Source organism: Anolis sagrei, chromosome 4 (assembly GCF_037176765.1).
Source record: "Anolis sagrei isolate rAnoSag1 chromosome 4, rAnoSag1.mat, whole genome shotgun sequence".
In the NCBI taxonomy this organism is placed as follows: domain Eukaryota; kingdom Metazoa; phylum Chordata; class Lepidosauria; order Squamata; family Dactyloidae; genus Anolis; species Anolis sagrei.
In genome coordinates, this window is record NC_090024.1 from 218,159,400 (window position 1) to 218,220,347 (window position 60,948).

General features: G+C 41.3%; 2 protein-coding genes across 2 annotated transcripts in view; both read right to left on the bottom strand.

The window, feature by feature from the left end:
- Window positions 1-2,761, bottom strand: part of LOC132772595 (P2Y purinoceptor 1-like) — a 3,068-nt gene extending 307 nt beyond the window's left edge. The window contains exon 1 of the mRNA XM_060771497.2: window positions 1-2,761. This exon is cut by the window's left edge and continues 307 nt beyond it. Coding sequence (XP_060627480.2) covers window positions 1,163-2,251 — 1,089 coding nt within the window. The 5' untranslated portion in view covers window positions 2,252-2,761 and the 3' untranslated portion in view covers window positions 1-1,162.
- Window positions 2,762-22,402: 19,641 nt separating this feature from the next.
- CCN5 (cellular communication network factor 5) lies at window positions 22,403-39,258 on the bottom strand. Its single transcript, XM_060772192.2, has 5 exons — window positions 39,138-39,258; window positions 35,821-36,037; window positions 29,508-29,762; window positions 28,620-28,822; window positions 22,403-23,336 (listed from the first exon to the last, which is right to left on the bottom strand). Exons 1-5 carry the CDS (start codon window positions 39,183-39,185, stop codon window positions 23,313-23,315), a joined length of 747 nt encoding a protein of 248 aa, XP_060628175.2. The 5' UTR covers window positions 39,186-39,258; the 3' UTR covers window positions 22,403-23,312.
- Between the last annotated feature and the right edge of the window lie 21,690 nt (window positions 39,259-60,948).

Consider the following 60,948-nt stretch of genomic DNA (forward strand, 5'->3'; position numbering starts at 1 on the left):
CACAGCTTTTGATTATTTACGTAGTGCTTCAAAGGCTTGCTTTAGCAAGTCAGCAAACATGACTCCATCTCATCACTTTTTAGCTTTCTTAAACAAGAGTATTTGCCTCAAACCAAAGAGAAAGCAGAAGTTGGAAAAAGTATTGATTGGTTGACAACACCCACAGTCCCTTAGTAAGTGTGCTGGCTGGGCAAATTCTGAGAATTGTGTTCCCCAAAAGTAATTTTACAAATCTCTGAGAGAAAGAAAATGTTACAAAGAAGGGGAGCAGATGGATATATATTAGAAGACTATACTAAATGCCCTGAAGGCACAAGATCCCATCTGATCTTGGAAGGGAAGTAGGGTCAAGCTTGGTTGAATGGGGGGACCCCCAAGGAATACCATGTGTTGTATTACAAAGGAAAACAATGACAAACCATATCAGAATATGTATTGTTGAAGGCTTGCATCGCTGAAATCACTGGGTTGTTGTAAGGTTTTTGGGCTGCATGGCCATGTTCCAGAAGCATTCTCTCCTGACATTTCGCCTACATCAATGCCAGGCATCCTCGGACGTTGTGAGGTCAGTTGCAAACCAGGCAAGTGAGGTTTATACCTGTGGTATGTCCAGGGTGGGAGAAAGGACTCTTGTCTGCTTGAGGCAAGTGTTAATGTTGCAATTGGCCACCTTGATTAGCATTTAATGGCCTTCTAGCCTCAAAACCTGGCTGGTTGCTGCCTGGAGATCCTTTGTTGGGAGGTGTTAATTGGCCTGGATTGTTTCATGTCTGGAAAACTCTGAAAACAGAGCAATTCCCCCAGCAGGAATCAGCCAGGCCTTGAAGCTGCAAGGCTTTGCAATGCTAATCAAGGTGATTAATGGCAATACTCACACTTGCCTCCAACAGACAAGAGTTCTTTCTCCCACTCCGGACATTCCACAGATATATAAACCCAATTTTCCTAGTTTACAACAGACCTTACAACCTCTGAGGATGCTTGCCATAGATGCAGCTGAGACGTCAGGAGAGAATGCTTCTGGAACACAGCCATACAACAACCATACAACAACCCACCTCAGAATATTCCTTAGCCAAGAAAATCCTTTGAAATGAATGGAGCAAGTGACTTGGGAAGCCCATACAAACACATAGCCAGAAAAGAAAAAGAAGCAATCAGCTCAAAGACCATTTGATACTTCCTCACATTCCTCATCATCCATAATGCTTAATTTTTTTTGACTCAAGTGCCGTTGGGCTTGACTTGGCCAAAGAAACCTCAAGGCCCGCCCAATAGTATGGCCAAAAGCCGTCAATCGCATCACAAGGTCCTCACTGGCCATCAGGTACAGCAGAGGGTTCAGGGCACTATTGAGGCTGGCCAGGCCTCGGGTCACTTGGTAGGAGACATAGATGTTCCTTAAAGTCTGAGAGCAGGAGCCCTGGAGTTGCCACCTGCGGGACTGCAAGTTTAGGTTCCGAAAGATATGATAAGGGAGGAAACAAACAGAGAAAAGCACCAGCACCAGCACCACCAAAGTGATGCTCCTACGCTTGAGGATGGGATCCACATTTTGGTTCCTCCGAAGGACCACCACCACATGACAATAGCATCCAGTGGTAATAAGGAAAGGGATGGCAAATCCAGTCATGGTGATAGTCAGGATATATGGCATGTACGTGTCTAGGTTCTCATGGTGCGTCGTGTCATGGCACCTCACACCAGCCCGGTCCATTTTGCTGAAACTGAAGTCAGGAGCCAACTGGATGAGAACCCAAACCCAAACCAAGACACTGAGGGAAACAGAAGGACTGAGTGTCTGGCACCTGCCCAGCATCTTCAGCGGGTGGACGATGCCCAAGTAACGGTGGACACTGATACACGTCAAAAAGCCAATGCTGGCATAGAGGTTGAGGTGGAAGAGGAGCCTGGTCAACCTGCACCAGCCTGGGCCAAAGACCCACACACGACCCTGGAGATAGTAGGACACCAGGAAGGGCAGGGTCACCACGTACAGCAAGTCGGCCACCCCTAAGTTGCACACCAGTACCCCCAGGGCGTTCCAGCCACTCTTCCGCGAGGTGGCACACAAGTTCCACAAGCCCACTCCGTTCCCCAAAAGCCCCATCAGGGAGACCACCAGGTAAAAAGCAGGCAGGAACCACTGGGTGAAGTCTGTGTTGACCGGGCACAGGATCTCGATGTTCCTGGTGGGAGCAAGACTTGAGTTGAGGGCAAGGCCAACAGTGGCTCCTTCCTCCAGGTCCATGATCAGGAAGGTAATAGGTAAGGTAGTCAAGGGAAGAAGCAGACACTCCAGAAACCTAGAAATCTAGGGAGGAGTTGGAAGGGGAACAAGGTCCGTGCAAGAAGGACATCTGGAGCTTCCAAATGAAGGTGTGGCAATGGAGGCATCATGCCATGGGCAGTGCCAGGAGACTTCCGAGAGAAGGCAAAACAGGTGCAAAAGTTTTTCCTTCCATGGCCCTTCCAAGGTGCCTTCCAAGGTGCCTACGACGGAGGCTGGTGGGAAAGAGCGGAGCTGGAGGGATCCTGCTCCCCTGAGCTTGGAGACCTTTTGGGTCCACCTCCGTCCTCCGAACTCTCAGAAGTCTTCTCTGGCTGCAGGGCAAAGCGTTCGCCTTCCGACGTGCCTGCCAGATGCGTGTTGGGCGCCTGGCTGGCTCTCCAGCTCTAAGCCTTCGTGGGTCGGAGAACAGCTCTCCCCCGGCGCACCGAGGGCTGCCCAAGCAACGCTGGGACTGGAGCAGACGGCAGCAATTTGGGATGGAGGGGTTGGGAGAGAGGAGAGGGAGGGGGCGGCCATCCCGGAGGAATTGGGCGGGGCCAGGAAAGGAAAGGAAAGGAAAGAGGAGAAGTTTGTTGGTGGGGCAAAACCTGGCCGGGGGTGAAGTAGGGGAGGTGGACTTTCCCGTCCCTTCGATTACGTGATGCTGCCACTATTTGCTTCTCTTTGCAGCACTCCCATCCTGTACTCTGTGTGGCTCACCTGGGAGATAGCATGTCCTTAGTAAAGTCTGGAACTGGAACGTCTTTGCGGGCCACGTCCCCAGTTTCCGCCACTTGTTGGTGGGATGGGAATAGGGAAAGCAACTGAACTGAGACTCAGCTGCCTCCTCCTGCACCATTGCCCCATACCTATCTACCTACTACTTCATCACATCAGAGAAAAAAATCCACTGAAAATCCGGTTTCTGCCTACTGCAGAATTCTGGGGTTTGTAGTTTAGTGAGGCTGTTAAAGGTTCTTCCCTGAACTACAAACCTCAGAATTCTGCAGGAGGCAGAAACTGGATTTTAAGTGGATTTTTATTTACTTACCAACCACCAAGATACCACATCTGGAAGACTATTATCCTCGTAGCTCGAGGATGATAGTCTTCTAGATGTGGTATCTTGGCGGTTGGTCCGTAGGTAGTTGTGGAGCCCTGTTCTTCCACAGTGACGAGATCGGTTTCCAGGTGGAAGGCAGTACAGTCAGGGTTGGCTTGACGTACCTTCCTCTTGGCATGTTTCTCCCTTTCACCCTTCATTTGTGCCTCTTCAAATTCTGCAGCACTACTGGTCACAGCTGACCTCCAGCTAGAGCGCTCAAGGGTCAGGGCTTCCCAGTTCTCAGTGTCTATGTCAAGGTTTTTAAGGTTGGCTTTAAACCCATCTTTAAATCTCTTTTCCTGTCAACCAACATAACATTTATTGTTCTTGAGTTCAGAGTAGAGTAACTGCTTTGGGAGATGGTGATCGGGCATTCGGACAATGTGGCTGGTCCAGCGGAGTTGATGGTGGAGGAGCATTGCTTCAATGCTGGTGGTCTTTGCTTCTTCCAGCGCACAGACATTTGTCCGCCTATCTTCCCAAGAGATTTCCAGGATTTTTCAGAGGCAACGCTGATGGAATCATTCCAGGAGTTGCGTGTGATGTCTGTAGACAGCCCACATTTTGCAGGCATATAGCAGGGTTGGGAGGACATTGGCTTTATAAACAAGCACCTTGGTCTCTCTACGAATGTCCCAGTCCTACATACCTTCACTGAGGACATAGATCAGTGTTTCTCAACCTTCCTAATGCCACGACATTAGGAAAAAACAATCTGCAACTGAGGACAGCAATCCATTTCTATCTCCTTTTTGTGATCAAGAACCAAAATGGCAATTCTGAAAACCAAGAGCTGGATTTTGTATAGAAATGATAGGAAGTGGACTAGGACAGCCTTAGGAAGATCAAGTTTAATTACAGTGGTACAGATTGTATCCCAATTAGGACATCCGAGTACTGATTTTTTTTTTACTACCCAGGAAAGTAATCCATATATTAAAATAGCAAAAAGATTGCCTGTTTGCGTGCAAAGGATATTTACAAAAATGTGTTGTTGAAGGCTTTCATGACCAGAATCACTGGGTTGCTTTGAGTTTTCTGGGCTGTATGGCCATGTTTCAGAAGCACTCCAAACATTTCACCAACATCTATGGTAGGCATCTTCTGCTGTTGTGAGGTCTTTACAAATATAATTTTCTGGTTTTCAATATCTGTCCATGCTGGGACATAATATTTTCACCTGCTACTTCAGTACATAGATTGAACTACTGCCACTTCTCTGAGTGGTGAGAAAAATGTCACTATTTTCAATTTTCTACCTGCAACACCATTTTCATCACTGTAACAAAATATGATAAACAATTTTCAGAAAACCCTATGTGTCAAATTCCTGCCCCTGGACACGATTCAGTTTTTGAATTCTGAAAGGTAGACAGAAAGGATTTTGAGTGTTTTCAGGAAAAGCTGCTTATTTGGATCACATGCCTTCGTCAAAGCATAGCAAAACATTACAAGCAATTGTTCTTGAGTCAAATCTGCTTTTGTGGGTCCCTGGCAAGAGATGAAAAATAGACCCCCTTCCTCCAAGAGGCCTCACTCCCATAATCACTTACACAGTTGAATTTGCAATCTGCTACAAGTGAGCCAGCTATTATTGCAGAGCAGGTATGGCAAGTATGACTGAGACTTAGTGCTCTCTTCTTTGCAGTCTCCAGATGAGAGCAATTGCAACTTCATCAGGCTGCCTAGTTTTATGGATGGGATCAATTAAAATTGCCACTCTCCATGGTTGCCTAGTGTGAAGGTGGTAATGGCCTGTTGCAAATTGTGCTAGCCTCATAAAACAGATAATCTTGTCACACCCCCTGCAATATTTCAGAGATGAATCGAAAAACAAGCAATATCAGACTGCTGTCGAAAGCTTTCGTGGCCAGAATCACTGGGTTGTTGTGAGTTTTCAGGGCTGTATGGCCATGTTCCAGAAGCATTCTCTCCTGATGTTTCACCCACATCTAAGGCAGGCATCCTCAGAGGCAAGTGGAATTTATATCTCTGGAATGTCCAACAGACCTCACAACCTTTGCGGATGCCTGCCATAGATGTGAGTGAAAAGTCAGGAGATAATGCTTCTGGAACATGGCCATACAGCCCAGAAAACTCACAATAACCCAATATCAGAGATGACAAATATTATAGATGAGAAGACCATGCATGCAAGGTGGGAGAAGCTGCAACAGTGTGCTTTTTCCTGAGCTGACTAGGAAGGGCAAATTTCTGCCCCTCCTTTCTTCTTTCCCACGCTGAGTTAATTGAGTACAAACTATTTTTGCACTTTGCCCTTGGTGTACAGCAATAGAAGTGAGTTGGAGACAAAGTGAGAGAAGGACAGAGAAACTGGAACATTTCAAAAGCATGCAAAAAGTAGGATGGCAGAAGATTAAACAGGACCATCCCTACCAAATTGAGATAGTTGGAGAGAATGTTGTCACCATCTAAATCTTCTGCATAGTATATACCCTTTACTCTTTTGGATGTTATTTCCCAGGATTCTCTAACATTGGGAAATTCTCTGAGTTGTAGTTCAGAAAGGAAACTTTTCTAAACAGTGATGATATGAAGTCATGTATGTTGAATCCCTATTGGCTAGTGTAATGATAGGGGTACAGGAGTTTAGGAGCATTTTTGCAATGACATTTATCAATTTTAAGCTTAGGAGAAGGCCAAAAAATAGTGGCGAGGAATATAACAAAAATGCCCATGTTCTCTAGATGACGTTTTGGGGCAAAAGTAACTAATCTGGACCCTGAGATGTTCTGGAGGCACAGAAATGGCCTGCAAGCTGAACTTTACCTACCCCTGATGTAGATATTGGTGATGATACTTTGACAGTGACTTTGGGCACTGTGACAAAGGGGGAATGGTGATGAAAGTCAATTCTATCAAGAGAGAAATCTGCCTCTTTAATTCCTAACCCTCTTAGGAACTTGCAGAGTACCTTTCACCCCTGGTATTTTCTGCCATTGTCCCACCACCTCTTTGCACTACTCTGTGGTGTAATGGACTATCATACTGGCATAAGGCACTGACATGATGCCTGTGTAAGCCTTACAATTTTTTTCAGAATTTTATGTAAAGGTAGTTTTTTCTTGTAGCACATTTCCCCAACAGAAAGTCCAGAGGTAAGCAAAACTCCTATCCATCAGGATATATTTATGTATATTGGGTTCATTCTTCCCTTCTGTTCCAACACACAGTTATCCATATCGGTTATATAGGTAAGGGAAGTGTAATTAATTAATTAATTAATTAATTGAGTGTCTATGGGTTGATTGATCAATTTGATTTGCACACATTTCTATTATTTTTTTAAAACCAGTATCTCCAATGCAAGGAGACTTGCTTTTCTTTGAAATGATACCACTCTGTTGGAAATGTCAACCTAAAAAAGCTTCCATCTGTCTTTTTATAAAAACGTGTACCTGTACTTTTACAGAAATCTGATCCCTGCTCATTCAGAGAAAACATTTACACAAACTATTTTTGAAAATTATAACATTTATCATTAAACATTTTGAACTAACGACTTCACTACAGATACTGTGGTGCTGGAAAAGATGCAGAAGGGGAACTAAAATGATCAGGTACATGCTTTTGCCAGGAAGGGATACAAATTTGAAAGAGTTTATCTTCCAGGGAAATATGATGCGGGAAATATGGCAAAGATATATAAAGGGGGAGCTCTATAGGTTATTGCATAGATTTTGTTTCTGTGGATCATGAAAAATTTAGATCATCTTAAAGAAATAGTTATGCTATAACAATTCATTGTCTTGAAGCATAATCTGTACTTAAGAGACCGCAATTAGAACAAAATATGGAAAGACATATTTGCAAGAGGGTCAGGCAAGGCTGCAATTTATCACCTTGTTTAACTTGTACATTGACGGTATCATACACAGAATTGAATTAGACTCTGAGAAATGAGGTGTGAAAATCAAAGGACAGAACATCAACAATTTAAGATACTTAGATGATGCCATACTATCAGCAGAAAATAGCAAATACTTGGAAGAATACTACAGAAAATCAAAGAAGAAAGTGCAAACAAAGTTGACCTTAGGTAATTTGCAGAACTGTAAGCTCTAAAGCCGTCAATGAAGACAGTGAGATAGGGAAAGATTTGTTGTACCTTGACTGAGTCATTACTCAGAATAGAGACTGCAGTGAAGAAATCAGAAGATTAGGATTTGGAAGGGCCGCTTTGAATGAACTAGACAAGATCCTGAAGTGTAAAGATGCATCATTAAATACAAAAGCCAGGATGGTCATGCCATTGATTTTCCAATTTCTATGTACGGTTACAAAAGCTGGACAGTGAATAAAACTGATAGGGGGGAAAAATACTGATTTGAGATGTAATGCTGGAGAAGAGTTCTATGGATAGTACCATGGGCAGCTAAAAAGGCAAATGCAGTAACTGAGTCCCAGACCAGATCCAGCATGCACTTTCCCTGAAAGCCAATGTGATTAAGCTTGGCCATATCATGAGAGGACATGGGTCATTAGAAAAGACAACACTTGATAAAGTGGAGGGGAAAAGGAAAACCATATTCCAGATGGATATCCTCAATCAAAGAAGCCACAGCCTTGAGTTTGAAAGACTTGGGCAGAGTAATTGATGACAGGGTAATTTAGAAGCAACTCATTCAGAGGGTTGCTATAGCTTGATGTCTCCTTGATGGTAGTTAGCAGCAGCAGCAAATATAACATTATTCAGTACTGTTCCATTATCTGGGTGGAAGCCACTAAGGGGCACTAGAAAGAGAAGGATAGTCTATTTTAGGGGCGTGGAGGGTGGGTTGAAGAAGGAAAACCATTTCTCTGTTTTCCTATTATTTCCCCCACCCATGTCCCCATCGTACACAACCCTAGTTTATGATATGGGAAATGGGGAGGAGAAATAACCAACAAAAATGGGGGAAATGGTTTCCCTCCTTCAATTTCCCTCCCCCACTCCCTGGCAAAATGGGCTATCCTTCTTTGTCTAGGCCCCCTTTGGAGTCCACCCAAATAATGGAACAGTATCCATTATTCTACCTTCCAACATGATGAAAAGTGGGACACAGCAGGCTCCGGTTCTTGACTGCAAAAGTTATGAAAGAACACACAGCTGTTTGCTTTTTCCTGAGGGTTTTGGGAAGGGCAAGACTGCACTCCTTCCTTTCCTCTTTCAACTCTTGAATTGACTGAGTGCAAACTATATTTGAACTCACCTTAAAATCAATGGACATAAAGCAAGGACAATGCAGGAATATGTGTGTGTGGGGGGGGGGGGGGGCAGGGACATTTAAAAGCAACTGAAAAATGGAATGACATGGAATTAATGAGGACTGCACCAGATCAATCAGGACAGTTTGAAAGTATGCATTATTCACGGCATGGAAAAAATAGACAAAGTCATCCTCAGGTCATCCACTGCACAACCTCAGGTCACCCCCTAGAGCTGAATGCTGGGGAAATCAGGACAGACAAAATAAAGCTTTTCCTGACACAATGCATTGCAAAACTGGAATTTGGAATCACAAGAGTTAGCAACAAATATTACGGTAACTAGGATGGCTGTCAAAAGGGATTGGAAAAATTCTTATAGTATCAGTGGTGGTCATTATTCCCTTCCAAATTAGAGGTCGTATGGCTTTGAAAACAAGTCAAAATGTTAGGCACAGAGACTTATGACTAGGCTCTCATTCTCTAGGTAAAGCTAAAGGTTTTTCCCTGGCATTAAGTCCAGTTGTGTCCGACTGTGGGTGTTGGTGCTCATCACCATTTCTAAGCCAAAGAGCCGGCATTGTCCATAGACACCTCCAAGGTCATGTGGCCAGCATGACTGCATGGAATGCCGTTACCTTACCACTGGAATGGTACCTATTGATCTATTCACATTTGCATGTTTTCAAAGTGCTAGGTTGGCAGAAGCTGGGGCCAACAGAGGGAGCTCACGCCGCTCCTCAGATTTGAACCTGCGACCTTTCGGTCAACAAGTTCAGAGGCTCAGTGCTTTAACCCACTGTGCCATCGGGGGCTCCTATTCTCTATGGACTTCTTTAAGGCATCTTGTTGACCACTGTGGGAGCAGAGCTCTGGACCATATAGCCCTCTGGGCTTTCTAGTACACGTGCTCTTATGTCTTAAGCAACCATAGTTGGAAGAAATAGTTGTGTGTCGGCAGCTAGTGCCAGGAATTTTGCTTTCCTCCCCCTTTTAATCTTGGCATAGTTAAACATGAAAACTTTTTAAAGCCTTGCTGTTAAGGAACTCTTTTATTACATTCTCTTGCATAGCTTATGCAGGTCTGACGTGTTCTTGAAATAACAAAGTCATGTGATACATAGCTGAATTTCCTAATTAGAGTTCCTCTGGGAAATATATACTTAAGCTATAACACTATGATAGGAGCAAACTGATTACACCAATTACATGTGCACATTAAAAAAACCCTCAAATAGTGCCCATGGCAAGCAGGTACATTTCAGGAGCACAGCAGATATAAAAAGGGCCTTCAATAGGCTATAAAACTCATTTGTTGGCATCCGCATCCAACTAAGACACTGCTACATGTGCTTCTTTTTTTAACTTTTGATAGCATTTTACTGTTCACAGCAACAACAACAAAAACCCCTGAATTTTGTATTTGACTTTTACCTATTTTGTACTGATTTTATGCTGTATATTTTCTTGGGGAAAAGCTACTTTAATTTACATAATTTATGCAAATTAATTATTTATTTGTTTTCCTTCCCTGCTGCAAGAAAATTCTCTCCTCTTAAGCTGCTATTTGCAGTGGAAGAAAATTTCTCACAAACATCAATATATTTGCATTTAACACTGTGTCTCCCTGTTTAGTTTGACATAACACTGATATCAGGTTTCAATGTATCAGAGTTCAGAAATGCTACTTTAATGACACCTTGTACACTGGGCATATTAGATGGGGAATTCTTCTAAGTTCTGGCATGTGTGTTTGTGTGTGAGAGAGATTAATGGAAATGCTCTTTACTGAACCAAATACAAATGCACCACAAGCCACAGGACAGATTAAGAGGGCTGGGGGATTGGCATTGGCCACTCTATTCTCAGTAATATTAGAAACTTGCCAATGATAGCTTTACTGTTATTCTATAGTGTATAGAAAATATGCTTCAAACAGGCATGTAGCCAGGAAGGGGGGGGCTTGGGGGGCTTCAGTCCCCCCCCCCCCCCAAATTCTCATGGTGGTCCACGAGAAGGCCTTACTGGTGCATTATTTAAACTGTTATGTTTATTCATATCATGATCTGATCACCATGCTCAATATATCTCGTATGCATAGGGGTATTGGGGTAACGATACAAAAGGTTTGCTAGGGTAGACCCTCTTTCACTCAGACTCACCCCCCCCCCAAAAAAAACAACAAAATCTTGGCTACAGGCCAAGAGAAAGCACAAGGATAAAAACAATTATAGCTGAAGGAGCAGGTGCTTAATGCAACCTATTACTCTGTTGGAGTATAGTTTGTGCCCAAAATGTATATATGCACAGATTATTATACAATCCTGCCACATTAACGTGACTTAGCACATATTAATTGGATCACTAATGACCATTTCTAACTATGGCATTAAAAGTTTGCCTTTGAATCAAAGTAAGGCTTTCATTTCAACTATAAAATAATTTTACACAAAAAGAGAATAAAAGGAGGTCCACCAAAATTTACCCTATATGTCAGCACCAGCTTTTGCTTGTTCTATTTTTGATATGAATACTGGAACATAAATGCTTGGTCTGAGTTTATTTTTAGTATTAATGTTTGCCTTGACAACAGTGTGGAAGCCTGAAGAATGAAGAACCATGGTTTTACTTAATAACATAAGATTTGTCTTGTTGATGGATAGACCAGTACCCATTGCACTCTCCCTCCCTCCCCCTGACTTGGCAATTGTTCTGTTTCAAAGTCCATCTGTCCCCATTGGTCTTCTGGGACAAATGGAGTTTCCCAGGAGAACCTAGGCTGAGCCTCCATGCTGGCTGAGGCCTCAGGCTCAGTTCCAGCATTGGATCTCCCAGCTGGGGCCTGTCCTCCTGACTCTCATCAACTAACAGAGGCTCCTCCAGGTAGCTCATGATAGCATCCTTTTGGTAGACATAATTTTGACCAACAAAACCTGTCCTTGACTTACCTCCAAGCTCTAGCTTCACTACTATTTTGTACTTGGTTCTGTTAGTTCTTGGGATTCTAATAAAAACAAACAACATGCAGCCCCAAATTTGTCTGTGTCATTTTTTATAGTGAGCCTGTTTAGCTTCCTGTGAAATCAGTCACATTATTAATTTGTACAGACAGGGAGGTTGAGATCTAGGATCTCTGCCAGTTTAATTGTGCCACAGCCTAAGGATCTTTGAAGATTTACAACAGGAAGAGCAGGGCACTTGATCCAATGCTGGAACTGAGCCTGAGGCCTCAGCCAGTTCCATCTCCTAATGTTCAGTTTCTCCCTCCCTTCCTCCCTCCCTCCCTTCCTCTTTTCTACTTCTTTTTTAAGGATCAAGCACCTCAAAAGAGGTGAAAACACTATCACATTGCACAGAAATGTACTGGACGTTTCCAGTGATCTGGTTATGCATCCCAGCCATGTGTATCCAATTAGCTGGAGCTCTCCAGTGTTTCAGACAGAGTGTCTGTGCCTTTATCTACTACCTTGTCCTTTGAGCTGGAAATGCCAGAGACTTAACCTTGAACAACTCTAGTAAGGCATGTATTCGACTACAGAGCTGCATTTTCTCCCCAAGAAGGTTATAGAGATGCTAAATTCCCTCTCAGCAACTTGGTGCTTGTTATGACTTTCTTCTGGTATTCAAACATGCACACAGTATGTGTAAGCTGAGATACAGCCAAATTCCTGGGTCCTGTTTACATATACAGGATGTACACCATATCCTCCAGTTATAAGGATGTTGGAATGCTGCCTAGTAGGTATCAGAAAAAGTTACTTTTTAAAAGTGAACTCCCAGAATCCCCCACTAGTACTGCCATTCTTTGAATGAAGGTTTTTTTTGTCTATATAGGGAATGAAGATTCAATCTCAGCCATCCCAGCAGCATCCCAATTGGCGAAGGCTAAAAGGTTGGTTGGAAGATGATGGTAATCATATTCAAAAACATTTGAAGAATAGGAAGGAAGAGTGATAGCTAATCAGTTTCTGCCCCCCTCCCTACTTATATGCAACAATCCAGCTGTCCCTGTCCTATGCAAAGCTAACTGCCTCTTTCTTCATTAGAGACCATTGAATTCATCAAGCAGTCTCTACTGTTGTGTCTCAGGTCATGTGTAAAGAAAACATGCAAATTGTAGTCCAATAAAAAAGTTTTTTTTCTTTGTTGGAGCTAAAAAAAACCTCAAAATGTTGAGTCTCCATCATTTGGCTCCTTCTTGTTTTAATGTCCTCCCATTGGGGCTAAATAGGGTATCTTTGGCCCCATCTACACTGCCATTATAATGCAGTTTGAGCTGGATTAGATGACAGTGTAGACTCATATAATAGAGTTCAATGCAGTTCAGTCACCCTCTACATTGCCATATACTCCAGTTTCTGTAGACAGATTATCTGATTCGAACTGGATTAGGTGCAGGGTGGACTCATATAATCCAGTTCAAAGCATAAAATCTTGATTCGGAAATTGGATTATATGGCAGTGTAGATCCAACCTGAATCTACACTGGCCATATAATCCAGTTCAAACTAAATTATATGGTAGTGTAGATGGGGCCTTCAGATCATTGTCTCTGGTAGGCTTCTCCAGGGCTGGGGTTTAGACCAGCTGGTAAATCACCAGCAATGATAAGATCTACCAACTGAAAGGTTGCCAGTTCAAAGCAGTGTGAGCTGCTGGCTGTCAAGCCCAGCTTACTGTTGATCTAAGCAGTTCAAAAACAGCTTGTGCTGTAATTAGAGAAATTAAGTACCATTAAAACAAGCAGGGGAGGTATTTTATGACACCATAAAGAAAAACGATCAGAAAATGCCAGGTGACCAAAAGGAAGGAGGAAGTCCTGATGGCTTTTCATCATAGAGGATGGAGCAACAGCATCCCCCATGGCTGGATTTTGAGCACAACCCTTCCAAAGTCCCCAAAAAGCCGGATGTCGACGTCAACACATCTTACCTCCTTCTGTTCTATCTGTCTCTGTATTGTCTATCCAAAATGGCATTGAATGCTTGCTGTGTATGTGTACCGTGATCCACCCTGAGTTCCCTTGGGGAGATAGGGCAGAATATAAATAAAGTGTTGTTATTAGTATTATTATTATCTCTCTTAGCTCAGGCTAGTTCTACATTAGAACGAATGTGGTTTGAAACCTTGTAAAATTGCAATGGAGCCCTGCCGGAAGTTGCCGTGCATCATAATATAGGAGCCAGCACGCTCCGCCATAAAAGAATAAGTGGACCGGCGCATACCGCTGAATTTGCCCCGCCTGATGAGGTCGTAAGTCTATAATCCTATTACCTTTAGGTAAAGCTTCATTGAGCACAGTGAGGCTTTCTTCCAAAGAGACATGCATAAGAATGTTATTTAGTCACTTCTTTGCTCATAAACCTTTCCAAATATTTTCATACATCCCTGAATTGTGTGTTGAGAGCCTTGTGTTTTGTTTTTGGAGGCTATTGGAGTTCCTTTGTGTTTTTAAACTATAAATCCTTTTAACTTTTATCTTTGCAGTTCTTACCGTTGCTGCCAGTTCCACAGTTCTTGGCCAGTGTTCGTTTTTCTATTGCTAACAGCTGCCTTTAAATTTTCTCATCATTCTTACCACAGCCCACAGACAAACCTATCTCATCACATATCTTCCAGCACTTTACCCGATAAGTGGCATTTTGAACTTGAGTGTATAGTCTAATGTAGACTTCCTTTCCCTTCTCACATTACTGTGGAATTTAAAAACATTCCATAATAGTGTTTGGCTTCCAAATATCCTGTTCTGTTTTCAGGTCTGCTAAACATTTGTCTGCTGGCTTCCACAACTGCAGACAAATGTAGTATGTTTTACTGCTAGACACCCTGAGAAATATTGCTTTCTCTTTGTCCAATTCAGTGATTCCATTAAATAGAAAACAGGGAGCCTAACTTTTAATATATTGTGGCCAAATATTCTTTTTCCAACATTGAACTTCACTTTCCCATAGTGGGAAACTTTGAGGACTTGTGGCCACCATGTTTACATGAATTCCCCTTTTATCAGATCCATTCTTGTTCATTTTTGTAGGAGAAAGAACATTCCCCTGAAATGCCAGAAATAACACCCAGGGGCCAAATTAAATTTGATGGTGGGAACCTTGTGTTTTTTTTCATGTGAACAGAAAAAAACAGGAGTAGATAAGCATGTTCAGAAGCTGTTGGGTTTTTAGCCTTGGTTCTCCTGAGGGCTGTTCCAGACAGGCCCTATATCCCACGCTCTGATCCTACATTTTCTGTTTATCCCAGATTATCTGGCAGTGTGGACTCAGATAATCCAGTTTAAAGCAGAAAACCTGGGGTCAGTGCCTGGGATATAGGGCCTGTCTGGAACAGTTTGGAGAACCAGTCACTCATGGAATAGGTGCTGACCAATCTATTGTTTGATACTTATTTGGAAATCTAATTTGTCTCTTAAGAGCCAGCATAGTGTCATGGTTTGACTTCTGTGGCCCTTTCACGGTTATAGCATTATGATTTCCCTTTAACAATGATTCCCTACTGAGATTTGCAGTTTGGGGAGAGGTGTTTCAAATGCTCAGCCAGAGAAATCTAGTGCACTTTCACAGTTATAATATGTAAATCATGGAGATTGTTGGTCCCTGATAAGAAACCCCCCAGTTTTCAAAGCATACCAACGCTGTCTGACCCAAGTTTAAGCAGCAGACATAATCTGACCCATTCTGGATTCAAACTCAAAAGCATCGGGTCAGTCCTGTGGGTAGCCCACATGTTTTTCAAGAACTGCTTGATCCCCTCAGACATAGAAATCCTGGGTTTCTGGGCGATGTGCAATTCTATCTTTGGGTTTTCTAGCAGCGCCTCCCCGATGGGTACAATCTCAGTCCTCTGTTTGATGTAGATTCCCAGCAGCATCTTTTTGGTCTTGGCATCAATAAATGTTATCCCCCAAATTAGGATTCGGGGAGACCAGGATTTGAAACCCTGTGTAACCATGAAAACTTACAGGAGACCTTGGTCAAACCATGCACAAGTGGAAAGCAAGGACAAACCTCCTCTGAATAAACCTTGATAAGTAAACATTATGATAGAATCACTGTAGGCCAAGCAGGAGGGGAGGGGGAGGGAGATCACAACAACAACAATGGCATTTATTTATAACACTTTTTTAAAGCAATGTGCAGAACATCAACATATACAATCAAAGACAAGGACAATAAAATGTAACTCTATAAATGTATATGTAATGAAATCCTCAACACCCCATTGGTCACCAGCAATTTTAGTTTAATCTGACAAATTAAAGAGGAAGGTCTTCAACCTCTTATGAAAACAGATGAGGTCCTCCTCTTGCTGGAGGTTCAACAGAAGATAGTTCTACTGATGCAGAGCCAAATTGTCATAAACACAACTGATGATTAGGACCCAAGTTCAAACATACACAGTGAAGCAGGTAAGATAGCCAATGTCAACAGTTCAGTGTCAGAAATGCTGGATACAAGAGTCCTTGGAAAACAGCAGAACGTGCAAAGGTCTGGTTCAAAGTCAGAAACACAAACAAAAGAGAATTCCAGTGCAAAGATTTAGAGTCCCAGAAATTAAAGTCCATTTATTAATGCTCAGACCAAAGTTCATACTCATCAACACAGATAAAAAAATATATCAAAAACTATATAAAACAATATAAAAACTGACAATATAAAAGTATAAAAGGACAATGGCATAAAACATTAGAAAAATACTATATGAAACAATTAGCATAAAGATCTTGCCTGTTAGAGTTCAATAAGATTAAAATACAAAATAACAAGGATAAAATTCTTTCACTTAAAGAGTCCCTATAACAGTTAACTTTGATATCGGCAATACGTTTTGCCCAAATTTTCTTTGGTGCCAGGGAAAAAGAGAAACACTGTGAGTTACCATAGAATGGTTGTGATACAGTATGTAGATTTTTTTTTTTCCTGGCACATGATTATGATGTAGGTTGGATAGAGTGGATCCCAAATATAATGTGCAGAAGAGTAAATAATGAGGAAAATTTCCTGGGCACCACAAATGCAGAAATGAAGATCCAGAGCGTATGTGTATATCTGCCATCAGAAATCAAAGCCAGAAGCCCTTTGGTAACATTACGTTGATTGAGCTAGGCAAATAGTGGCTATCCAGATGTTTTTCTACTGCTGTAATTCCTCACTACTAGCTGTGCTTGGCAGGGCTGTTAGTAGTAGATGGTGTCAGGAGCGACTTGAGAAACTTCAAGTTGATTCTGGTGTGAGAGAACTGGCCAACTGCAAGGGCGTTGCCCAGGGGATGCCTGGAAGTTTTGATATTTTACCATCCTTGCGGGAGGCTTCTCTCATGTCCCTACATGGGGAACTGGAGCCGACAGAGGGAGCTCATCCGCGCTTTCCCTGGATTCGAACCTCCAATCTGTCGGCCTTCAGTCCTGCTGGCACAGGGGTTTAACCTATTTTGCCACCAGGGGCTCTTGTGGCAGGGCTAGTGGAAATTAGCATCCCTGCAGCATTTGAAGGACCACATTTTGTTCATTCCTGCTGAGGATGAAAGTATTTTTGTGTTACAACATATCAGATGTGAGAACATCAGAAGAGCCTTGTAATGGCTTGGATCCATATAATTCTGATTGGAAATGTGTTGGCTCAGAACACCAGAGCAGCTGGGCTTGATGGCAAGTCTGACACACCTGACATGTGGGAGGTTGCGTCGAATGGATGCCCAAAATCTGGACATGAAAGTAATAATCCTGTCCTGTTCATGTTTCCTGACAATAAAAATGCCTGAAGCGATAAGAGAGAATGGGGGTTCTGGTCTGCTCAGCCACATACTCTTTTGTTGTGTGGGGTTGAGCAGACCAAAACTTGCCCCAAATCTGTATGTCAGGGGTGGACAATTGTGTGGGGCTAGACTCCTAGGAGAATTTGGAGGATCACATCATGCCTGGACCCCACCATTTCTCAGAAGATGTTTTTGTTTGCCAAGCTTTGTTATTCATGCTATGCTAGAAATGCTGTAACTGAAATATCACTGAGAGCCAACTGCGTGAAACTAGGTGTTATGGATACATGAAGTTCCAGACCCTGAAAACAGCCTCTGAAGCAACCAAAATACACAATGTACTGGTCACATAGTTCTCAGATAACAATTACAAGTTATGCATTACATATTGCTCATGCATACTTTGTTGTCACAATAACTCTTGAGTTCTGTGAAATAATGATGCTTGGAATAAATTTCTTAGAATCATGGAGTTGGAAGAAACCACATGGGCCATCCAGTCCAACCCCCCTGCCATGCAAGAAAAGCACAAGCCAAGTACCCCTGACAGATCTTCTACTACAGTGATTCTCAACCTTTCTAATGCAGTTCCTCATGTTATGGTGACCCACAACTATAACATTATTTTCATTGCTACTTCATAACTGTAATTTTGCTACTGTTATGAATTGTAATGTAAATGTGTGACAGGATGTATTTTCATTCACTGGACCAAATTTGGCACAGATACCCAATATATTCAAATTTGAATAATGGTGGGATTGAAGGGGGGGGGGTTGATTTTGGCACTTGGGAGTTGTAGTGACTGGGATTTATAGTTAACCTATAATCAAAGAGCATTCAAAACTTCACCAATGATGGAACTTAAACAAACTTGGCACACAGAACTCCCATGACCAACACAAAATAGTGGAAGGGTTTGGTGGGCATTGACCTTGAGTTTTGGAGTTGTAATTCACCTAGATCCAGAGAGCACTGTGGACTCAAACAATGATGGATATGAATCAAACTTGCCATGAATCCTCAATATGCCCAAATGTGAACACTAGTGAAGTTTGGGGAAAATAGACCTTGACATTTGGGAGTTGTAGTTGCTGGGACTTATAGTTCACTTACAATCAAAGAGCCCCTTCAACTCCACCAATAATAGCATTGGGCCAAACCTCCAACACAGAACCCTCACGACCAACAGAAAATACTGAATGGATTTTGGAGGAATTGACAGGAGATGTAGTTCACCTACCTCAGGGAGCGCTGTGTTCCTAAGACCATCAGAAATATGTGTTTTCTGATGGTCTTTGGAGAACCCTCTGACTTCCTCCTCATGAACCGCCCCCCAAGGGTCTCGACCCCTAGGTTGAGAAATGCTGTTCCACTACATCATTCCCCGGCATGACAGCTCTATTTTTGCCTTGCCTCTACTTTCCCCTTCTTCTGGTTCTTGCTCATATAAGGACTGGACAAAAGGTTGATAATTTTTAATAGAAAGGGAACAGAGTTGAGAGGCAACATATAGCTGATTACAGACACAAAAATAAAACCAACTGTTTCATTTTAATAGCTGGATTTACTGGTGAGTTATCTATTCTCTTCAAATGCTTGGTCAGTTTTTCAGATTTCTGCCTGCAGATCTAGAGTAAGGCCATTAGATGGCATTTGAACTTCACTCTTGAGCCCAAATAAAAGTTGCAACCACTTCAGTAAAACTCCTGGATAACCACAAAGACATGGCCCAATTGGAACAATATCTTGGATGTGGCTTACCAAATGTAATCCTCAGTTTTCTCTGTTCTGTTCTCCTTTCTTAGCCTCAAGCTATAAAAGATTTTGGTCGGTACACTTTGTGATGGCCTGTGGAGGTGCTGAATGTAAATGTAAACACCATTGGATAGATAGATGTCTTTTCAAAGAAAGAGAAGTCAACAGCACAGGGTGAAGAAGAACTCACTTGTTCTAGCAGTTACTTAAATATGTTCTATTTATTTTTGGTATCAGCTGGATAATTGTCTTATTCTCTGAAGCCAGCATAAAAGTAATTGACTTTTTCAAAGAAGTAAGGACAATGAAAACTTCAGTATTAAAACTCTTCCCCTGCGCATAAGAACAACAATATTCCCGATAGTGTTTGTTCAATTTCTCAAAAGGCAATGCTGCTGCCTGAAATCATAAACAGGAGGATGTCAGGATGTTTGTTTGGGGTTCCAGTCTTAAATGAGCTATCTGTTAGCCAAGCAGTTTAAAACTTAGAGCTTGATGAAAGCTGGATGGCAGAAAATGGCTTCTGCGAGCAAAGACAGATTAGGGCAAGTAGAAAGAAGGATGATGGTGGGAGAAACTTCAGATTATTGTGCACAAGCATGATACAAAGTATGATGCAAAGTGCACTCTATGCAGGATGCACTGGAACCTTTTAACAGATTAGTTTGCAAGTCTGAGATGCAAACAAGCAGATGTATAATGACACTTTAAAAATATAATGTCCATAAACCTGTGGGCATGAATGATCTATTAGAACAAGGTGATCACAGCACTCCATGTGAATTCTGAGGTAACAAGAAGGCAATTTTCTGAAAAACAATGCAGGAAGGGCACTTTGTTTTAGAGTTTAAACATTCCCAAGAGAAATTATTCTCCTATAGTTGGCACACCAGACTTTTCAGATGAAACAGAATTGAACAGAACGTTATTTTTGGTTTGTGTTAGGGGAAATAGATTTTCTCCTAAAATACCCAGGTACACATTATTCTAGAGGAAACTCAAGCCACCTAAAGGTATAATTCTTGCACTTGAAGGTGAGAAACTGAATGGGGAAAAAAGAAAGCAAAGGAGGGGCTCCTGGGTCTGCAGAAACAACATTTGGCCATATGCTTCTTACCACTTCGGTAGGCATGGTATAACTAGATTTCCAAAGGTTTTTGGGAGGTAAAGGCAGGTTTAACTGAGGTGAAGTAAATTACACATGGTATGGAGAGTGTAAAAAAAGAGTTTGTCATGATATTAGAACCTGGGGGCATCTATGGAAGCTCCATGATACATAGAGTTCCCACTTCAGTACCATCCCAGGTCCTGAAGTTTTCAGGTGGAAACCTGACAGCCAAACACAGTTCCTGGTGATGTCATTAAAGTGCTGTGCATGAAGTTGTAAGCACAGTTGCTCATCATTCTACGACATGACATTTTCTCTGAATTAAAAAGCAAGAAAAAGCAATAAATAAAAAGGCTTGTTCAGCCCTAGTGATAATATGAACCTGGTTCTCAGGCAAATGTTAGGGTCCAGTCAGGAAGGATGTGTTTGTGAGAAAATGATTAATTTGATTGTCTTGTTTTGGTGAGGACTGGCATTCTCTTGAAGGACAGATGCTGGACAACTGTGGTCTTTCAGATGTTTTGTTCTACAACTCCAAGTTAATGGTGAATGGTTGTGACAGCTGATATCCAAACACATCTGGAGGGCCCATTCTACCATAAAGGAACATATTCATACTTAGTGGGTATTGATTAATCCAGGTTTGTGCTTTTGATCGCCATACCACAACTACCTTTTGCCAACTCATGATAGTGTGCCAGGCAGGCATTATTTGTGCCACCATCTAGATAGAGGTAACTTGGAATGTATCTTTACTAAGTTCTAGACTTTTTGTTTCATTATGTCATACATGGAGACACTTTTGATGTCTTCATGATTTTAATTACTTCTGAATAGAGCTGATAGAACATTGGTCTTTGACTGAAACTACAAGTGCTTCCACACTGTAGATTGCAGTTTGACCCCACTTTAACTGCCATGGCTCAATGTTATGGAATCTGGGGAGGTGTAGTTTGGTGAGAAACCAGTACTATTTGGCAGAGAAGATTTGCTAAAGATTTCTTAGGGGTGCTTTGATTGTGATTTTTGCTTCTTGGCAGGTAGCTGGATTGGATGGCCCACAAGGTTGCTTCCAGCTCTATGATTCTATGATTAACGGTCTTGTAAAATAACAAATCCCAAGATTCTAAAATGACAATATCCAATTTATATTTGTTCCCTGATTTCCTAGACTTCCCCAAATCGAATGGTGAGCATATATCAATTCCAATCACAACATGATACATAATTGGGTGGGATATCCTACATGTTTACCTGAGGGAGATCACAATTTTGAAATAATGTGGTTCTGGGGATACTTACAAGTTTGGTAACACCACAGAAAGGTCTTGAGGAGGAAAGGGTAAGACTGACCATTCATCCCACCATCCCTAGCCCAGTTCCTTTGAGATTGTAGCAATGTATCACTTAGGAGCCCCCGGTGGCGCAGTGGGTTAAAGCGCTGAGCTGCTGAGCTTGTTGATCTAAAGATCGCAGGTTCGATTCTGGGGAGTGGCATGAACTTCCGCTGTCAGCCCTAGCTTCTGCCAACCTAGCAGTTTGAAAACATGCAAATGTGAGTAGATCAATAGGTACCGCTCTGGTGGGAAGGTAACGGCGCTCCATGCAGTCATGCCAGACCTTGGAGGTGTCTATGGACAACACTGGCTCTTTGGCTTAGAAATGGAGATGAGCACCACACCCCAGAGTCAGACATGACTGGACTTAATGTCAGGGGACATCCTTTACCTTTTTATCACTTATTTGCACTGCAGAAAGGAGCAAAGAGCACATAAAATCATCTCTGTGTTTCCCCTGCACATGATATAGAAAGCAGTACTCACTCCTACTAGTGACTGAGAACAATTACATGTTAATGTGTTGCTATATGCTTCCACTCTGTTATTTTATAAAAGCATCTTTAGCTCTTTGACTTTTCAACTGTGTATCATTTATTTATTTTTCATCACCCAAACACAGAGCCAGCGTGGTAAAGTAATTTGAGTGTTAGACCATGATTCTGGAGTCCAGGGTTCAGTTCCCCACTCAAAAATGGAGACCCACTTTTGACAAGTCATACATTCTCAGCTCCAGGAAATACTGTAGTAGGAGCACCTTAGGGTCACCATAAGTAGAAAACAACTTAAAGGTACATAACAACCAACAACAGAAAACAGAATTTACAACAATCTAAAACTCTGAGAGATGAGGCTCAAAGAATAAACTGAACTTTACTACAGACTAGTAAACAATTAAAACTCCATTTTGTCAGGTGACATTTGCTTCATGGACAATTTTATTATGAGGAGACTTTAATTCTTTAGATTTTCATACTGTTGAGTACTGGACTAGACTCTGGAGATCGGGCTTTGAATTCCTGCTTGATCATGAAAACCCAATTGATAATTTTGGGCAAGTTACACTCTCTCAAGGTCAGTGAAAGGCAAAGACAAACCCTCTCTGAACATTTTTTGCAAGTAAAGGTTCATCTAGGATTGCTTTATATCAGAAATGACTTCAAGGACCACAGCAACATAATGTCTGTTCTTTTGCATGTCACCACCAGGGCTTGTCTCTGGATATTTGATTTTTTTTGTGTGTGTGAACCCCTTGAAGTGGCTTTCATCAAGCCATTCTCAGGCCATTGGCAACTGCAATTATGTATTTATTCTAAGGATGACAGTCTACTTTGATCAATGGGACTGCATCACCTGCCAGGTCCCCAGTACCACCCTTTAGCAAAGAAACAGTGCGTGGAGAATGACATGACATAGTTCTTTGAGTTACTGTAGCTCAGCTGCAAAGCATCATTCCCCCAGTGATGGACTTACAATTGTAGCCACAAGCTGGCAATAAGCACTTCAGTATTTGCTAAGTATTAAAACATACGGACTGGCTTCTCTCACTGAACTATGCAACATTGGTCTAGGGTAACTGCAGTGGGATTAAGAAGCAAAACAGGCATCAGCTGTGACAAGGGAGTCACTCTTGTTTTCTGATTCCTCCTTATAGGAAGCCAGCCATTTTCTTCTCTCCATTCTGGGATGAGTCTCTTCTTGTCTGTTGTGACCTGAACACCAAGATAGGGCCAATATGTCAGCTTCTGAATGGACTGGAACACTTTATAAGCGGTTTCTTCTTCCTCTCTGTAGAGACAGAATATTCAGTGTCACTCTGACAAAGCCAGCAATTGGATTACAGAAATAGGACCAAATCTGGACTGCACTATGGGAAAATACTTGTCATTTCCAGAGGTTGGAATTGTGACTTTTGTGGACCAAATCCCCGCAGACAGCATGGAAAGAAAGACAAGATACTGCCTCCTCCCTCCCTTCTGTGTAGAATTTAACTGGACTAGCATTTGTATTCTACTTCAACACTGGCAGTGGAACACAAAGCTATGTGGCACACACAACTCTATCCTTTAACAGCGGGATGTGGCTGGAAAATTCAGGTGAAATGGCTGTGGAACTGCCCTGCTTTCCTCAGGGTGTTTTGAAGTGGTTGCCTCACTTTGCCAAATGGTTGGGGTGACCCAGAATATGGAGACATTTCTTTTTTGTTTCATCAGGTCAGCAAAATGTCTTGAGTCAGCCATGTGCCTTGTTCATTAATTTTACCTGGCAACGGCATCTTCACCTTGTAAACCTGTGTTTCCCCACTGCTTCTTCCAGAATTTATTTCCACAAAGAGTGGTTCTAGATCAGTGGTTCCCAACCTGTGGTTCATGGACAACCAGTGGTCTGCAAGAACGAAAATATGGTCTGCAGTCTCACCATTAGTATCCCGTTGTCTCGAAACCATGTAGCAATGAGAGCAAGTAGTCTTGCCCTTTTATAGTGCCATGGCAATGGGGATGTTGGGAGGGGAGATTACTACTACCACATTAGCTCTAGGTTATTAAATATGATTTTCTATGGGCGAGCAGATGGCGACTACTGGATGGCATATTTTCTGTATCAATGTGGTCTATCCAATGCAATTTTCTGAATAAGCATCCCAAATAACCAAACCAAATCTAAAGTTGACCAAAAACTGATTCGTAACCCTTTTGGTAGTAATGTTGGAGAGTGGTCCCTGGTCAAGTGGTCCCTGGTCAAAAAAGGGTTGGGAACCACTGTTCTAGATGGATGGTACATTGCACTATCAAATCAAGAAACACTATACAGTGATGCCATCTTTTCTTCTCTAAATACTTTTTAAGCGTGGAGGAGGGGAGAGAGAAATGACATAATAGATTAATAAACATGGGAGAGATACACATGGAAGATGACATTGTCTGGATCTGTTCCAAGGGGGAATTTCAAGTAGAAGATACCTCAAAATAGGCATTAGAAGACAGTGTGCCTTTATTATGTGTTTTTCTGCTCAGTAGATTATCTACAGTAAGATGGAAGAAGGCTCAGAAAAAACAGGGAAAGTTAAGAGTGAAGGAAGCCCTCATAAAATTCAGTGGATGAGACAAGTTGGTAGTACAATTAAAGTGTCTGTTAAGGAAAAGAAAATGAAGCATTGTGCTAAACTCATGTCCTGTGTTTTAATCTTTGCTCTGTGTATTTTATGTATCTTTTATAGAAATATGTTTTAACATGTATCTTCTATAGAAATATGTTTTGATATGTGTATTTATAGAATCTTTACAATGATTATATGTTTTAACTATGTTGTAACCCATCTCGAGCCACAAGGAGAGGTGGATAAGAAATATTATTATTATTATTATTATTATTATTATTATTATTATATAGTAGATTACTGTTTTTGACCTTTTACCTAAAATCAAGCATGTCAGATTACAAACGTCCAAATTTCCTAGACAAGTAATGGTCCTTGTTAGCTGGAGCACTCTGGGTATTATTTTGAAGCTCTGCTTTCACACTATAGGTCAGCATTCTCCATTGTACCCAAGGGCAGCAGGCTAATCCTGCAAAAACAACGTATTCATTCCTTTTCCAGAAACACCGGGAAACTCACAAGTGACGTAACAGAAATACATTTTTGTCTCTGGGATTATCTAAGTATCAACAGCTGATGTCTTCCACATAATTGGGGCAGTGAATTCATTCTGCCCCAAGGTGCTAAATCAAGTCTGGAAAGATGGTTCATCAGGTTGGATAATTCCTTGAAGGTTCGGACTAAAATTCAAAGTGGATTTGTCATTCTTACTGACAGGGAAAGCACCAACCATAATGGAATACACATTGAAATCATAGTTTGGGGGTCTCCAAATGGTGGTCTTTCCCCAGATATGGCAAATTCATCTGCTTAAGACATCAACATGGAAGTGTCAATTAGAACTACTTATCTGTAGCTTCTATCTATCTTCCACAGTTTTGCCTTGGGCAGGATCTTGGGCGGGGTGTTATGTTTTACAGCAATTATGCTATTAGCTGCCACAACCAATTAACCTGAGGTTATAGCCTTCCTACTTCCTACTTGAGCCCCCAGTTGGGCAGTGGATTAAACCACTGAGCTGCTGAACTTGCTGACTGAAATGTCAGTGGTTCGAATCGGGGAAGTGGGGTGAGCTCCAGCTGTTAGCTCCAGCTTCTGCCAACCCAGGAGTTCAAAAACATGCAAATGTGAGTAGATCAATAGGTTCCACTTCAGTGGGAAGATAATGGTGCTCCATGCAGTCATGCTGGCCACATGACCTTGGAGGTATCTATGGACAACACCTGCTCTTCAGCTTAGAAATGGAGATGAGCACCACCAACGTGACTTAATGTCAGGGGGAAACTTTTACCTACTTTCAACTTCTTTTCTATAAACAGCAAAATATGGGTGCATCTAGTATCTCTTGATCAAAAAAAGTCTGCATGTCCCTCCTTCCAAAGCCCAGGCCAATTTAAATCCAATCAGGCAGCACATTTAATCCAAGCTATGTCCATAAATCATACTGCCATATTTTTTGGGTCAAGGAAGAACTATTGCTATTTTGTGGATTCAGCTGCTTACAGATCTTAGCAGGCAAATTTCAAGGATTGATTTTTCTGGAAGCATTTCTACTATAGAACACCTTCCTTAAGATGCTCTGTCCTTCACCTTACTGCTAAGTGGTCCACAGAGAATTTAGGTGGAGAAAAGGACAGTGTGAGGTACTGAAGAACCCTGGAAATGAAAGGCTGATGTGCCATCATTCCTTTTACTGAGAAACAATGTGACAAGGAACATGAAGCTGTGTCAACATGAAGGACACCGCTCCCCCCTCTCATGTCTAGCCCAGGGATAGAGAACAAATGGCCCTCCAACTGTTGTTATATGCCAGTTCCCATTAGCATGACTCTCGGGGATGATGCTTTACTCAAATAACAACTGATAGTTCCTTGCAGCCTTATGCTCTAAAGTCATTACTCTTCGAGATGCATCCATGCTGGCTGTGTGATTCTGGGAACTATGGTTCCAAAAGATAACATTTCCAAATTCTATGATATGGAGTGCGGTAAGTTATGTTAATACAGGAAAGAGAGGACTCTCCCTCAATAAGTTCGTATCATTCTCTACCTATTGTTGTATCTCTGTTGATAGCCAGGAAAAAAATACTTTTCATATATGATGCAACTCTCTTATCTATGGAACCAGTATCTGTGGTTTCTTTTATATATGTCTGGGAACATATCTCCTTTCTAGGCATTTTCTATGTCCTCCAATGGTACTGTGTTATTCCTGGATCAGAGGTCCTTCATTTTAATAAGGTTTGCTATTATATGTGGTTTTATATACTCACGTGAACCCTGGGAACTTATCTCCTATTAATACAAATTATGATTTAATAGAAATTAAATATATAAATGGCTCCAATCCTTAGCAGACTTTCTCAAGAGTTAACTCCCTCAAGAGCAATATATATAGGAAAAATGAAAGTCTTTTTCAAAGTCTAACTTCTTGAAGAAGATCAACCCCTGTGCATTTTGTCCCCCTCTTCCTTTTGGGTACAGATTCTTATGCTGCTCCTCATCCCATATCCTAATGCCGGAGAATAAACAGAACTAAGAAATAAATTATTGGAAAAGACTGTCCTGAGGTTCTCAGCCCCTTTGTGGATGATCAGGCCTGCTGCTCAAGAAACACATTTCTTTCCAGCAACTATCATTAAAATAAACTGGTCACACATCCATGCCATTCTTTATTCTATCCCCTAATGAGCTTTGACCTTCCAATGATGCCACTTATTCATACATGTTCTTCCCATCTTGGAGCCCTCTTTCCTAGTCTTTGCTTCCAATCACTTGCTTCTATCTCAGACCCAGGGCTTGAAAACATTACTTTTCTGAACCAGAACTTCAAGAATTCTACAACCAACTTGGCTGCTACCTAGTGACAACACTGGCTGCATAATTATCTGAGTTATAGCCAAGAAATGATTGCCCTCTCAAGTTCTGTTGTTTATTCGTTCAGTTGCTTCCGACTCTTCGTGACCTGATGGACCAGCCTACATCAGAGCTCCCTGTCAACTGTGGCCACTGCCAGCTCCTTCAAAGTCAGGTCAGTCACTTCAAGGATACTATCCATCCATCTTGCCCATGGTCAGCCCCTCTTCCCTTTTCCCCAGCATCATTTTCTTCTCCAAGCTTTCCTGTCTTCTCATTATGTGGCCAAAGTACTTCATCTTTGCCTCTACTATCCTTCCCTCTAATGAGCAGTCGGGCTTTATTTCCTGAAGTATGGACTGGTTTGATCTTCTTGCGGTCCAAGGCACTCTCAGAATTTCCCCCCAGTACCACAGTTCAAAAACGTCTATCTTCCTTTGCTCAGCCTTCCTTATGCTCCAGCTCTCACATCCATAGGCTATTGCTTTAACTATGTGGATCTTTGTTGCCAGTGTTCTCTCTCCACCCCTCACTATTTTATCGAGATTGGTCATTGCTCTCCTCCCAAGAAGTCTTTTGATTTCCTGTCTGCACCTTTACTTCTTCTACCCAAGAATTTTTTGCTGGCCCATGGTCCTCTGCCCCTTGTTACTTTTTCTAAGCATACTTGTGGCATTATCACACCACACAATCATAGCTCTATGGAGTTTTACAACCTCTTTATATGGTCCTTTTGCTGTGATGAGGGAAGGAGAGAGGGCACACAAAAGGGCTATGTGAAAAGGTCAGAAGACTCCTCTTTATGATTGCATCCAGTGGGATCCTGTAGTTTGATGAGTCACTAGAGCTCTCTGGCTGAGAATTCTAAATATCCCTCTCTAAACTATAAATTCAAAGATTCCATCAGATGCAGTCATGGCAGTTAATGTGGAATCAAAATGCTATAATTAAGTAGTATGAAAGTACCTTTGATGAATTATGCTTCTTCTCTTTAGCCATCTCATGTAGGGTTGTCCAAATATAGTAGGACCAACCAGCTGCAATTTCTGTCTTCTTTACATATCAGCTTTAAACCTGGTGGATGTTTCCATCATTATTTTATCTAAGTGCACCACTTACCAAGTTGTGTATTCCCATGAGATCTTGACAAGGTCCCGAGATACAAAAGCGCCTCTGGGTTTCAAGCCGACAGTATGGATTCTGGTTAGAGACCCGCACAGACATTCCTACACCGCAGCTGGCAGAACAAGCAGACCACTCGGTGCTCCATTCTTCACATGCACCAGAAAAAGCCATGGATGCTGTCCCAGGCAGTCTTTGTGCTGAGCAAGGAAAATGGATAAGGAAAGGAAAGGGAATATGTTAAAGCTGACACAGACTTCAATCTTTTATTCACATGTTCCATTTGAAAACAGTGGTATTTAAGACAGACATTATTAAACTAGGTTCCTTTGATTTCAATGTGTTTACTCATTGTGATGTACTCATTACATCATGAAGTCTGACTCCAACTAGATTTGATATTTTTAAAATGCTTAAGATATACAACATGTAAGCCTTTTCTTTTGCAACGAATCTTTTGCAAGTCACCTACATACATTCTAATGAATCTGCGAAGTCCTTGTTTTATCAAAAAATAAATGTGCCACCATAATGCCATGCTCCATCCCCACGTGTATTCATTTGGCTCCATCTTAAATGTCTGAAGAGTGCTTGTTTTTGGCCAGTCCTGTTTGTAAGTCAGTCCAGAAAAAGTTATTAGTCTACAAAAATATTTTATTAGTCTGCTGCATTTTGATGTTGGGCACAGAGGCAAGGCAGAAAGTTCTGTTGCTCCTTTGCCAGCTTGCTCACTCCACTTTACAGAACTGCTTGTACAGCTTGCAATTCCTTCTTGCTTACAACTACCAGTAAATGCTAAAATACAAGGCTAGCTTAAGATGTAATTGTGGCTCCACCAAAAATATGAGAACTGTAAATGAGATCCAGGAAGCATGAATGCATTACCTGCCACGGCATCTTGCAAGAGTTGTCTCTCTTGTCTTTCGCAAATCCATTCTGGGCAACACTTTCCTGGAATCTCCACGCGTCTTGGATGAGGGCAGTCTGGAGTAGGGAGGCGAACGTCCTCACTGCAGAGGGGGACACATGTGAAACCTCCTCCTGAGCAGCGGCACTGGACCTTACAGTTTGGCTGGAACACTTCTCCATCTCGATAAATCTTCCCATTCACTTCACAGTTGTCATCATCTCCTTCTTCATCTATAACCAATGTTCAGAATAACCAGAATAAAGGAGATGACTCAAATATTGGCATTCAGCCTATGATAGATCTAACACCAAAGATACTGTATATAGTCGAGTATAAGCCTAGTTTTTCATCCCCTTTTTTTAGGATGAAAAAGCTTCCCTCAGCTTATACTCAAGTCAATGTCATTTATTATTTTACTCTGTTATTAGTATTATTTTATTACACTTATTATTTTACTCTATTATTATTATATTTACATTAAGAGCTTTAATTATTATATTCCATTATTATTTTTATTACATTTATTATTTTACTCTATTATTGTTTTTATTGCATTTATTATTTTACTCTCTATTATTATTGGAAGGATACATAAGCACATTTACATTGAAGAAGGTTAGAATAATGATTTAATCAGAGTTGGGCAGTCTTATCTTAAATTTCAGTTTTATGTAAATATTCAAAAACATTTAACCTACTGATGCCTAAATTAATGTAATGTTATTGGTATCTATTCTTGTTTTGAAATTTACCAGTAGCTGCTGCATTTTCCACTCTCGGCTCATAATTGAGTCAATATGCTTTCCCAGATTTTTGTGGTGAAATTAGGAGCCTCGGCTTATATTCAGGTTGGCTTATACTCAAATATATACAGTAAAAGAATATTCCTCTAGTCTAAAACTGAAACATAAATTTCTGAATATTTCAGAAAGGGAATTCATCAGATGCAATAATCCTAGTAACTTTAAAAAAAACACCTAGTTCCACTATTTCTAGTGTTGGTTCTTGGCACCACCAACTCCTACTATTTTAGGTTCCTCTTTTGGCAAAGTTGTTGGTACCACAGCATTACTAATCTCCTCCTGGTTTACATGGAAACTGGTTCCAAATCTAATGATTATCCATCATAAGATTAAGTAGGTAATATTGATTGATTGATTTACTCTATTTATATCCCACCTTTCTTTACCCCAAAGGGAACTCAAGGCAGCATTACAAATGACAACTATTTGATGCCTTTAGACAACAGACAATTAGATACATTGTTAAAATTTGAAATTAGAGTTAAATGCATATTAAAACATATATACATTATAATCACTATATAAACATTGTAATCACTATTAACATCACACCATCCAAAGGTAAATTATTCGACTAAGGCAATACAATGTGTGAGAGGTTCCCACACAGATAGTGATTCTGAAAAGTAAAATACAGAGTAGATAACAAAATGCAACACCTACACCAAGACCTAAGCTAGAGCTATGTTTCTTTGAGGGGTACCTGTTGGAGGCTACATTCAGATATAAGAAGCTCAGTGAAAAGAAGTGGACTTGGGCACAGAAGGAGATGTGAAGAACCATCTGAATTATGGTGATGATCATTATAGTAAAAAATTATGAGATTCACAGTTCGAAAACTTATGGAGGGCCACACATTGCCCACTCCTACATTATTAAATCCGGGATTTAATTGGGTTTCTCTGTATTTTTTTCAGGCATTGCACATTGCTCTTCCTGACAAGATTTTGATTGCTCAATTACTGATTCACTCACAAAATTACATGGGGGTTCAGACATCATCATCTTCCCTTTGTAGCCCTCCTGTATTTCCCCACAACATCTTTCATCTGTTTTTAAAGCACAAGTATCAGTTGAGGAGGGAAATCTAGAACAATTCCAGCCTTGACTGACAATGCTAACACCTGTTAATTTCAAAACGCACATCAACTTTACTAAGGAAACTTGGAATGAAGAGATCACTTGTAAAAAGTGTAATGTAGAATTCCACCACGATTAGTGAGTGGGACAAAATCCAACTGGCTCTGGGGGGAATGATGGCCTTCCAGTTTCAGTTTTCTTGTGCTTCAGAAAATATATGTTTCTGCAAGTCACTTGTCAACTTATGGTGACTGCATACATTTCATAAAGTTTTGCTATTTCCTTTCTCTGAAGTATAGCTTACAGCAGATATTTTGGTCATTGAACCCTTCAGAAGACGTTTTCCCCCTGTGGAACCCTAACTCTATCCCTGGTTTTTACTAAGCATTGTTTAAAGTTACAGAGAATGCATTCACTGTTGCCTGGTTTTGGTCAAAAAAATTTTTTTTTAATGTGAAGGATTTGAAAAAAAAAGGGAAAATATTTTAAATATGACCACCAATGTGAGAATGTTCTGAACTGAATTGAATGAAGGCAGTATAGAAGGTAAAGATTTTCCCTGACATTAAGTCTAGACGTGTCCAACTCTAGGGGGTGGGGCTCATCTCCATTTGTAAGCCAAAGAGCTGGCGTTGTCCATAGACACCTCCTAGGTCATGTGGCCAGCATAACTGCATGAAGGCTGTTATCTTCCTGCAGAAGTGGTACCTATTGATCTATTCACACTTGCATGTTTTCAAACTGCTAGGTTGGTAGAAGCTGGGTCTAACAGCAGGAGTTCACCCCGCTCCCTGGATTCAAATCACCGACCTTTCAGTCAGCACTGTTATCTTCCTGTAGAAGCAGTACCTATTGATCTACTCACACTTGCATGTTTTCAAATTGCTAGGTTGGCAGAAGCTGCACTTAACAGCAGGAGCTCACCCCGCTCCCTGAATTCAAACCACCAACCTTTCTGTCAGCAAGTTCAGCAGCTCAGCTGTTTAACCCACTGCACACCAGGGGGCCCATAGTAGTATTTGTAAGAGAAAGACCCATCTGGACGTTGCTAGAAAAGTCAAGAGTGCTCTGACATGTTCTCGAGGAACTTTATTGGAACTTCCATGTACTTTCCTAGCAGATATCATGCGGGTCTAAGATGCTGGGCTGTGATAAAACAACTTTTTTGGTGAGTAGATGTTTGGAGATAACCCGCACTCCTTCCTTTGCATTAGAGACAATCAAATAGTTGGCTTTGTGTGGTTTTATTTTAAAATCCATTTTTAAATTGATTTTTAAGAGTGTTTGTGGAGTCCTTACAATGCTTTCGGAGCATAGTTTGAAAAACCACTGGTCTGCAGTATCTGGTATATATTAATAATTCTCATCCAAGTACTAAGCAGGGCTGAACTGCTTAGCTTATATGATCAGAAAGGATCTAGTACTACTCAATTTTCACTTTTCTGAAATATTATTATTATTAATTTTATTTATCCCCGCTGGGATTCAAGGAGGCTAACAATTCCACACTACTGATATAAGGTTGCTTTAGATCAGATAATTGCAGAGCTTGTGACATTTACTTTTCTGGAATATAACTCCCACTTGTCATGCCAACTAGAGGACATTTTGAAAGCCATAGTAAAACAAAACAAAAAAACCTTTTCCAAGTTCATCATGGTAGCTGCTAGCGTTTTTTGTGTTCTGAAGAAACCTTAGATCAGAGGCTGATTGCATCCATTGTTGCATTAGTAAATTCCAAGTTGAGTCACTACCCTTCAAGTGAGACATAATAGTAGTAAATCAGGAGCTAATCAAAGGAGGCAAAACTGGGCTAGATACACCTTTTTTGTTCTGAAGGAACCACATCTCAGTGGTTGATTGCATCCATTCTTGCATTAGTAAATTCCAAGTTGAGTCACCACCTTCAAGTGAGGCATAGTAAATAAGAGGGCTAGATACAGTCTTGTTTGATGTAAGACGGCTCCTTTTGTTGCTATTGAATTTGCTTAGCACAAAGTAATACCCAAGCAAACCATAATACTTGGGTATACAGACTGTGCTATAATGTTTTTTCAAGACTTGACCACTATGCTTCTGCCCTTTCTCAAGATCTTTCTAAGTATTTTGTTCCTAGTTAAGACTCGTTATTTTGCGAGAAGGTGATATTTATTTAGCTCACATCCCTGTCAACTGGCTTGAACTATCCAAGGAGGACAGGAAATCAGGGCATATTTGCTGAATTCTGTTTGCATTCCTGCCAACTACCATGGGAGCTCCTGAGAGAGAAAGTAGAGAAGAAACAGTTGTGACGTAAAAGCAAGCACGTATTGCGTACCTACTGCTTGGAATGCGAATCCTGATGTTTGATTTATGAGACTACAACAGTATTATCCCCTTCTAGCCAGGTACCCACCAAACAGTAGGAATGTTTGAATTCTAATGTGCCATTCAAAGCTTATGCAGGTAAACATGCAACCAAGAGGGCAAGGTGCGTCTCCAAATACATGTTTCTCAAAGGGTCTTAACTCTTCAGTGTCTAAACCCCTTTCCCTACTGGTAGTCCAATGGAGATGAAGCATTATTGCAGCTCATTGGCTAAGCTTCCCTTACTGGCTGGGAAATTGTGAGACTGGTTTTCCAAATGCAATGGCTCCCATGCTGTCAGTTATGATGTCATAAACTGTTTCCTATTCACATTTATAATTGGGGTGCCATTGCTACAATCACAAATTCTTTTGAAACCCACCATAAAAATGCCAGGTGTTGGAGACTGTATTTTAGATATGTGGTACCAAAATAACATGGCTAGTATGTAGAAGCCAGTGTGGTGCAGTGGCTTGAGCATTGCGTTATGAATGTGAAGACCACGGTTTGAACCCCTGCTCAGCAATGGAATCTCAGTGGGTGACCTTGGGCACTCTTTTATCCTTAGAGGAAAGCAAAGGCAAAACCCCTTTGGATAAATCTGCCAAGAAAACCCTGTTATACATTCATCTTAGTTGGAAACAACTTGAATGAACACAACAACATATAGATCTTGACAGATGTGAATGAAAGTATTTGGGTATATACCGGGTACTGAGAGATTGGCTGTTTCTCCTCAGTTTCCTAGACTAGTCCTGACTAGATCTAGATTTTTGTTTCTGCATTGTGATAAGTAAAGTATGACAGTCATCAGGAGCTGGCTTTTATATATAGTCCCTTAGGCATTGATAAGGTGGCATATGTCCTTCTTTACAGTTGACTGTTTTCTATTTGTATAGCTATTGCAGGTCCATCCTGTGTTTGATTATGGCTTCTTTTTAAAGGGCTGTGCAAGTCTATTTCAAGGATTAAGGACAGTGAGAAAAGAGGAGATCAGGGCCTTACCAATAACATCTGGCCAGGCCCTTAGCCAGGATTTTGATTCGGGGGGGGGGGGGGGGCTGAGTCTGAATGAAAGAGGGTCTACCCTAGCAAACCTTTTGTATCGTTACCCCAATACCCCTATGCATACGAGATATACTGAGCATGGTGATCAGATCATGATATGAATAAACATAACAGTTTAAATAATGCACCAGTAAGGCCTTTTCGCAGACCACTATGAGGATTTCGGGGGGGGGGGGGGGCTGAAGCCCCCAAAGCCTCCCCCCCCCCCTTGGCTACATGCCTTCATCTAGCTAAGAGTCATCAGAAGCATAGCTTCCAGGTTACAGACTTACTTGATATGATGAAGTCTTTGTTTTTTCTATTTAAATAATATCAGTTATTCTAAATGTACACTTACAGACATAACTTAGCACATGCTGATTTGAAGCATACCTGTGTCTCTCCCATCTTCGCTCTGTCGTCCTATTGTTATTTGGATCATGATAATAAGTAAAGGGGCTTAAACTCATCTATCCCCCACCCCCAGTATTTTCCAAAAGCTGATATACATTTGTATGAGTGGACCTCTTCTACTGTTATCAATACCAGGGGAACAATTCTACTGGAAAAGTAGTAAGAGGAGGCTAATTTTATTATCTTTGTCATGGGCACAGGGTTGTAATACAGCTGGTTGGGAGGTTCTAGGAGTTGTAGTCCAAATTGTATCTTTTCCAGAATCTGTTCTAGCCATAATCTCATCAACTTTATGATTTGGGGATCTCATTAATGGTGACCATCAAGTCCAGTTTAGTAGAGAACTTGTAGTATAACAAGAACTTGGATTCTTAAGTCTCTGCTAAACCTGCATAGAACTTCTGACTTCATGTTTTATGGTTTTATTTGGATTTTTTATTGTATATGTTGATAGCATCATTGATGCTTAAGTGAGGCCGCCCTGAGTCCCCTTTGTGGGGAGAAGGGCGGGGTAGAAATGAAATAAATAAATAAATAAGTTGAGTTTCCCTCCCCATGACTGATTGGATCCTGAAAGAGGTGAGATGTGTTTGCTCACAGTTGCAGATTCCTCCTCTCCCCATTGGAGCTGCACTGTAGTCACAGATTAGACCCTGGCTCTGATCACACACGTGAATGGAATTGCAAGGCTCTCCCAGCCTGCGGGCACATATGTTGCAGCAGCCACATCCATCAAGGACCATAGGTGAGCCAGGAGGGCAACGGGGAGGAAGCCAAGGACAATAGCATGGAGTTTGGCAACGCTGAGTGTAAACCTGCAAAGAGGGAGGGAGAGAGAAAGAAGGAGAATGGATCATTCCATGGCAAAATGGCAAGGATGGCCAGGAAATTTGGGGAACCTTAGTTCAAAAAGTAACATTTCCTACTTCTTAGGTACAAATCTAGGGCACCACCGCGTTCACCACTGAATAGTTGAACCTCAGAAGCAGAGGTTGTTATTTTTTCTGTGTCTCCAGGTTGACTCTATTTATGGTGAACCGATCTTAGGGTTTTCTTGGCACTATTTATTAGAGAAGGTTTGCCATTGGCTTCCTTTTAGACTGAATGTGTGATTTTCCCAAAGTCACCAGTGGGTCTCCACAACTGAGCAGGGATGTGAATCCCAGACTCTTAAAATGATAATCCAATATACAAACAACTATACCATACTGGTTTTTAAGAGGCAGAGTAGGTCTTCAGGAAAAAAGCCAAATAATAGATATGTTGATGAATGTTTGAAAGCCAAATAATAGATATGTTGATGAATGTTTCTTGCGGGAATGAATGTAGAATATCTGCAAAGGTCACTTAAAGCTAAAGTATGCAACATTCACAGGATTTGGGCTCTTGCAAAAAAAAAAAGCATTACTAACTAAATTGAATATGACTGGATCATTTATTTATTCATTTAAGGCCCAACTTTGCCCTGGCATAATGGGATAAAAATGGAATGAATGAACAAATGAATTAACAGTAAGGTCAAAGCCATTCATGGGTTACAGAAGATTGCCAGTAAATGCATTAAAGGTAAAAAAAAAAGTAGAAAATCAATACTTTAAAAAATAAATAAATGTGAATGTCTTTTAGAGTTGCCAGACCTCAGAGCCTAGTGCAGAGTCTCTAGTTTTCACACAGCACCCCTGCATAGGAGACAAGGACAAGTGCAAATCCCCAGCTCAGCCAGTTTTGCAAGGCCTGGATTATTTGTTGTTGCAACTTTCTCTAAAGGGTCTTGGTATTTATTTAGGACTTTAGCAAAGTAAGCTACTATCTCGTAACCATGCATAGCGACAACTTACTGGTATTGTCACATCACCGCTGCCTTAATACAACTGCTATGATTTGGCAGTGCAAAGCCACACTTCCAGGTAGGCAGCATGATGTGCCATTTCGCTCCATTTTTAAAAAATAACTAAAAGACACTTTTTCAGCAAGGGGAGAATATGAGAGGAGAACAATCCTACCTGCTGATATCACCAGCATTTGATCACATCAGTGCCCAAACCTTATAACACAAGAAACTATAGCGCAATCAGAGGGCATTTTTTACTCATCAGTAGGTAGGAATGGCTTCATCACGAGGTAGTGGACCAGCTACAGATATTGCAAGGAATTGTTTGATAGAGACCTTCACACAATGCCAAAGATGACAGTATTGTTTCTAGGCCAGTCCATCACCTCCATGTGATAAAGTCCTCAGTTAACTTCTTCCTACCATTCATTGTGGAATCATCGCTCAACTCAGCACCCACTTTCTAGTTAGGAACAAATAGGCTAGATTAAACATTCCTTATCCTGTCTCTCTAAGTAAGTGAGAAGAAACAATCCCTTTATTCATATTGATCTGGAAAGATGCCCTTTAGTAAGGTTTCTGTCTTAATTTCCAAACAGGAAAATGTGTTCTCGCTCTCTCACTCACTCAGGGCCCTTCCACACAGCCATGTAACCCAAAATATCATGGTAGATAATCCACAATATCTGCTTGAACTGGATTATCTGAGTCCACACTGCCATATAATCCAGTTCAATGTGGATTTTATACAGCTGTGTGGAAGGGACCTCAGTCTCTGTATATAAATAAAATGACATGAGGAAAAACACTTGATACTTAATGCAAACCCCACGACATCATTAGGGGCTGTCCCTAACTCTTAGGTTTTGGCCCAGAAATCTCACGGCCTGAGACATTCCTGAACTGGCAAATCTAATGGCTGGTGACATTTCTTGTTTTCTGATGAAGATCTAGTTTCCAAACTAATTCCCATTTGGGTTACTCACTTAACAAGTGCCAAGGATTATAAAATAGATTGCCTTTTGAAAACTCTTGAACTATATATCAGAGTACCATCTATATTATTAACCATTTGCACTGGGGATATTAATTCCATTGTGTTTCTACATATAACAAAATAACTCACTGAATTGTGATCTTTTATCTCCCTCTTAGAATCTGAAAGCAAAACATTCTATCTTCTTAATATTGTCCAGGATAAAACAACTGGAACTAGCAATTGTTTTGTCAGACAGCAAACGGTTTCAGCCACTTAAAGATAACTGACTTCCACCTACAGTTTGTTATGTCTGAGGCATATTAATTTTAATGGGATTTGCTTTTGATCAGTACAGTAAATAACATGCTGAAGACGTGGTATGATGGCTTCCTTTTATTTCTTTTTGATTTATTGTAGCCTACTGTGTCCTTAGATACCATCTAATCTTATGTCACAAATTTCAAAAGGCACTCAGCAGCAACATCTCTGTACTTGTGTGCTGTCTCCAAAAATTTGGAATCAATCAGCAATCTGGAACTACTGCGAAAACTATTTTCATCCTTTGTTTTCTGCCTTGTGTGTGTGTTTGTTTTAAATGAACTGTGTTCACCCTGCACAGTTCTGCAGGCAGCAACAGCTGTACATATGCTCCTCTGTGTTTTTCAGAGCAAACTTTGGAGAACAGTTGAGCAATCTTGCAAAATAATGCCAGCTGCTTGGCTCTCTGCCTTGGTAGGTTGTAACACTGAGAACAGTGTGGATTACTATGCAGGATCCTCAGCTAACCCAAGTGCATCCCTGTAATAATGGAGCAATTAATGAATGAAATCCAGATATAGGTGCACTCATGCTAAACTTATCACAGGCCAATGAATGTCTAAGATTTGGCCTTTTAGCAGCTATCACACCACCACATTCTCCTTGGTTTCCGTGCACTTGGCACGTAAGCATGTACATTAAATAACATTCATGCTTTTCCATACATCTTTGAACTATTGCATTTTGCCAAACCTAAGTCTCCTGGTTATAAATCATCTTGAAAGGGAGGAGGGAGGCAAAAGAACAAATCTTGACTGTCTAAACGAACATTTCCCAGCCTTCTTACCTTGGAAAGAAGACAGAGGAAGGAGATGAAGAGAAGCTGGGTTTTCATTCTGACACTTCAGCACATCCCTCCCCAGGCAGTTTGGAGACAGCAGTGTGTCTGCCGTTTTAAAGCCTGTGAGTAAAGTCCTGCAAGTGTTTATACTCTTCCCTGCTCTGATGTCACTCCCAGGCTCCAGTATAAACACGAAGAGGTTTGGACAAGCGTCAAGTTGTTTCTTTTTTCTTTTTCTCTACCCCCTTCCCCCCACATTCCAGTTAACATTTCCATTCACCTCAAGGTGAGAACATGCAGCCCATTGACAAAGCCGAGAAAAAGGCTGTGCACTGAGGACCAAAGAAGGAAAACGGTGCACAAACCAGGAGAGAGATCAAATGGATAAGGTGCATCCTTTGAATGGACAGCCTTTCCATAAATGCTTGGAGCTCTTAACACAAGAGTTCTGTGATATCAAGACACTTTGGAAAGTTAATTATAGACAGAAGCAGTTCCTAAGAAAGGCCGGTAGTAAGTGGCTACAGTAAACAACTAAAAAGGAAGACCAGAAGAAGGCAAGGCATTGGGAGGGAGATTACTTGAGGTGCATAATCATGCATGGTTGCTGAAAGCCAGCATTTCTCACCATGAGGGGCAACTCCAATTAAATCACCATACATGCCATGTTGAGAGGTAGTGGCCATGCACTGATATCATTCCTGCATAAATAAATAGGATGGGACTCTCAGATCTGATGACTACAAGAGAGGAGATTCCATCTGAACATGAGGAAGAACTTCCTGACTGTGAGAGCCGTTCAGCAGTGGAACTCTCTGCCCCAGAGTGTGGTGGAGGCTCCTTCTTTGGAAGCTTTTAAACAGAGGCTGAATGGCCATCTGTCAGGGGTGATTGGAATACAATATTCCTGCTTCTTGGCAGGGGGTTGGACTGGATGGCCCATGAGGTCTCTTCCAACTCTTTGATTCTATGATTGCTCAGTAACTGCTAAAGAGACAGCATGGCTCAGAGGTTTGAGCACTGGAGTATAACTCTGAAGACCAAGGTTTGAGTACCCACTGAGTCACTGAATTCAGAAACAACTTGAAGCATACAACGACGACAATAACCGCTTCCTACTATTTTATTAACAGCCAGGGTTTGCTGCACATTTGATAGCTGATTGAGTGTCCTTTACCAGGTCATGTGTCACACATACACACCAAGGCTGTATTCAGTGTGAACTCTGAATTGCAGTGTTTCGTACTGCAATTCCATACATCACATGCCAATCAGCAATAACTGGAGAGTGTAACATCTTTGGAATTTCAGAGAAATTAGATTCAGTTGTTAATTCCAGGTGGCACTCAAAGAAGATTCAAGCATTGTGAAGCAGGAAGTAGCTAAGCTTTTTCCTCTGGTGGTGATGGGAAAAGGAATAGGAGAATGAGAAGTTCTCAGAGCACAGCAGCTGGAAGCAGGCCACTCCAAAGTACTGAGGAGAATAAGCTAACACACCAGAAGTGGCTCTCTCATCTGGTTCTGCTATATATCCCATCCCTGCCCCCTTTCCCCCAATCTTGTTGTAGTGAATGGCAAGGTATGTAGGGATGCACTGCTTGTGTTTGCTCAACCAGACCCTACTTTCCCAGGACCCTCGGTCAAACTAAGGCCCTTCTACACTGTCATATAAAATCCAGATTATCTGCTTTGAACTGGATTATATCATAGTGTAGACTCAGATAATCTAGTTCAGAACAGATAATGTGGATAATCTTTAATAATCTGGATTATATAGCAGTGTAGATGGGGCCTAAGAGTGTTTCTTGTCCACAGATGTCACTGTACAGCTATGTCAAGAACATGAGGAGGTGAAGCTTAGATACAAGAATGGAGTTGTCAGGTTAGTATTGTCATAGTTCCTGAGGTTTCCAGATCAAAAGCTGAGATTTAAGGATGACCCTTTGGAGTGTTTTTAAGTGTTATGTATTAAATATCAATCACAGGTACCCATAAAATCTGAGGAAAGTAGAGGGGGAGTGAACAGAATCACCATTCAGTGAGTTTGGTTCACTTCTCAGATCATGATAAACTCAAGAGAACAACGAGATGAGGTATGGAACGTTTAATCTAGAACAGTGCTTCTCAACCTTTTCTTCATCATGGACCCTCTTTTGTGGCCACATACCCCAAAGACTTAACTCAAGATTTAAGGCACATCAAATAATTATTTCAATTTTCTCATAAACTTCCCTTCAAAGTTATGTTTAATCTTTGTCCTGTGTATTTTAATGTATATTTTTGTAGCAATATGTTTTAATATGGGTATTTTGTAGAATGGTTTTAGATTATTGTGGGTTATTCGCAATGTTGTAAATCATCTCAAGCCACGGGGAGAGGTGGGTAAGAAATAAAATTATTATTATTATTATTATTATTATTATGAAGATAAATTAATCTGTTAATGCACCCACTCCTGTTATAATATTTTGATGATAATGATCACATTCAAATTTAAAATAATAGTATCAACAGTAATAATAGTCAATACGTAATCCTTTGCAGACCCCATGACAACATCGCAGACCCCCAGGGGTCCTTGGTCCCAGACTGAGAAACACTGATGAAGACTACTCTGATCCTTACCTAAGAAAGCCTTATGAAGGTCATGGGATCACTATCAGTTTATCCGTGGCTTGAAGGCACAAACACATCCACACACTGATGAGTACAAGGTGCACCCTGCCTCACTATGGCTGCAGGAGTAGGAGACACTTAATTAAGTAAACAAAATGATACATCTGGTATTGTGGCCTTTCCAGGAACAAATCAATTAAACCTTTGGAACTGTGGCAAGCTGCCGATCTACAACTTGAGTTGGAGATTTGCACCCAGCCTCTTTTCTTGATTAGAGCTGACCCTGCCCAACCCTCCAAAAAAACAAGATGATGTGCCCACTTACCACACAGCTGGGGATGACTCTAAAATCATAAGAGACTCTGCAATCTGACCACCCTATGGAAGAGGTGGGGCTCGCCACATCCAATTTAATGCCTCGTATGTGCTAAAAAGTACACAAAAAGAAGTTTTCTTAAGAGGACTTTGAAGGAACTTTGAGCAATGCACCCAAATATTCCACTGAAAAGCACAACCTCTGGAATAAGATGTACATTCTCTCTAATGGTAGTTCACCTGACGTGGCTCTATGCAAGCCATCGTTTGCTCTGCTCGCTCGCCTTGCTTGCATCATTTCTCTTGCATTCTGGTCAACCCACATGATTTGAATAAGAACCCATTGATTTCAACAATTCAATTTAACACTGAATATATTGAATTCAATTCAGCAGACAGTGATAGTGGTATTTTATTAGACTCCAGCTACCCAAATCTGCCAGACAGCATGGCCAGTAGTAATGTTGATTGAGGAAATCTAAGAGTTGGTCCAAAAACACTTTTACCATTTCTAAGCTCTGGATTCAATGCATTGTTATTTGAAAGGTGTAAGGCACCCTAATACAATGTTAAGGAATTGCTAAGGCAGACATTATATTAACCAAGACTGAGAAAATCCAGGAGGCTTTTTGTGCATGTGAGGAAGCGCTTATTGGGGGGGATTTAATGACCATTTTGAAATTTGACACAGCTGGTTGTCTGGTAAATAATCACAAGATCTTGTCCTGTCTGGACTCTCTGTATGGGTGAGCAGCTACTGACATTTGTAAAAGCACTGAAGATGGGTCACACTGAGGTTATCCAGTTTTCACTCTTCAAAGCTTCTTTCATCCCACTTACTCAAAACCCCCAAAAAGGAAAACAAAACCCATGAGAACATTTGGACAAAAGCAAACATGACACAAGACTTTTAAAAGTAAGATTTTTTGACTACAACTCTCAGAATTTCACTACAAAAAGTTAGTCCATTTTAAGTGGAGTCATATGTTCCTTTCCCGAAATCTCTTAATTATACTTTGTCACACCAACCATCTGTGCAACAAAAGTTGTGTTAACATATATAATAGATACATACAGACCTGAGTATCTTCAGCATTGTACCTCTGTTCGGGAGCAAAGCTGTGCCAGTTTGCTAATCCATGATCCTGCAATCCATCTTTGGTATACCCACATAATCCTGATTTCCTGTAATATTCCATACCCAGTGTGCCATAAAAGGAACACAAGCCTGCTTCCTTAGCACCTAAGGAGGGAATTGTAACATGCAATGCAACCTGGGCAAAGAGGGGAAGTAAACTGGTCCTCCCCTTTCTGAGCAGTCCAGCAGACCAATAACTTAAAAGAAGCATGGAATCCCTCTCTCCATCACAGATGGAAACACCAAATTGATGATGCCACCACCAGTCTTTACAAAAGGGCCAGAAGTAGCACTGCAGCAGACAGAGGTACCCCACTGACCTGTGTATTAGTCTAGCCAAGGGTTTGTCAAAATTAACTTAAATGCAAATATAAACAGTGTGTGAATAAGAGATATAAAGAGGTGGGAAGAGAAAGACAGAGTCAGGGGGAAAGGTATAGGAAGCAATGGAAAGCTTAGAACAGAGCTGGAGAAAGGCTGGCACCTGTTCCAGCAGGTGTGGATAATAGTAAAGTACTGTGGATGTTGTAAGTCAATTAATTGGGAAAGTCAAAAATCCCTACCCTTGGCTCCAATTTTGTTACTGATATTTGATGGTGTTAGTGCCTTTTTCTCATAGTAAAGGTTTTCCCCTGACATTAAGTCCAGGTGTGTCTGATTCTGGGGTTGGTGCTCATCTACATTTCTAAGCCAAAGAGCCGGTGTTGCCCATAGACACCTCCAATGTCATGTGGCCAGCATGACTGCATGGAGCACAGTTACCTTCCCATCGGAGCAGTACCTATTGATCTACTAACATTTCCATGTTTTTGAACTGCTAGGTTGGCAGATGCTGAGGCTAACAGCAGGAGCTCACGCCGCTCCCTGGATTCGAACCTGCGACCTTTCGGTTAGCAAGTTCAGCAGCTCAGCACTTTAACACACTGCACCACGGGCTCCCTCTTTTCACAAAATCTATCCATTTGGATAGTCTATCCAAATTTCTCTGTATAGATCTACCTTGTTGGAAGTCTGTTGACTCCATTCACATTTCCCTTACATATAATATTCCAAAGTTTCTGGTGCTCTCTCTCATCTAAAGGAAATGAATCCCAGTGATCTAGTTCTGGAATGCCCCTTGCATGGTGCAGAACTAAGAGCAGAGTGGAAGGCAAGTGAGAAATTAATATAAATCCTCTTATATGTTATATCATCAGATACCTTTGTGTGCTCTGGAAGTCAAAGGAAACTGTTGCAGTTTTCTGAAAATACCAAAGAAAAGAGGGTGCCAAAACCGCGAATGTGAGAACAGCCAAAGGCCCATACTTAAGATTTTATCAGGCCTGTTCACTTAATAAGTGTCCCCTGGAGGGGATTGCTCCCGCCTCATCAGATTTCATAGCAGCTCCAAGGAGAGCAGCATGGGAACCAAGCAATGTTTCCACCACAGAGGAATTCCAGTGAGCTCTCTTCTTCTGTCTGGGTAGAGCCAAGGGTTGCTGGATTAATCCATCAGCTTCCGGCACCAGGTATCATTTCTAATAAAGTGCGAGAGAAAAGGATAGACCAGATTGATTCCATGTGCAGAAGCAAAACAGTGAATGTCTAGGTGAGCTTTTTTGGTTGATTCTAATGTAATCTGATTAAAAGAAAAACTCTGTCCTCATATGAGTCTCTCGTACCCCTATCAGGTGCATTAGTGAGTACCAGAGCATGTGCCCTTGGGGAACTCAGGATAAGCAACACATCCCACAAAGCATGCAATGAGCAGCTGAGCCTCATTTTCTTTTGTATGTCAAGATATATGCATGTGTAGCTGATCTGAACCAGTGACAGAGCTGGGGGGGGGGGGGGTGTTATGTGTGTCCGTTGAACTGAAACAAATGAAAATGACTATGGTGAAGTTCTAACCCCTGTTTCCTGTTTATAATGGTTCTCATCCACATGAGGCCTACAGATATTTACTTTAGAGTAAGGAAGGAAATAAAGTCTAGCAATACAGCTTTTTGAATATATGGAAAGCAGAGGAAACATTCTCACCAGCATGGGCATAATCCAACCAACCCTTTCACTTCCATGGATTTACACACAGAGAGAGGACTAAATGAGACACTTGCTAAGTCTTATTCATCACCCTTATTGAGGACAAATTTCTTAAAGTTGACTTCCCTTTTCCAAATGTCAAGCATCTCATATAGCAACTGTTCATTTTAGCTTTCTTTCTTTACACCTTATGCTTCATGCCATATGTGTTCTAATCTTGTATATTGTTTCATTATTTGCTTAATTAAATCATGATGCCAGTCTCAAGTTTTTCCATGGTGTTCAAAAGTTGGATTGTCTTCCTGTGGCCAGTTGTATAAGAGAAGAGTTGACACAAGGACAGCAATGAAATTCCTTTGCATTTGGAACTGGCAGATTGTCCTGTGTTCCTACAGAAACTGGGAAACGAACACAACTGATTCAGACATTGTGTAGTTAGACTTGCAAACCTATGCCATTAAGTGGTAACACTAATAACAGCTTAAATAAGATTTTCACCAGTTTTTGCCAGATGAAAACAGATATATTTGTTTTACATTAGGCTAGAGAATATTTACTGAATTTATGCAAGCAGCGGGAAAAACTGTTCTGTGGTTGATGTGCCCCATGAAATTGGGGCACATGAACCAAATTCAAATATGATAGAAAAGCAGACCTTTACTGGAATGAACTATAGTTCCACAATAGCGAAGTAACTTATAAGTTCTTGCTAACTCTTTATCATGTTAGGTACTTCTCAAATGGGCAGAATCAGCACTAGTTTTGGGAGCCCAAAGCCATATGTTTGATCAGATCTGCCATTATGCTAAAAATGAGAATACATCATTGAAAGATGTATTCAAGATGCATCTCCATCTCCGAAAACACAAAGCTGCTTACAATCCAGAGAGCTGTCACTTGTCTTAAACAAAACATAGTTTTTATGGCTAGCAGTTTGCATATCCATTTGACCTTCCCAATCGTTTATGCTTTTGCAATAAGAGTTTCAGTGAGAAGGTATAGATATATGGCATCAGAATCACCTTTCTGGGCTGATAGTACATACTCAGCAGAGATGCGATGCCAGCTTTTTCATCGAACAGCCTGTGGATTTATAGAATCATAGAGTTGGAAGTCACCACAAGGGCCATCCAGTTCAACCATCTGTTACAGAGGAATACACAATCTGTTGTTGTTGTTGTTGTTATTATTATTATTATTATTATTATTATTATTATTATTATTATTATGTTTATTTAAACCCTGCTTTTTCTCTCCATAAGGAAACTCAGTCAAAGCACTCCTGACAGATGGCCATCCAGCATCTGTTTTAAAACCTTCAGAAAAGGAGACTCCACCACCATTCGAGGCAGCATATTCTACTGTCAAACTGGTTATATCATCAATAAGTTCTTAATGGTAATTTTCCCTTTAATTTGAATACATTGCTCCATGTCCTAGTTTCTGGAGAAGCAGAAAATTTGCTGGTTCCATCCTTGATGCTACATCCTCTCAAATATTTAAACACTGTTTTCATGTCACCTCTTAACCTTCTCTTGTCCAGGCTAAACATGCCTAGTACCCTCATAGTGTATGGCTTTCAGACCTTTCGCCATTTTGTTCAACTTCCTCTGAACACCTTCCAACTTGTCAATATCCTTCTTGGATTATGGTAACCAGACACAATGTTCTAGGTGAGGTCTGACTAAAACAGACTAGAGAGGTACAATTACTTTTCTCCTACTAACGCAACATAGAATTGCATTAGCTCCTAGTTGCTACATCGCACTTTGTCAGTCTATCAGTTAAAACCACAGCCAACATTGACTCTACCCACTCATAATATATGCACATGGACATATACACACATAACATACTTGCCTCAGAGGGGCCAATGCAGATATATGCTTCACACTTATTACCAGTGAAATGAAGCCCATTCTAACAATACCTTTTTTCTATTGTTAGGTCTATAAAAATAACACCACTTCTCAGTTAGTGGCCTCACTATCTACTTTGTTCAAAGGCTTCCTGAGTAAGGATATTAACTCTAGGGTTGGACAAAGATCTTGCTTTAACCCATTCCAGAGGTGATCCTTCTGTTTGAGTAGAAGCATCATCGCCCAGCACTCCTGTCCTGGCTCCCAACATTCCTCTAAACTAGTGTTCTAAGGGATAGGCTCTGCAAAGTAGGTCAGATAGTAAGCTAACATGCTGGCTTTACTACTATTTCCTCCATTGCTTCAGCTGTGGTGACCCTTTTCCAACCCTCCAATTCCAAAAGACATCAGCTGCCACTGCTAAAGAGAACACTGGCAGAAATGGCTCTAGAGAAAGGAATACATTGCTTTACAATATTTGGGCAATATGCAAGTTCACAGATGCCTTCAACATGTAGTGTGTCTTTAGAAGAGGTTTACACAGTTCCTGCCAAATGACCTACTTCCATCACAACATATTCTTTGCTTCCTATCCTACAGATAGGCAGGGTCCGAATTTGGAACACATATATATTTGGACTTCAATCCCCCAAACTTTTCCGCTACCATGACCACTGGGATCTATAACCAAAAGCAATATATTAGCTCTAACATAAAAAAAAAATTCCAAACTCCGGGTGGAAACTGTGTGGTAGGAGATGGACAGGCACTGGATTTCCTGTAGCTGTCTGTTCCCAGACAGCCGGGAGAGAACACAGAATTAAAAGAGGGGGTTACATTCAAGAGTGCCAGGAGGCAAGCCAACAGTAAATAATAAGTCAGCCAAAGACAAGAAAGAATTCATAATTTAAGCCCACAGGGATGATTATTTTAATATCAGGGTATCCATCTGCTCGTTATTCATTGTGAGACGTGCTTTCTGGGGCTATTGCAATCCAGGCATACTTTGCTATGTTATGCAGTGATTGGACACATCCAGATAAAGAACGAATCTCAGTCATTGCCATCAGTTAAGCATCATCTTTTGAGAGAAGCTTTGTCTGATATCATTAAATATCCAGTGCTGCAATCCTACAGGGGTTTCTGTTTCTACTGGAAAACACTAAGACATGCTATTCTTGTTCTGTGAATGTTTTGTCTTTTTGCAGAGTCATAAAAAACCAGGAGACACGATTGAGTCCACAGGGCTTTGTAGAGGACTTGAATTGTTAAACAAAGTTCACTCAAAAGACCTCACAGTTTTGTTTGCTCATTCTCCCACCCAGAAGAAACTTTAATTCTTCTAAATGATTTACATAGTTACATAGTGAATGGGAATCTTGTGTGGTGATACAACCACCCTGTGCAACATCACAATGATGGATATTTTCCAGATGCCCTGATCACACAGAGTTTCTGAATGAATTGGACAGCAGAACATCATAAACCATGTTCATACCCAACTTTAAAGAACTGAATTCTCTAGACAAGTCATCTGCTTGCTTGTCAAGGAGCAAAGGTATTACTATCTCAGCCACCCAAACTATTTCAGATTTTGGAATATTTCAGATTTTGTATTTCAACATAAGGGATGTTCAACCTCTATTTCTTATTTGAAAGACTGTCGACACTCATCTAGTGAATTGAAAGTTTTGTACTGCTTTTAGCACAATTCCTGCACAGACTCTTCAATCATAGAATCATAGAATCATAGAATCATAGAATCATAGAATCATAGAATCATAGAATCAAAGAGTTGGAAGAGACCTCATGGGCCATCCAGTCCAACCCCCTGCCAAGAAGCAGGAATATTGCATTCAAATCACCCCTGACAAATGGCCATCCAGCCTCTGTTTAAAAGCTTCCAAAGAAGGAGCCTCCACCACATTCCGGGGCAGAGAGTTCCACTGCTGAACGGCTCTCACAGTCAGGAAGTTCTTCCTCATGTTCAGATGGAATCTCCTCTCTTGTAGTTTGAAGCCATTGTTCCGCGTCCTAGTCTCCAAGGAAGCAGAAAACAAGCTTGCTCCCTCCTCCCTGTGGCTTCCTCTCACATATTTATACATGGCTATCATATCTCCTCTCAGCCTTCTCTTCTTCAGGCTAAACATGCCCAGTTCCCTAAGCCGCTCCTCATAGGGCTTGTTCTCCAGACCCTTGATCATTTTAGTCGCCCTCCTCTGGACACATTCCAGCTTGTCAATATCTCGTCAATAGCTTGTCAATATCTCTTGTCAATCATTGGGGCTCTGTTCATAATAAGTTCATTCCTCCAACCAAATTATTTCCATTCAGCTCTCCTCAAGCATGTATGTGCCCATAATTACCATGGTGAAAGTACAGAACACGTCAGCGATAACACTATTGCAATGAATGATTTCTGCTGAGGCTGCTGTAGATTTGAGCCACTCTGCTGCTGTGAAGAAGACTTGTCAATGCATGACCGTAACTTGTGAGTCCCAGTGACAATGTTTTTAGTTATGTCCTTCTTGAGCAGGCCTGCACAACATACAACCCATGGGCCAGATGCAGCCCATAAAATTCTTGCCTTTGGCCCATGGGTGAAGCTGGGTTTTCCCCTCTCCAGTCGGCCCTTGGTAGGCAGGCAGGCATGTGAAGGGCCGAGCAGCAAAGGAGAAGCTCTGGCCCTTCCCCAGCCTCATGCGTCCTATGGAAATAGCACAAGGCTGGGGAAGGGACAGGGTTTACCCTTTAGTAGGCAAGGAGGGATGAAGGGAGGGATGAAGGGAGGGAGGAGGGATCAATGGTCAAGTTGCACAGACCTGCTCTTGTGCATGCCTGGATTGTTGATGCAGACTTGTGCCTATCCCCTTCTTGGGGATTAGTAGGATGTTCCTCATTCTGTTCCTGTTCAGACTTTAAATTTTCTTGCCCAGCAGAAGGAGGAGTTGTCCAGATTTCGGCTCTTGTGGTGGTAGGTTGCTGAACCCTTCTCTTTCCTGCTGACAAGGTAGGGCATGTCCCTCATATGATGAGGAGTGCTCTAGAAGAGACATGTTACTTCCTTGCTTCCAGTGTGGGTGTTGTCTTGCCATGGCAAATAAAGTAGAATTTGCAACAGCTTCCACTCAAATGGTCTGTCTCAAATCAGATACTACACTTCTTGTTGTGTGTCTTCAAGTTGCTTCTAACTTGAGGTGACCAATCACAGGGTTTTCTTGGACTGAGAATGTATGATTTGCCCAAGAACACCCAGTGAGTTTTCATGGTTAAGTACGGAATTGAATATTGGTCTCCAGAGGTGTTGTCCAATACTCTGTTCACCACACTTCCTATCATACTAGTCTCACATTAATCTGGTAGTGTATAGAACTAATGCATGGAGCCATCACAAAGTACCAGGCCTGACACTCTGAGCACTGCCATGGCATGGATAGCGTGGACGAGGGTTTGCTGAGTGAGGGCTGGGCTGTTGAACTAGACGCCGGTCAGGAACAGCAACTCCCTCAGCCATACCCAGAAGTACCAACTACTCAGCCTACTGACCAAATACCAGAAGCTTCTGTGGAGCAGGCTGACGAAGAGTTTACCGTGCTTTCCTTTGCAGAACTAAGGAAAGAAAAGGCTCAGCTGAGGAGATCAGCACAGCTTACTGAGAAAAAGGCCGGCAATTGAGATCAGCTGTGAAAGTAGCTTTTAAGGGCTTGCAGTGTGTTACCTGATTGCTGGCTGCAACTTATATAGCCATGTCTGGACTTTGGAATCATGTCTCTCATTTACCTTTTGGAATTTGGACTGCTCCTGGAAAATGACTCTTGACTTGTGGACACAAACTTGTTGCTTGGCATTCTGGTATTTGGCTTTGACTCTGGACTGGACACTTGGCTTTCCCTTCTGCTTGTTCCCTTGGGTTCTGTTTCTACCACGGACTAATTGGCTTGACCTGTCCGTGTTTCAAGGTTGAGGCTCATGATATGCCAGGTGGTTGTATCTAGCTGTGTCTTGGAATGGTTCTACATGCAAAATTGAAATGGCACTTAGAAACAGTGGCCCAGTGCTGCTCAGAACATTGTTTGGAATCAGTTCTTCAGGAGCTCTGTCCAACATTACATCAGACCACACTCTCTTTCCCAGGACAAGACAAGGCTTATTAGATAATGTAAACTTTCCTTTCCATTTCCATGTGTAAATAAATGAGATTAGGATCTTCCTTATCAGATATAATGTCACAGTTCCATTTGAAGAATTCTCTTTGCCTTCCACCACAAAGCTATCGAGATGACTTTGACTCATAGACAATTGATAGGGACATTGCTTTTCTTGGCATTTTGGCCCAGTCAACTCAATAAAGATGCAGCTGCAGCTATGTGTGTCAGCATGCCCGTGTTATGTGTTTGTATGATTCAGCTGCAGAAAAAATCCTCACGTTTGGTCTAGTCTGGTTTTGATAGCCACGATGTCGCCTGGAAACTATGTAAGACTGAGAGAACATCCTGTATCAGGAGCGTGGATTGAAGCTCTGATTGAATTCTAAATCAGTGGGAATCATTGTGAAACATAATTTCTCTGGCTCCAGCCATGTCTGAGAAAACCAAAAAGCCTGTAAAAAGTAAGAGAATGCAAAGTATGATGAGTAATTTGTAAAAGGTGTTTGGCTGAAATGTTAAGACATGTTTTTGTTCCATCTGCTGTGTAAGGCTGGTTAAGCAGCTGGGCAGCTTCATTCGAGCTGGAAAGCAGCATCTCACACCTTGAAAAAGAGGAGCCAGAATTCAAATATGTCTGGAAACAGCTTCCCATCCTCTGCTTTGGAAACCTGGTCATAGAATCTCTTCTGTTCTCTTACTGTAACAGAACTCTCTGTAGTTATTCAATGGCAAAATAAACTATATTATGCACCTGACTGGATCAATTAGATTTTTTAAAAATTCAGATATCGCAGTAACAAAGCACTAATTAGGTTTTTGGTGAGGAAATATTCAGTGAAAACCTATGCATGTCTCATGATAAGACTGTCACTTCTTTCAGATCTTTTAAGGTGCCACTCCCAAGTCTCTTAATTTTATATCAGGGATTGACAACATGTGGTCCCTAAGACCATATTTAAAGCCCAAAGATGTGTCACTAAAATCCAGTGGTTAACCACTAAGGGAGAACTTTTTAAAAACCCAAACAAACATTTAATGCTTGTTTTAATGTTTCTTTCTGCCTGGTTAGCTTCAGAAATTTGGCAGTGCAATTTGCTGCTGAAGCTTGGTGAAATGATGATGGTTATGTGAATTGGGGCAGGTCTTGCAAGGGCTGAAAGTGGTTCAACTGAAGTTGCCCTTCCTTGTTGTATAGACATTGCATTTGCTGCTTTTCACACACTTCATTAGTCCAAGCTTTGCTATGGCCAGCAACCCAAATAAATAAATGCACATTATGCAAAATATAGAGCTAGCCATGTTGGCCCCATGGCAACTTCCAAAATCCAGAGGCCAAGCAAAAGTCTGTGCCAGCTTTGAAGACCTCCAGGTTGGTTTCTCACACTTAAAGATGTTAGAAAAAGCAAGCGAGAGGAGGTGAGAAGAATGCCTGGATATTAAAGTCATATCGGCTGCCATAAGTCAACAGTTGACTTGAACGCTCATACGCAAACAGAGTTGATTAGAAAATAATGTAGGAAGAACGGTTCGCCACTAATATGCAAAGATCTTCACCTGGAGCATGAAGCTTTGTGAATTATTTTTCTAAGTAAAATTGTGGCTAGTTTCAGCATGCTTAAGGCAAAGGTGGGCAGCTTCTGAGTGCCAGTATGGTAAAGAGTATAGATTTCCAGGTGACTAGGGTTAGATTCCTTACTCAGCCATAGAAACTAACTGGTAATATGTTCACTACTTGACTCTAATTCAACATCTAATTTAACCTTTTACCTGGGCATCAGAAAAGATTCTAACTGCTTTTTGATTTCTTCTGATTTTTGTTCTATAACTGTTGTCCACCTTTGCCCTCTGCACAGATGTCTCCAAAATACAATACCTTCATTCCATACATTAAGTATAGGAATCTTCTCATTTGCCATCTGTTTTGGTTTATGGCTCACATAATCTCTGATCAATAGCTATACTGATTGGAACACATGGAGGTTGCAGCCAAAAACATTGAAAGGACACCATATTGCCTAACTTTACTATCCAGCTTTCTAGTGCCATAGATTCCACCTGATCTTCCCTTCTGTGCCCATTGGTATGCCCATGAAAGAATTCTGGTTCTTTGAAGAATCAGTCATTTGTGACTGGAAGGTGAAGAGAGAGGAAGGCCTTAAGGTCTACAAAATAGCATGTCTAGTCAGAGCTGTATTCAAGTCCAGTCAGAGTTGTATTCAAGTTCACTCAGATCTATATTCAAGTCAAGTCAGAGTTAAATATTGAGACCATCTTAGAGACAATAGAACACCATACAAGAAAGAGACAATAAGAAGAAATAAACATTCAAGAGCCTCAGTTTGGCCAGAACTGTGTCTATCTCTCAAAAACTTTACCTCTCTTCATAAAGACTTTGTAGTGAGACTCAGGAGGAGAAAAAGTCTAAAATTCTTGTCAGTTAATAAATTCTTACTTGATTCAACTATATAGTCACTGATCTGTTCCCTGCACAGCCAATTTACCTTCCAAGTACAGTAGAGTCTCGCTTATCCAACATAAGCGGGCCAGTAGAACATTGGATAAGCCGAAATGTTGGATAATAAGGAGGGATTAAGAAAAAGTCATTTAAATATCAAATTACATTATGATTTTACAAGTTAAGTACCAAAACATCATGTTTTACAATAAATCAACAGAAAAGGCAGTTCAATACACAGTACCTATTGGACTACAACTCTCTGAACACCTCAACCAGTTTGATCAGTGGCATGTCAAACAGTGGGCAGGTAGCCCTTTTGAGCTCTGAGCAAAAGATATTACATTGTCACTGATGTCTTGTTCAGTTTCAGTACTGTTTCTTTGTTGGTTAGGTTTCCAGATGGAAAGAGTACAGTGGGAAGGAGCCAAAGCAAGACTCCAGAGATGCTGTGGAATTTGAAGAATTTCCTAGCAGAATGAGGCAGCAGTTAAAGTTTCCATGTCTGGATATTCAAATATGAAATGGGAAAAGAGCTCAGCTCATTATCAAACACACACACTGGTGCAGTGGAAACAAATATTTTTCACCAGACTTTAAGAGAGAAGGGTACATATGAAAGTTAAGTAGCATAGGTTGGTATAGAGATTGTCTGAGAGGCTGACCTGTATCCAAGAATTCACATCCTTGCGTATATATCAGTTGCTTGTTTTTGTGCAACATAACAACAGAAATGCAAACATTGTGTAATAGTAAGAGAGATGGGGGAAAAGTGGTTTGGAGTTACGCTTCTCCAAGCAATACATGATGGTATTTCCAAATATATTTGTCTCTTCGTTGCTTTTGCAAGTCATTAGAATTTCTTTAATGTTTTTCTGGTGAATTTCTAAATGTACCTTTTAATACACTGGAACTTCCACAAGGACCTCACTTGGGACAATGCAAATGAGAAGTATTTACCTCTTTCTATTGACAAGTGTAAATCCCTCCCCCCCCCCCCTTCAATTGCTACATGACACATTAGTAAAAAACAAAATGGTAGTCTTCATCATCTCAGCTAAAGAGCAAACTGATGCCATTTGCAATCCTCTTTCTGGCCTTCACATACAAATTGCGTGTGCATATCAGTATGTATATCAGAGTGAACAGTTTCTGAGAGCCCAAGGATGCTATTACATGACACTGTTACATGACGCTATTACATGACATCATGTGCATGTTATTGCTGGCCTCCCTCTTCATGGCAATTAACCTCTCCCCCACAATTGATGGGCAAAACCCATCAATTGTTACCAATTGTGTTATGCTTTCATCACCCGCCTGGTCGTCCCTGCACTGAAGACATCAAGAGGCACATTCTTCTCCTTCCCTCCTCTTTGTCCATCCCCCTCGCTATTTCTAATGCCATATTTTTTTTATTATATTTGTAATTGCAAAATTGTTTTAAAATATCTATTTTAAAATTACAGAGCAGCACATATGCAAGGGGTTAGAAGCGTATGCAAAGTACGAGTGCAGGACCATGGTTTGACAAATCAGTAAGGTAAAGGTTGTCCCCTGACATTAAGTCCAGTCATGTCTGACTCTGGGGTGTGGTGCTCATCTCCATTTCTAAGCCAAAGAGCAGGCGTTGTCCGTAGACACCTCCAAGGTCATGTGGCCAGCATGACTGCATGGAGCGCCATTACCTTCTCACCTGAGCGGTACCTATTGATCTACTCACATTTGCATGTTTTCGAACTGCTAGGTTGGCAGAAGCTAGGGCTGACAGCAGAAGCTCACGCCGCTCCCTGGAATCGAACCTGCGACCTTTCGATCAACAAGCTCAGCAGCTCAGTGCTTTAACCCACTGCGCCACCGGGGTTCAAATCAAATCAAATCAAAATCAGTACAAATCAGTACAGTGGTGTAATTGGAGAGATGTACAATAGCAATGATCCTCATGTTGGTTTATAGCCACTATCAGTGATTGTACAACTGCTGTGGAATAGTGGCTTTGCGTGATAAAGTCCAAAGAGCCAGACACAGAACCCACTAGAAATCATACCTGGCAGACATACCCAGTGAATTTTAAGCTATGTATTTTAAATTTACATTTTATTGGTATCGGTATTGTTCTTTGTCTTTTAATATTGATATTTAAATGTTTTATCTATGTATTTTAATTACATTTGCCCCTATGTATTTTAACTAAGTTGTATCCTACTTCGGGCCATGAGAAGAGGTGGGTAATAAATTACTGTTATTATTTGAAACACAACAAAATTAGTACACAACAAACAAGATCACTATGCTGACTGTTGTACTGGATCACATGTCGGACACTTCTCAAGTGTCTAGGACTGTGTGATGTATCAGCGAATAATGCATGCCGATCTGAGTAGGGTGGCCTTTTGCAGATGACAGATAATTTTGTCAGCACCAATTGTTTTTAAGTGCAGGCCAAGGTCTTTAGGCACTGCACCCAGTGTGCCAATCACCACTGGGACCACCTTACTTGCTTGTGCCAGAGTCTTTGCAGTTTGATCTTTAAATCCTTGTATTGTGTCAGCTTTTCCAGTTGTTTCTCTTAAATCCTGCTGTTGCCTGGAATTGCAACATCGACAAACCATACTTTGTTTGATTATTATTATTATTATTATTATTATTATTATCTATATATATAAATTTGTTAGGGGCATCCAACGAGGAAACAAAACTCAAAACCCCCCCAACGAAACTTAACCAAAATTCCCATGCACATAACACAACCCACAAGGTACAAACATATCTACTCAAAATGAAAAACAACACAACAACACACTCACAAAACGGCAAAACAACAAAACTCAAAAATCCCCCAACGAAACTTAACCAAAATCCCCGTGCCCATAACACAACCCACAAGGTACAAACATACCTACTCAAAATGAAAAACAACACAACAACACACTCACAAAACGGCAAAACAACAAAACTCAAAAATCCCCCAACGAAACTTAACTAAAATCCCCGTGCCCATAACACAACCCACAAGGTACAAACATATCTACTCAAAATGAAAAACAACACAGCAACACACTCACAAAACGGCAAAAGAACAAAACTCAAAAAAACCCCAACGAAACTTAACCAAAATTCCCATGCCCATAACACAACCCACAAGGTACAAACATATCTACTCAAAATGAAAAACAACACAACAACACACTCACAAAACGGCAAAACAACCGAGCATGCGCATTGGCGCGCAGCCGCAAGTTCCCTGGCACGCGCACATGGCCTTCCGGCCAACGTTCCCTCTGCGGAAACCATGCCCACTCCAAGCCCCGCCGCGCCGCTTCCCGCACACACACCCCCCCTGCCGCACACACACACGCAACCCCACGCTCCATCACTCCCCCCATCGCCGCACACACACGCAACCCCACTCCCCCGCCGCCGCACACACACACGCAACCCCACGCTCCATCACTCTCCCCGCTGCCGCACACACACACGCAACCCCACGCTCCATCACTCCCCTGCCCCAATCTTACCTCCTTTTACTTCACGCCACCTCCAAACCCCACCCCGCCCCTTCCCGCCCTGTCAAAATCTAGGAAAGACAGGAAGGAAGGAAAGAAGGAAGAAAGAGAAAGGGAGGTAAAGAAAAAGGGGGAAGGAAGGAAAGTTAGAGGAAGAAGAAAAGGAAAGAAAAGGAAAGATAGAAGGAAAGAAAAGAGAGACAGCAGAAGAGAAAGAAAAAGGGGGAAGGAAGGAAAGAGATAGAGAAAGAAGAGGAGAAGGAAAGATGGGAAGGAAGGAAGGAAGGAAGGAAGGAAGGAAGGAAGGAAGGAAGGAAGGAAGGAGGGAGGGAGGGAGGGAGGGAAAGAAGGAGAGAAAGAGGGAAGATTGGCCACAGCAACACGTGGCGGGTAAAGGTTGTTATTTCTATTATTATTATTATGCTATTGTTCCTCTGAGACCCTTTTAGGGGGAATGGGAGAGGTGTCAGGTCCCGGAGGCAATGCATTGCATTATTGTTATTGTTATGATGGTGGTGAAATAAAAGGAAATAAAAAGTGAAAGAAGGAAGCAAACAGGGAGGGAAGAAAGGCAAAGGAAGAAAGGGGGAGGGAATGAAGGAAAGAGAGAAGGATGAAACCAAGTAGTGAAAGAAGGAAAGAAAGAAAGAGGTAGAGAAGGAAGAAAGGAGAGAAAGGGGGAGGAAAAGGGGGAAGGAATAGGTAGGGACCTCTCTTTCATAATAGTCCAGATATCTACCTCAACTTTGATAAGTTTTACTATAGGCCACAGCAACGCGTGGCAGGGCACAGCTAGTTATTATTATTCCCTGCAAGTGAACTAATCCAAATGATAAAACATGTCATGTTCCTAAGTCTGATTGTCCTCCAGGAAACCTCTTTCCAGTGCTTTTAGCTTGGCAAACAAAGTGTGTTGTACTCCATATGCTTTTTTTAAATCTCATAAAATAAGCACTTCTGATCATTGTTTCTGAGAGAAATAATACTGCCACAAGACTGCAAAGAGCACTGTTAGCTTTGGAAACAAGATGTGCACAGCCTGTGCAGCTTGTTTTCCTGAAAAAGGCCAATTGTCATCACTGATATCATAGCATATTTGGCAATAGGGAGGTGGAGATTCATGAACCCACATGGTAACGGATGAGAATCCACATGATCTACCTGGGAGTAGGCTGCATTAGTCCCACTGAATCATTACCTAACTGGCTGGGTCTACATCTCTGCTCCCAAACAGCCAGATCGGTATGATCCATGCCCTTCTTTGAACTTATAAGCATTGGGAAAGGGGAACTGTGGCAGTGCCCCAAGTGAATGGTGGACCTGTTTGAATTGGACCCAGTCCTGCTTTATGCACGGCCATTAGAGTTTCAGGCAAGCTCAGAGCATTCCCTGACCTTTCCTAATGGTGGGCCAAACTGGATTAACTTGGTTTGCCCTGCAGTACTTTCTGAAAGTGCAGGACCAGTCAGGCACAAACTTGGGATGAGCCCGGATTATAATGCCAATATAGCTGACCTACTTATAAAGAGGACCATATGTAATAATGAAAATAATGAAAACAAGAAGAGAGGAAAGCACCCCATTCCTCACTCCTGCTTTAATGTATATTTGTTGTAACATGTGTTTTGGTTCGCCTGTTCTGACCTGGGTTGTTGATATGCAAAGTTCTGGTTGTTCTGTCACAGAGACATGATTTTGGGGAGGAAATAAAGTTACTCTAACATCAAATATTCATCAAGTGAAGAGCACAGGGAGCTACTGGAACAGGCATTCCACTTTCATTTGGCTTGGAAGCAGATCCAGATCTAGTTGTGTTTATTTTTATGTGCTGAAGTTTATTTCTCATAACTGCGAAGAGAGTAAAGAGGAGCAAGGGAAAGGGGAAGACAGAAGCAAACAGGAACTAGGCAGGTTCCCTTCATGACTATTTTTAACTGCTACAGTTTGAGCTGGACAAAATTTAGAAAAGAAAACTAAGGGCTTCCTGTCTCTCCTCTCAGCACTTACTTTCATGGCACATGTTTTTATGGGAAAATTAATGTACAAGCACATTTAGTGAGTAAAGGAATGTACTTCCTTGGCAAATTAATAGCCAGCCACATCCTTGTCATCTATCCAGCAAGGTGAGTCAAGAGAAGGTTATGGAAGAGAGCCAGCTCTATCACATCTAAAGGCCATTATTTTTGAATGGGCAAGAATTAACCCAGAATTGACAGAAGTGCAACTTAGTTTGCAAATGTCAATGCATGTATGTTCATTGAAGAAGATAGAGAAACCTCTTCAAGTTTTCCTAGTTTGTGGTTTGATTTCTCTGACCCCTCTTCCAATGCTAGGACCTCATTCCAAGGGGGATGGGAAAGTTGTCTTTTTATAATTTCTATTCACTTTAAAGACAGAGTCCCAGGGAACCCATCAAATGACGCAGGACTGCTCCCAATGGATTTCGTTCTTAAAGTGTATAGCCCAGCAATCGACATCCATGTTAAAATGTAATTCCTTCCATTTTGTCTTCTAAATGTTCACATTATGACTACTATAATAAACATAGATATTTCCATAAAGTGTAGGTTGAAGGAAGTTTTAAGAAACCATGTGACAGTTTTGTTGTTGTTAACTACCTTCAAGTTGACATCAACTGATGGTGACCTTATGAATAAGAGACCTCAAAGTTCTTGGGAGGAGAGCAGTGACCAATCTCGATAAAACAGTGAAGAATAGAGGCATCACACTGGCAATGAAGATCTGCATAGTTGGTATTCCCGGTAGTAATGTATGGATGTGAGAGTTGTACCATAAGGAAGGCTGAGCAAACGAAGATAGACACTTTTGAATTGTGGTGTTGGAGGAAAATTCTGAGAGCCTGGAACCGCAAGTAGATCAAAGCAATCCATACTCCAGGAAATAATGCCCAGTTGCTCACTGGAGGGAAGGATATTAGAGGCAAAGATGAAGTACTTCAGCCACATAATTAGAAGACAATGATGCTGAGGAAAATGGAAGGAAAACGGAAGAGGGGCCGACCAAGGGCAAGATGGATGGATGGTATCCTTGAAGTGACTGGTTTGACCTTGAAGGAGCTGGGGCTAGTGATGGTCGACAGGGAGCTCTGGCATGGGCTGATCCATGAGGTCACGAAGAGTTGGAAGTGACTGAAAGAATAGATGACAACAAAATGTTTAACTGCCATGGTTCCATCCTATGGTATCCTGGGATTGAGAGATTAGGAAGGGGCATTTAGACCTCTCAGCCAAAGAGCTCTAGTGCCGCATCAAACTACAGATAGCATAGGATGGAACCATGGTAAAATGGAGTAAATGTATAGTGTGAAAAGACTCCAGGTTGCCTGCCTATTGAGTAGGAAAATAATTGCAATTTGGCATTAGGAACCATTTGTCAAACTCCAGATTTGATCATCCAAAGAATGAAAACAATATGACCAAAATTATTAGTTGTGGTAAACAGCTGACCATTATTTACAGCGGTGAGCTAAAAGATGGGAAGCAGATGGTTCCCTTTCTGTTTCACCCTCTCCCCCCAGCATCAACTTTCACCCCCCTATTGACCATCTGACCTAAACTATATAAACTAAGCATAAAGCACAGCATCTGGTTATACTTGTCTACAAGAATCTAAAATAGTAGTCTTGTCTGATTTTATTTCCCATCTGGAGTATTTATATGGCCAAGCACCACAGGAGCTTGTAAGTGGTGGTAATAATGTACTTTTAACAGGCTTGTAAACTGCCTTCTATAATGACA

Excerpts from the sequence above, each read along its gene's own strand:
- CCN5 (XM_060772192.2), bottom strand. The coding sequence starts at position 39,185 with ATGAAAACCCAGCTTCTCTTCATCTCCTTCCTCTGTCTTCTTTCCAAG. Across the intron at positions 29,763-35,820 it reads GAGAGGAGGAATCTGCAACT|ATGAAGAAGGAGATGATGAC; the intron begins GTGAGCAAACAC and ends CATTGGTTATAG. Across the intron at positions 23,337-28,619 it reads TCATGGGAATACACAACTTG|AGAGGAAGAAGAAACCGCTT; the intron begins GTAAGTGGTGCA and ends CTGTCTCTACAG.